The 72,089-nt window shown below is 44.9% G+C and overlaps 1 protein-coding gene and 1 pseudogene across 1 annotated transcript; one reads left to right on the plus strand and one right to left on the minus strand.

Annotated features, from left to right (window-relative positions):
- Positions 1–10,780: 10,780 nt before the first annotated feature.
- On the plus strand, positions 10,781–21,535 carry LOC142564508 (uncharacterized). Its single transcript, XM_075675526.1, has 4 exons — positions 10,781–10,880; positions 15,364–15,547; positions 19,191–19,338; positions 21,155–21,535. The coding sequence occupies exons 1-4, from the start codon at positions 10,781–10,783 to the stop codon at positions 21,242–21,244; spliced, it is 522 nt and encodes a 173-aa protein (XP_075531641.1). The 3' UTR covers positions 21,245–21,535.
- A 5,846-nt stretch (positions 21,536–27,381) lies between these two features.
- Positions 27,382–27,552, minus strand: LOC142565073 (U2 spliceosomal RNA; annotated as a pseudogene).
- Between the last annotated feature and the right edge of the window lie 44,537 nt (positions 27,553–72,089).

A 72,089-nucleotide genomic window follows, 5' to 3' on the forward strand; every position in this document is an offset into this window, starting at 1 on the left:
ACGATAAAAATTAACAATCAGCCAATTAAGTGCATCATCTAAGCATGCAGCGTTGCGTGCTTAGAAGCATGCAGTGTGCTCTAAGTATATTTTTTGGAGAGATTGTCTCCTTGCCAGGTCTCTATCTTGATAGGTAATTGTCTGCTTTTGTTGTGAAGAACTAAGGAAGATGCGGAATCTTTTTAGATATTTCTCAAGATACTGACGTATGGATCCTGTACTCCTTGATTGCGGAAGACGTACAGAAAGAAACAAAGCGCTATGTGGTAACAAATAAATCTGAGAAGGCCTGGGAATGAGGATCAGCGGTGAATATCACAGCAAGCTTTGGTTTCAAGATGAAACTGTCTGGTTCAGCAGCACTGCAGATGAATTACAGCAAATTATTGAGGACCCTAACTAGGAAAGTGCAAGAAGGGGGTTCGAGATTACTATGCAGAACGCAACGCTAATGTCCAACCGCCTAGCAACGAAAGCAGCATTCGTAGTCGCCGGTCAGCCCATAGAGTCGATACAGAAGTACGTTTACCTAGTGCACAGGCGACCGTGGCGTTCAGAAGGGGAATTTGCAGAATCAAAAATCAAAAGGCACTTAGTTATCTCTACATGGATGAACTCGAAAGCATTGCGGTCACGTTAGCAGGAGTGCGGCGACGTCCGTTGGTGCTACTGGCGGAGCCACATTACTCGTGCGGCCACGTGAGCAGAATCGCCGCGACGTGAGCACCGGTGTTCGTCATAAAATGCTCAGAACGCAACGTCGCGGGTTTGACTCCAACCAAAGGTCGCGGGTCTGATTTCCTTAATTAACTCTACCTTAAAATATAATTCCTTAATTAGCGTCGCCTCAGTTAACACCAAAAATCGTGGGTGCAATTTCCACCAAAAGTCAAGGGCCCGACACCCACCAAAGGCCCTAGGGTCAAGCTGCCTTAATTAACTCTACCTTAACTGATAATGCCTTAATTAAATTGGCCTTAATTACCACCGAATGTCGTCAGTTTGACTCTCGTCGAAGGTGGAGGGTTGGAGTGTTTTAATTACCTGTAGATTAATTAACTTTGCTTTAACTAAACCGATAGTAGTAGGTTCGAGTGTCTTAACCTTAAATAACTGGCAAGCTGTCTGAAACTGAAAATGAGTGGTGTTAAGCAAAAGCTAGGAACATTTGCATGCTTTGTACAGCTGTCATGTCTCCACCCAATGGGAAATAGATGGAGCTTTCTGGAATAATCACAGATTACATTTGACAACGCACGCTTTTCCATTAGACAAAGGAAAGGAACACCCATTTACCAATATCTGAATTATCGCTCCTGCCACATGGATATTGCAGATTCGCCAAAAATGGCGATTTAACAGTAACACCGTACATAGCACATCTGTCTATGACTACGAAAAATTCAGAAAAGTAGAAATAGATAAAGAGAGAGACAGAGATTTTTCGACATTTAATTATTATTGCGTTAACATTCGTCGGGGATTTCGCACACTCTTTGGGAGCTATGCCCATATCTGTATATCTTTTAAGCCTGAATCTTTGTACCGGTGTATCTCAGTTTGTTTGTATCTAACTGTCTCCCGCATACATCAGTCCCTGGGTGGACTGTCGTTGAACAGTTACCCAACCGGATTGCTCTGAAGAGGTAACAGCGTCTGAAACCAACGATAGGATCAACTTGGATCACATATGCACATACGTGTCCTCTTCGACGGACCCATTCACACGAACATGGGTCACTGTCGATTCTGGACTTGTTAGTCGCTACTATGCACTGGATATGTGCTACGCGGTCTGTACTGGTCTTCACTGAGCCTCCTTGATGCCAACTAGGGTCACTGGGTATGTACCAGTAGGTGTGCGCTTCTCTTCAATGGTTGTCCCTAACGCCATCTTGTGTAACTATGTACCACTAAAATGTACTGTCCCTACAATGAGTAAAAAGATCCCTTTAATTTGTCTGACGCTGAGCGGAATCGAACCCTTTACAAGGATTCCCCTGGGACAGCAACTCGACGCATTAGCAGGCTGTGCCAAAAAAGTACTGGGTGCATGCCGCTTTTCAAAGAACCCTTTCGACGCGAACGCTTTAGCGAGCTGCGCCATCAATGCACTGGTGTGCGGCTCTTCAATGACCCTCTCGCAAACTTGGGTCGCTGATTATGTGCCCCTGAGTGTGTGGCAGTCGAGGGAAAATTGAAGGTCACTTTGTAAATTCCAAAGTGTGTTCGACGAAAGCCTGTGCCCATTGGACTGACTATGCCAAATCTTTTTTTATGATTCCGCTTGCCGTGGAATCCTAACCGGGCCTGGCAGCCATCCGACTAACTCGACTGCTGCAACGAGTCGTCTGACGAAGGAGCGTTGCCGCGCGCCGTTGTGCCATCACGTGATTGCGGAGGGAGTGTATGGGGACAGGCCACAGCTGTGGCGGAGCAACTGTTGCTGTGCGCCGCTGTGCCATCAAGTGATTGCTGAGAGAGTGTGAGGGGGAGAGGCCACAGCTGCAACGCTCCAGGGCACGGACGGACGGTCGGACGCACACCGCGAGTATGAGCCACTAAAGGCTGTCGCCTCAAAATTATGAGCGTTCGAAAACAAGCGCGCCACGCTACTCGTCATGGAGGCGACGTGCGGGCTTCTCGGCAGTGCCAGTAGATGGAGCAACGTGTCCAGAAAGAATCGCGAGAGAGGAGCCTGGTCGCCGCATGAAGGGCTTCTCAACATTCAAGTTCAAGTTCAAGTTCAAATTTGTTGTTATTGCACGTACAAGAAACGGGCTTGCATATTATATACAGCATCAGGAGGTCCCAGAGTGAGAAACTGCCAAGGGGACCTCCTATCATTAGTGCACCATGCACTAATGTACAGCATGCACAGCATGCACGATTGCACTGTGCATTTCGGAGGCCACGCAATGTTTGGCGGTGATGGTGCTAGATGGCGCCAAGTTCTTAGGCAAGCTAGGGAAGCGCGAAAGAGGAGTACAGCTGCAGTGCATGCCTCAGAAGCAAGTCGGTCCGACGGTGACAATACGCCGTGCCGCTGTACTCATCCAATGCTAATGCATTTCCACCGACAGTTATCGTCAAATGGCTTCTGCCCCATTCTTTTCTAAAACCAGAGATGCCTGCCAGAGTAACAACATGCTCCTAAAGATGCTCATTTGCAAAAAAAATATGGGGAAGCTTCATCTAAGCTTGAGAAGAAAAAGGGTAGAATGAAGTGAAAAATAAAGTAATAACGAAGAACTGAGAACGAAAGCACCTTACAACTTCATTGCGAGACTTGAATACTTCAAGTAACTCGAAGCCTACAATACTGGTGGCTGCTCTAGCACATAGACAAAAACGTTTTTTTTTAAGCTGCTCACAAAAGTCTTCTCCTACTGTCTTTTTTTCCTATTTCAAATTGCGTCTGAGCAAATGTACTGACGATTTTCAGTTAGAATCCTATTTCCAAAAACTAATTCAGCGTGTGTTGTCCGGTGTTTGCTGACTTTACGCGAAAGATACCACGCCAGGAAGATGGACAAATGTACCTTTTTCATAGGATTTGGACGAATAAATGTAGATTATGCTGGGTTTCTAATTATTCTGATTTACTTGGAACAATTACTGTGACTAGAAAATCGCGCTCTTGACCCATGAGCTCGTTTAGAGAGGCCTCACGTGATCTCAAGAGCCTACGGCGCCCCTCTTCAGCTTTGAGAGGCATCCAGTGCCACTTATAAAACTGCTGGAAACTCCAGTGGACAATTTATGTCCTAATCATGATCGCTAGAGACTATCCGATTCCAACGTACATCACGGTTGCCACTGCGAGCACGAGTTCGACATCGTGATCGAGTCCGCAGTCACTATATTACTGGTTTGCCGGCGCAAAATCTCAAGCCACATTTTCAAAACTTGCTTCGACTCATCAAGGCTGCCTTTCGTCATATTTTACACCAGCAGCAAGAATGCCGTACCACCTGTCGTGCCTACAATGTTAACCAGTGCACTTAATATTTCCGAGAATTACGAATAAGAGAAATCATTCAATAGTGGCTCCACGACAATTGACGACGTCATTATTTGAACGATGCATATGGAGAAAGAAAGCATATTTAAACGACTGGCCAGTCTCCGCCGCTAGCTCCACAGGTGCTGTGATCATGCCGGCGTCACAAATCGTAGTCAAGTTCAAAGTGTCCCACATGACACACCTCTAGGACAACGGAACTTGCCTCCCTCCATGCGGCTGTTATTTGTATCGTACAGGCACAACCTCAAAAGTGGTTAAGTTCTTGTGACTCCAAGCTTCAGGGCCTGCTGTCTGCCTTGCAACGCAGGACACACGACCAATTGAATTTGATATAAGCTCTCCATCCCGTCCTCACGAAGGAACATTACATCAACTTCCAATGGCTGCTGGAGAGCTGTGGAATCGTCGGTGACGACTGCTGATGATGCCACCCTGTCAGCCCATAAAGGAGGCCACACTTCCCACACCCTTGACAAATGCACGCAGCGAGGGGTCTTCGTTTACTTGCTCATACCAAGATGCGAGCTTCCTGGAAAACCCAGATGGTCAGCTGTCATCAACACACATTTGATCACTCGTTGAAGCTGCAGATCCCACCGCACTTCTCCCGCCGTGATGACAATTTGCTGCGCCACCTCTAGTTATGGGTGTCTTTTACGAAAGCGTAATCATTCCTTATAATGTCGAACTCACTAATGGATGACTGATGCGACTGTGAATAGACTATGGAACTCGTGCTTTATTTTTTTTATTGTTATGCGATCGAACGCGACATTCTTCGAAGTCTGCTAAACTGTCTAGGTAATAACCATTTTCAGGGGAGAAGATCCATAGTGCATCAGCCTACGTGTCGCTTACTTAGAAAGCGACGCAGACTTTGTTGAGGTTTTAAAAATGTACTGGCCTTCACGGCCGATTGTAGGCAGGATGGAGAATTGTACGTATTAGCAATGCTAAAACCTTCCTGTCCCCCTTTCTTTACTTTCTTTTCATGCCCTAACTCCCTTTCTCCTGCGTTGGTAGCAAACCGGAGGCATCTCTTGTAGGACTCTCTGCCTTTACTTCCTTCTTTTACTCATTTACTTACCGGAAGGCCCTCGACAAATACAAGCGACCTGCACGAGAGCTAAGGCTCATAGCTTCGACGCAGCCTAAATTCTTTTTTATTTGATATGCGGTTCCTTAGCAACATCTGTTGACAGCCAGGATGTGTAAGACACCTGCGCTTTGCGAGCCCAGCGCGAGCTACTTTGTGGTGAATTCGGATTGATTCTTTGGATATTTACTTAAAGCGACCCTTTCTTTTTCTGCACAATGTCTACACTTTTGTTGTCAACACAAGTGGCCTATACTTACGTTAGTCACTATCGAAGAAGTCGCTATCCTAGCGTTCACTAGATTCGCTTGCAACCAACTGCCTCGCCTGTGACAGTGCTTTGCGACTCGGCGTTGCAAATCGTTGGCGCACTCTAACAAACAGGCCTTTATGATATTTTGGCCTGATACACTGTCGACAAGTGGACGTTGAAAGAACTAAAGGGCTGTGATTTTGAATTGCAGTCGCGGCCAAGATATTGCGATCTAGAAAGCAATGATCATGCGGACGATTAGGCAAGAGAAGCTTTACATGATGTCAACCATAGCACGCATTTCTCTTCCAAGACATAGAACAAGCTTCCTTATTGTTGATGCGATACGGAGCTTTAGCTAAGTCACTGCAACCAGGCCGTAACCGCCGGCGTTTGCATAAGTTCGACCAGGAAATGAAATTTTACATACCTTGCCACACAAGCTCTGTGCATGAAATACGACTTGATGTGGCATTCCCACGGCGCTATGGGCACCTCGTTGGTCGTGAGAATAACCATGAGTGCAACCAGGGTCACCGCACGTACCATAGACACTAGCGCACATATTCTGTGTCTTCTCGACATACAAACTGTAGCAATAGACCTTAACCTGTTATCTGGCAACAATTAACACGAGACCATTCTCGGAAGACGTTGTTGTTAGTTCTTGGCCTCGCCCTAAATGTACTAAAATATGTCGTGAAAGAAAAGAGTAGCACTAAAGAAACGACTTCAAGACAATTGCATATACCGTTGCGCATCGTATCATTGTTTCTTTCGCGCTAATGTTTTTCCTTCTGAGTTTCACAAGAAAATTTTTACCTAACTATGCGGGCCATGAAACAACTTCCGCATGGCAAATGACTGGGCTCAAGGCTGTGACTCAAGTATGGCTGCTCTGTTAACCAAAGGCACTTGCGACGTACACCATTATTACTGCCATGGTAATTATACGGACATTCCAGACGAATTACCGCCGCCGTCATTCACAGTGGCCTCGACGTCGTCACTAAGTTCCGTATAAAGTTGGTGCGACGGGAAGCGTTCCAGGGTGAGCCGAGAAGGATGGTTGTTTGATCTCGCCCGCGTAAGGGAGGAGAGCGGAGCGGGTGCACGCGTCTCCTCGCGCGCTCAAGGGCATTGCGCTAGCAGGTGGAGAAAGGGGCAGGTTACTGCGATTCTCTTGCACTCCGGTCTCCGCTGTGCACGCTATGGCTGAGAGCGGCGGGGCGTCCTCTTTCTTGGAGGTAATCTGCCGTGGGCGCAAAACATAGGCGACCCGGTATAGCTGATGGCTTCGTCTGTGCTGTGTTCACGCGCCTGCTTATAGTTCACGCTGCGCTGTTCGGGCTGCCGCTCTTCATGACGTCAGCGTTCTGACAGAAACTCTCCGCCATCACCGAGTGAGCTGTGTTCATCTTCGTCTCGGTGCGCCTGACACCATGGTTAATTTAGTTAGCTAACAAATGTTTGCTGCAGTACATAAGCCCTCGGCAAAACTACTAACCTTACATTGTATAGCTTTCTAATAATATTCGATTGCTATCAATCCTTCGCATTTCTGGCGGGACTACCACTTTTATAGAAATCGCAGATTGTTAAGCCAAGTTTAATAGCGAGTTTAGCAAGATCATCCAGTGAAGTACACGGGTGGTAGAGGTTGTGCAGTTGGGGAGGTACCTATTCTCGTTACCTGCGTAAGGTTGCGGATAAGAAGCAGTTTGCTTAACTGAAACATGAACTTTCGCTATGTCAAACGACGCTTCATTTCAGGTTAAAGAGGCGAAATGCATCAGCATTGAAAAATACTTGTAATTTTGGCCGAGACGCGAAGCATCAATTGCGATATCATATTATTAGTGAACTATACGCTGTAAGTGCAGTAGTTTTGTCGGCCGTATGAACTTGCAGACATTCGCATACAAACCAAATTAACAAGCATGGCGTCACGCGCGCGTAGGCAAACATGAAACACATCTCGGAGCTCGGAGACTCGTGGTCGAAACACTGCCGTGTGTAAGAGTGGCAGCAGCAACGAGTGAATTGACCTTAGTGCTATCTGTCGCTTGAACGCGAACTAAGCGGCGACAACACAGCAGACACGAAGCTCTCAGCCGTCGGCGCACCTAGACTCTGTACCCAAAGCATATCGCTTTGAAGATAGGCCACGCGCTGCCATGCTCAGACTCGCCATACGCAGCCACCGCCAGAGACCTCCCAGAGTCCTACGGGACCCTGCTGTCTAGCGCGCGATACCTCCCCGCCTTCCTCCCTTGCAAGCGCCAGATCGAGTCACCCTCGTCGGCTCTCCCTCACACACTTTCACGTACATCCACAGCATAGGGCACATGGCTACAATGTTATCGGACTTCGAATTGATAATTCACATCACGACGACGCAACTTCGCTAGGAGGGTTCATTTAATTGCTATCGCAAGAAATGGCATCACAACAAAATACCGGCCAAGTATGAACCGCTGCGATTGACTGCGCAGCATCACATTCGCTGCTTTAAATAGGGGAACGCCTTCCGAAGATTTTCGTTTGAGAGTTGCTTTTCGTTTTCTTGTACATTCTGATTTGTGGATGCCACAATACTTGTGTGCTTGAGCACACCTCTGCGGTAGTTTCTTCCCTGATAATTGAGAGACGAGGGGTATTCTTCTAGAGTCATATAGGTAGTTTCTGAAATCTATTTCATATTTCTTTAGGTTTTGTGTTGGGGAGTCTATTCAATCTCAGTGGGAAAAGAATGGAAACGTTAAAGACACTTGCAGCGGTATTCTACAAAAGCGGCTGCGGACACTCATCTGGCAAGGCATATAAAGAGACTGCAAGCTGCACGATAAATGTACACCGCAGTTTGGAAAAAGAACAAACTTATTTGTACACAAAGATCAAACGACAAGAGACGTTGTATAAGCGCCCAAGATGAAGTGTGTCCAACACTCCTCCATAGCGCTTCATGCTACTGAAGAGGCTGTGCAAGATGCGGCTTAACACGTGGCAGACTTCTTGGTGCGTGTATAACACCAAAACTGTGCTTTGTTTTACAGCGAAGCTGTCTATAGCTAGAATGCTGGGCTTTCCTCGTGGCGTGATGTCGACAGAAAACTATCACCATCTATGGCTCATACCCCCTTAGGCAGAGCCTGTAAGCAATGTGGTGCGTAGAGTGCACACATTCATTGGAATCACGCATAAAACACAAAGAACAGCATACGTTACAATAAAGAACACGCTAAAAACACACATCCGGACCACATAATTGCAATGCGAAGCACGTAGCCCACGCCGCCTACGTTTCCGGGTAAAGATTACCGTTGCGCTTGACTGTAGCACACGAAGCAGGGAGCGACGTGACTACACTTTCATACGTAAGAGAAGATCCCGCCTAGCAATTGATTTGTGTTGTGACAGTCGTATGGGAAGGCGACTTATAGTGAGGACTCCTGAACCATGCATACGACGGGCGGCAAATTTTTTGTTTTCTCTGATCGAATGTTTAAAAGTGAACGAAGAAGCGGTGCAAACCAAGTCACAGTCCTTCGAAAGATCTTAGACTAATAATTAGGCAAATCACATGTGGATCTCCCCATGCGAATCATTTCAACCTACGCAGCAATGGGTACTTGTTCTAGTGGTCGTTTACACGCTCTCCAACCATCTTCACAGCGTAGATTGGAGACTATGTTACAGCGAAACTGTTGAGGGCTTGTTCCTCCATGATTGTGTCCGTATGTAGACACAAAGTGCCGAAGATAGTGCACTACCGGGCCGACTATCATTGGTGGTGAAGCAGGCGTTAAGCACTCCCCATACGTGGCACGATTCCGAAGATGGTGCAATACCGGGCCGACCCATGGCAGAGTGGAAGCAGGCGTTGACCACTCCCCATACATGGCCCGATCCCGAAGATTGTGCGATTCCAGGCCGACCCGCGGCGGAGGTAAAAGAGGCGTTAAGCACTCCCCATACGTGCGCCAATGCCGAAGATAGTGCAGTGCCGGGCCGACACGCGACGGAGGTGCAGTTTGCCATAAAGTGGTCCACTTAGCTAGGCTGGTCACCCTTCTTCACAGAGTGGAAGGGCACTGATTTTTTTACCTGTTCTTTTTGATGACGTATGGCACACCGCGAGTTTAAGGCTTCTAACCTTTGGAATAAACATTCCCTTGCGAGTACCAGCACTGTGTCTTGTCCCTTCCTGTGCCTTTGTTTTGGTCCTTGTAGTTCGCTCTCCGAATAAGCCGTGCTTCCATACCAACTCACCAATTTTTCGCTTCTGATCATACTTCAGGGTGATAGGTCTACTACTCTAAGTGCAAACCCAGAAACCACCTGGTACCGTAAATCTGACCTTCCAGCTCAGCCAAGGTCAAACTGGCATTTAGCCTGCCACTACCGGCGGCTGCTACGTACGCCGCGTGGGCTCGCTTATATTGAAAGCGATCTGCGATATGTACCATGTGCGCAGAGTGCTTGTAACTTCGTACGCGCGATTGTAGCCTGTAGCTTCGTATGCGCTTCGTAACTCCTGCTGCTGCGCCCAGCATCATCTGTGTGTTGCCTTGTGGTGCAATTGTAGGTGCGGTAGCTGCTGACGGTGTCGATCAGCGTCTGTGTCCTTTCCCAAACGCAAACAAAACCGTGCTATCACTCGACAAGCTTGGCTTAACCGCTTTAAACCACGGCAACTTTTGTTTCATTGCGTCTCAAATAATTTATCAGCTGCCTTTATTGGATTTGGACGTTGTGGAAGATTTTGCTCATCTGCTATCCATATCACACTACCGCTATCAAAGCTTAATCAGGGCTGTCTGTGTAGAGACTGTGGAAGTATGTTAGCGTTGGACAACTGTCACGGCTGCACCAATATGTAACCTTCATGCAAATAGCACGCTTGTGGGACACTTCGAGAATTGCGTGCAGTAAGAACGACTGTTCCTGATAACCAACAAACTATACACTTTCAAAAGTTAAAACAACAAACTGTCCTTAATAGCACACGTGTGGGACATGTACACGTGCGGAAGTATCGACCTGTATGCCGTAGTAAAAAAAAAGGGGTGAAAATAGCATGCTGAAAAATATGTACTGTTCAGGTTGAAGTCTCGAGCCTGAGATAATCCTGACGGGTTACTCACCTAATAAATTTGTACGAACAAGTGCAAGGTAGTGCTCGAGCCAATGTCCAAGGGGGCTATAGAGTGCGCGTTTGACGTGAAGTTAACGACATGTGAACGGAAGCACTCCGAGCACGGGTTGACAGGTGAGTGCCGGCTGAAAGGGTCTCGGAGGTCTTCGAACTTCGCTATGTTCATGTCCGGCGTCTGCGCTTGCACCTCTAGCTGCTGTTTAAAAGCCGTACTCCGAATTGCGAGCCCACCTCTGCTCTCCGTAGATGATGAAGGTGCTAGCCATTACCTGCTTCGGCATCCTTGCATCTCTGCACCTAGCAGCCGCAGACGATGTGCAGCGGCCGAAAGTGACAAGATGTAACGGTAAGCTCCTGTGTATTTTTACAATTCCAGTTGCTTCTGGAATGCTTCCGCGTTTACCTACTTCAATAATTGGGCGCGTTAACGTTTCCGGATGGTGGAGACTGTAGTAAGCAGCTGCAGTGTGCCGAAGCGATAGCCAGTAGGCGCCCTATACCCTTTTAATCCGCAACCAATTGCACTGATTTAAACAAATTTTGCCATGAGGAATATTGAAAGGCAATATAAGTTCGCACATCTGCTTAGGGCATGATAAATGTTTCTGATCGGTAAATGACTACGTAAAAAAGAGGCGTTCAATACGTTTACCCAGTACAGCATTTTTTTTTGCGACAGCAGAATTATTGAATGAAAGACTGAAGCGCTTTTGTGGGCAAAGAACATAACTACTGCCAGAGAATATGTTCCACATAGTTTCGGAACTCGAAGGCGTCATGCAGACTTCTAAAGCTATAAAGAAAAGGAAGTACGCTATGAGAAGCTTCGTGTTGTTGGCATTATTGTTATTTGCAATGTACATATAGGCGTACCAATGAACATTCCCTTCGATTTAAAGCAGAGTGGCACTGAAATGTAGCTAAGCAATTTTGCAGAAAGAAACGAAGCTCTACATCCGTGAAAGGCAAAAACAATTATTAAGCCTCTCAGAGCAGCCGAAACCACAAGGGTGCTTAATTTCTATAGGCGCCTGTGCGCCGTCGGCGTCGGCATTCTCATGCTGTCGTGCAGTCGGTTGAGCATGCGTGGAGCACACGTTGAGTAGAGAAAGGCCCCCTAGACGCAAAGTGCGTTTCCCTCTGCGAACGCGAGGAAGCCAAGGTGACCCACCGTGACAATTTGTTGAATCAGCTCTGCATGGAGCCGCATGGCAGCATTCTGGCTTCCGCTGGGACAGCACGAGCGTTGTGCGTAATGCAGATTGGCGTTTCTGATAAGCAGCTGCGCGCGTAGGGCACCGTGGTGAACGTCAGGCTGAATTTATGTAATCCTGTCTTTGGACGCTGAACAACACCGTCGGCTTGCCTTCCATCTGACTCGTGCGCTGTCCACGTGCCACGCCTTCAATGCCGCTGGCTTGCTCCCTGTCGCCTCAGGGTTCTGAGACGCATTCGGCGCGACGCCAATCCTTGCTCTCGTCTTCAGCGCTTCGCCTTCCTGGCGAAACTAGCCCTTTATATACCTAAAGTCTGCAAACTTTCCTTTTGTACTTTTCTTGATAAGAAATAGATTGCAGTTTTGTCAGTGGATGATCGCTGAAAGATTTCCTCAGACATGGATCCGCAATCACACGTTTAAACAGTTATGGTAAACCAAATTAGAGCGCAAAATAACGTTTGTATGCGCAAAACGTTTGTATGCGCAAAATAACGTTTTGGGGGCCAGACTAATACTTCTAGGGGATTTTAACTTGCCTGATGTGAACTGGCAAACATTTGAACACCACTCACCAAGTGCTGATATGCTTTTCGAACTCATGCTTTCATTGAATCTTAGCCAAATCGTAACAGAGCCCACACGTGTTCAAGGAACTACTTCCAACACACTTGATTTAATTTTTTTGAGCCATCATTTTCCTTTAGAGCAAACGCGCCTTGAACTCATTAATGGCATGTCTGATCATAAGATTACTCTATGTGTTGTACCTGCTCAGAATACATTTTCTTCCCAACCACGCATCACTTACCCGGACTTCAGTAGAGCAGACGATACGAGTATTATTGACTACTTATCTAACGAACTTACCGCCTTTGAAGAACTTTCAATACGTTCCACTACAAACATCGAAACGTTGTGGCATGGTTTCAAAAAAATTATGTTTCATTGTATTTCTAAGTATGTACCTTCTAAAGTTAAAAAAACGAGAAAGCACAATCCCTGGATCTCACGTGACATCATTCATGCCAAACGTAAAGTCAAACGTCTGAAAAAATCAATGAAAATAGCACCTAAACCTTCATCTCGAAGTAATCTTACTCTGGCTATCCAAGACATGAAATCTAAAATAAAGACAGCGAAGTCAAACTTTTACACAAACACACTTCAAGGATTTCTAAGAAATTCACCGAGCAAATTCTGGAACTACCTTAATCCTAAGGCATCAAGTGATCCCCAAGTGTCACCCGAAACTAGCAAACAAACCGCTAATTCACTAAATAACTACTTTTCTTCTATCTTCACATCTGACGATGGGAAACTACCCCAAATTGACATCACCGTTAACAGCACACTAAGCCCCCTCACCGTCACGGAGGCCGGAGTACTGAACCTTCTCCTAAACCTGGACACAAAAAAAGGGCCAGGCCCGGATAAAATACCCAACGCTTTCTTGAAACGATACGCAGAATGGATGACGAAGTACCTTTGTATAATATTTAACAAATCATTATCATCATCTGTTCTTCCACAGGACTGGAAATCCGCAAAAGTTGTCCCAATACATAAGTCAGGCTCCAAAGACGACCCGTCCAACTTTCGGCCGATTTCACTTACGAGTACCGTGTGCAAACTTCTAGAACACATCATACTAAAACACATAACCGTTTTCTTAGACCAGGAGAGTATCATATCACCATATCAACATGGCTTTCGCAGAGGCCTTTCTACAGTCACTCAACTACTGGAACTAACCCACGACATATCATTTAATATCGACCAACACAGACAAACAGACCTCATCCTACTCGATTTCTCGAAGGCATTTGATCGGGTATCACACAAAAAGCTCATAAGGAAACTTCAGGCTACATTAGGTACAGGCCCCATAATTGACTGGATTTGCGACTATCTTACTAACCGTACCCAGTTTGTGGAAGTGAATGGACAGATTTCCCAGACAGCCCGGGTAACATCGGGAGTCCCCCAAGGAAGCGTTCTGGCTCCCCTTTTATTTCTAATTTTTATTAATGACCTACCCGCAAAAATCACAGGAAACATTAGGCTATTTGCAGACGACTGCATCCTTTATCGAAATATTAACTCATATGATGACCATATAACATTAAACAACGACTTGAAAGCTGTGTCTAACTGGTGCGCCCACTGGCAGATGACCATCAATACTAAGAAATCTGCTGTTCTTTCAATCACCAGAAAAAAAAATAACTCGAGCTTTATGTATACCGTTAACGACGTGCCACTAATACGAGTTCATGAACACAAGTACCTCGGATTAACGTTAACACATGACTTCAGATGGAACTCCCATATAAATAATGTTACAGCAACTGCAATGAAACGCCTTTTCTTTCTTGGAAGACACCTCCGACTAGCACCACCCGATACAAAACTTCTTGCTTACAAAACTTTCGTCAGGTCAGTCCTTGAGTACGCAAATGTTATCTGGTTTCCACATACTAAACAACTAATTAAAAAACTAGAAGGTGTACAAAGGAAAGCTCTACGGTACATATACAATAAACATAAATTAACAGACTCGCCCACCGAACTACTTAACAAAGCCGGAATCCTAACAGTACAAAACCGAGCTGTACTAGCCCGTTCTAAACTTATGTACCAGCTGTTACACAACAAGCTTAAGATTGATACCTCTAGATACATCTCCAGAAATGAAACACGGCCAACGCGGCATAAGAACACACAAACACTCAATGAGCATTCTTTTCATACCGATTGCTTTAAGAATTCATTCTTTCCTTTAGCGATAAGAGAATGGAATCAACTGAGTGAATCCATTAGTAACAGCTCCTCATTAGATACATTTGCTAATTCAGTGGAAGAACACCTTCTTGCCTTACAGCTCTGACTTACATAGTCAGGTTTGTTACCGATCTTCATAGCCTAACACTTTAATCTATGAGTGTTCCTTTTGTATGATGCATCATACGCATGACTGCATACTGTTTGTCATGTTCATTAGGTATTGTATATCACAGGTGATTTCAGGTGTTTCTTTTTCTTTTTTCGTGTTTGGTTTCTTGTTTCCTCAGATTCTTCCTTGTTATAGTATATTGTACCCAAATATTGCATTTGTGATGAACTGCTTCATTCTTTTGTTTAGTGAAACTAAAACCTTTGCAATAACACACTTATGATTATATAATCTATATATACACTTGTTCGCAAATACTACCATATGTACTTGCCCTTCCTGTTATAATCCCATGAGGGATTGACAGTATGTGAAATAAATAAATAATAAATAAAAAAAAGAGAGAGTGAGGGACACCCTCGTACACGCACACCGCAACAGACGCAATCATTCGAGAAATGACCGAGCAGACATAGGCACTAAGACAGTCCCCCCCAGGACAGGGCGCCTGTTTTGGGACAATTCTTTTGTAGTGATTGCCTGTGTTGGTGCATAAGGATGTGTTTATTTAGGGGGGGGGGGATCTAATTTGTTTTACCATAGCAAGCTACCAGCTGGCCCCATAATAACTTCTTCTACGCTATGACTTGCTATTTCTGTTAATGGTGCGGAGTACTTACGCGTCATCATTCGCTTTTTTTTTCCATGATCTCGCAGGAACGGATTTCTCCAACGTCAGGATTTCTGATGTCACTCTTACTAACGCCCGCCTCGGTCACACGGTACAGCTGGATGGGCAGCTCATCGTCTACAACACAACTGGAACCAGCCCTGTTCTGGATCTATCCGTGACCAGCTCCAGTGGAAAGCCGCTGACGTGCATCTACAGCGTCTTTCCCAAGTAGGCATGAGAAACTTGCCTCGTTTTTAGTCTAACTGCAGCACAAAGCGAACGATGAAGGGCATGTATCTCTGGCGACTGTCCATAATGTTATTTTGAAGGGATGTGATACGAATGAATTTGGATTGCGTAGCGCTTCTTCGATGTCCCCAATTTATGATTTAAACCGCGTTCACCACTTCGCAAATTGTTGTGAAGGAGATCACTCGACACACGGTCTGCCTCTTTGAGGAGCGAAGTACAGTAACTTCTTAGAGCACCATTAACTGATATATATATATATATATATATATATATATATATATATATATATATATATATATAATATAATATAATATATATATACGCTCTCCCATCTCTTTCATACCGCTACCACGTGGGAGGTTTCACTCACTTCACACAGACGTTATTTCTCCACTACGATACTCCTAATGCTCACGCATTCAAATTATTACGAAAGAGTATACAAATTTGGAGGACGCTTAAGCTTCGTATTTAAGAGCAAAATGCGATACCGTTCAAAGATCATTGATTAATTCTCGTGCTTCCTGGCAACTGCAGCTTATGGATATACCACTGCATCCAACGCCTGCGTTAACACGACGAGAGCAGACGAAGCTGTAGAGTCTGTGGTTAGGCGTTGCATTTACGAACTCGCATGCCTTCCAGTACTCACGTACGTGGCAGAAACCTGGAGGCTTACGAAAAGGGTTCTACTTAAATTCAGGACGACGCAACGAGCGATGGAAAGAAGAATGGTGGGTGTAACGTTAAGGGATAAGAAAAGAGTAGATTGGATGAGGGAACAAACGCGAGTTAATGGCATCTTAGTTGAAATCAAGAAAAAGAAATCGGCATGGGCAGGATATGTCATGAGGAGGGAAGATAACTGATGGTCATTAAGGGTTGCGGACTGGATTCCAAGGGAAGGGAAGCGCAGCAGGGGGCGGCAGAAAGTTAGGTGGGCGGATGAGATTAAGAAGTTTGCAGGGACGACATGGCCCCAATTAGTACATGACCGGGGTAGTTGGAGAGGTATGGGAGAGGCCTTTGCGCTGCAGTGGGCGTAACCAGGATGATGATGATGATGAAGATGATGATGATGATGATGGTGATGATGCCTTCCTTACTGGAATGGCAAACAGCCCCACGTGCGACACATGCAGCAGCGATGAGACGCTCGCACACATTATATGTGTTTGTCCGCAATATTGTGCTCAGCGATAAGTGATGTGCAGAGTGCTGGACCAATTTAACAAGCGTCCACAATAAGAAATGAAGCGTTTAGGTCGGTACTCCCAAATAATGTCTGCGCTGAAGGCCTTATTAGCGCTGCTAAGTTTCCTGCAGTCTACGGGGCTTCACGATAGGTTTGGACCAACGCCGCCCGCTGCCGCTCCATAATACACCCTTTTTGTTTGCGCTCGTCTCTCTCTCTCTCTCTCGCCCGCCCAGACTTCCTCATTTTATCCACCTGAACTCTTCCCCAAACGGAACTGCTTATGCTTAACCTCCCTGCCTTTTCATACGTCATTTCTATATCTCGCTCTCTCTTTCACCGAGAAACGCTGGTGGCAAATGACATGCTCGAAGGCGAGCTCTCTGGGCAGAAACCCGTCCTATTGGAAGGGTCGTGCGTAGCCGTGCAAAATTATTTACATAATTTCGGGTTTCGGTTACTCTTCGACACTTTTAAATTTTCAGCCTTAGAAGATTTAACATAAAAGGCATGCGCTGTCGGTGTTATGTTTCAAGACACATCTTTGTCGGCTACCATTCTTCAAGTTCCGACGAATAACTTTGTCAAGAATGTAGATATAGTATGAGCCACTTTAGTCATAGAATACTGCTGCAGTTGTATAGCCCGCATGTACCGAATGTCATATAGCAAGGCGTGGCGTGTACATATACATAAATATATACGGCAGTTTTCGCTCACAGGAGGCCCGGCGCAGGACGCCGACTTTTCGTTTTCTTCGACACGTGCCCCTTAACGCTATCGTGTTCAAAATAGATTGGTCGATGTTGAGCGCAGCAAAAGGATACACGTGAACATAGCGAAAGCTAGGGAAGTTCAAGGCTTGTTAGTAGTCAGCGCTCTGTGTACCTCTGTCCTCTCATTGTGCTCGAACTGTGCGCAGACATGCAAGGCATCGTTGGTCCCTTTCAGGTGTCCCTTTCATGCTCTGTATCTCTAAAACCACACGCCAAGATTCGGAAGCGCGACAGAAAGCAACGATGTGTGAAGACTTTCCTTTATGCTCTATATACCTTGCAGCTAATACCCCGCGCCCCCGAATAAAAATGAAATCATGTTTCATACATACACCTATGTCATGTCTGGCATACTTATGCTTTACGATTCACCAACACGAGCCAAGTATGTTAACCGTGTTTCCAAGAGAGGCCGTTGCGTGTTTTTTACGACGCCAGTGCATGAGGTACTGAGCTACGTTTTCGTTGTTTTATTTAAATAAAATTATATGGTTTTACGTGCTTATACCATAATATGATCATGAGACACGCCATAGTGGTTCACTCTGGATTAGTCTTCAGCAGCTGGGGTTCACTGACATGTGCATGGAACATGTGCATGTTTTTTTTTTTTTATTTTTCATTTCGACTCGACAGAAATGCGGCCGCCGCGGCCGGGGTTTAATTAGGTTGTTTGTTAAAGTAATAACTTGAAGAGGGGTTATTTATGAAGTGGGTGGATACTTGCCAATCACAGTTCAGTTAAAATTATTCAATACTGCGGGACAGACGTTCGCCTGACGAGGGAACCTATGAGTGACCGCGAGCGCATGATGAATAATTCTCGATGTAGCCGGTGTTTCTGTATAATAGGACTCGTCTTTCGTCAGGCGAAAAACTATCTTTGTTAGCAGCGTTGCTAAGAAATATAGTGGCTGCGTGGACGACGACAAATGTTAAATAAAAAGACTTAGTAAGCTGTATTTCTGTAGTATGGCCCCCAAGTGCAACGAGTGTTGAAGGCTTCTTTATAGTAGACGTAATCGAATCAAATCAACAATGGGTAAATATGCTGAACTATTCAGCGGTGATATGTACACGGCTTGCATAGGCAATATCCTAGGTGCCATGTTGGTGAAGCGCCAGTGTCATAAGCCACGTCCATGACATCACGTGCGAGGTATCCATGCCTTGGCACGTAGTAGGAGAGGGACCGAGGGGTCAGAAAATTGAGGTTGCATATCCACGGCGACCACCTGAGCGACGCTTTCTAACACGCCCGAATATTGGGGTTGCATATCCACCGCGACCACCTGAGCGACGCTTTCTAACACTTCCAGGGTTACACATACATGATTACTGAATAATCTGGCTGTTACAACAGATGCAGCCGTCACACAACTCGTAGTGCAGCGGACTCGTAATGCGAAAGTTGTAGGTTCGCTGGTCATCAGCGGCCGGCGGCTTTTCTTTTATCCGTCTTCATTTCCCTGCAATTTATAATTTCTGCATTTCAATTAAAGCTACAACTAACTCGTCCCCTGCCCACGCTTTCCTTTACGTCATTATCAGTTGGCTTTCACGTGGTTGTGTACACAGTGTTTCTCCAATCGGTATCTACTCATTTTGTTCTTACTATTTTATTCCTTACCCGCGCGCTTATTTGCAGGGAAATGAAGCTTTGCGATGCCGACACGAATGCGGAGAAACAACTCGGCGCTGCATGGAATAGCAGCTGCCCGTTGAAGCCAGGCGTCTACAGATTTAGCCTGTCGTTCTACGTACCTGACGCCATGACAACTAGGTCATGCATTGGGGTGAGCTGATATTTTTCTACCTGATGTGGCGTTGTAGAAGCAATGAAGTGGAAACCAACGCTGTGTCTATGAGACAGCGTGAAGACATCCTCCTTAAGTACTGGCAGGTGTTCATAGCTCCTCACGATCTATGTTAGCGTCTGCAATGGCCTGCAAATGGTCGTAGGGGAAACAATGATAGGTGCTGCTATTCTTGTTTAGAAAAAAGTTTACTTCATTAGGTGGTTTCCAGCACATACTTCTAAAGACCAATTACGACAGCTTCAAATATTCGCGTCCCTAAACGAAGATGACGTTGGGTAAATTACACATATCAAGCATGGCTAATTTTATGGCCCTTTAAAGTACTGTACTCGATTTTAATATGATATAAAAGAGCTAAATCATAGAAATCGAACATTAACTCGGACTAGGATACTATACCAAAATGTTGCTATCGAAAACGCACTTCAAGGAGGTTAATGTAACAATAGACGAGGTCATTTGATGCAAGAAAGGCTAATTGCATGCTAATTAATGCATTTCCCATCAGGTTAGTGGTGACTGAACATGTACACTGGCGACCAGCGCGAACACTAGTGTCAGAACATTCCCTAGAAATCACGGAATTCAACTTCGTAGTATGAGTGTTCTAACGCTAGAGAAATACATCCCATCAGAGGATGTATCAGTTATACCATAAAGGAAAGTCCCAATAGAAGCACTGACAGAGTGATTGGTGAACAGCACGGGGTTTTGGCTAAATGTCGCGTCACCTATTCATAATAAGAACTATGACATATCCCTTTCCCAGGCACAACGATAAAATAAGTATCCAGACGTATATTATAGGATACGCTTAATAAACTCTATTTTAAATGATTCCCTTTCGTTTCGGTCAAGTTGACCATTTCAAGCGAAATTTAGCACATACAGACGATGGCGCTGCCATGGCGCTATACATGCATGAAAATGCCGGGAAGTGGCGGCTTCGGATTGGCATCTTTCTCGAAGAGAAAGGACGAATGGGGGTTCCTGTATTCTGCTTTTTGGAAAAGTTCATTATACATGTTATATAATTTACTCATAAGGTTCTAAATGCCTATTAGAAAATACGATGGAAATGTAAAAAATATGGGAACATCTTAGAAAGAGCGTGAACAGTTATTGCACATTGATGTTAGAAAAGCAACCTAATTTGTTAAGGCACATCTTTTTTTGGGCAAGGTGAACGCACAATGGCAAGGAATAATTTGCAGTGACTATAAAGCACAGTCCAGAAACAGGTCACCTACCATTTCTTCTTCCCCATTTATTTGCGCTACGAACATCTTAGCAACTCTAACTGACGCACAAGGACCGGAGCCATGTCACCCAGTACCCCTGAATTGTGAATCCTATGTTTATTAACACTACCTTTGGTCCATGGGTGCCGATGAAAAATAAAAAGTGCCTTTTTGCAAGCGCAATCATGTTGTTGATATCACACTGTTTGACCTGTCAAAATTATATATTTTAGCCTTTTAGACATTTACAGCGAACAGATCGAGTTGGCTTTTGACAGCTTATTTTCTGGCAATTACAATGACAGTGATGTTTACTTGCATCAATACATAACGCTCACTCACATACTGTACCATTACCTTCATAAATAGCGTTTTTCACATAGCCCTACAGATGTCAGTCAGCGCCCATCCTTCCTGTTCCTCTTTCTCCTACCTCTGTCGTTGACACTATCTCGTTTCCATGGACAACGTATGCCATTTCACCAAGTTTTCACTTCTATATTTGCCATGCGATTCTTACGTCGCATCTCTATTTCTTTACTTTTTTTCAGGATGGCCACGTTGTCGAAACTCTGACGCTGAAGGATGAAGGATACATTTTAGACTGCGTGTCCTACCCGGTGACGTTTGACCTCTACTAATGTCACCATTAGCCACGTAATGGTTTCGGTCCAGCTAAATTTTTACTCGTGGGTGTGCGCACGTGATGCAAATTACAGTTGCCACATAGCAACCTTTACATTGGGATAATTTACTCCTGGAAAAATAAAACGAAGATACCGCTCGGCAACGCAGTTTCACTTCCCATCTTCGCAACATTTGGATAAACCAGTGCTTGGAAGAAGCACTGTTGCCACGCATCAGCGTTCCTCTCAATTTTGGTGAAATAACAGGGCATTGCCCAAGCTGCCTTGGTTGTTTCAATAAAGACTTTCCGGCATATCGTTGTTTTCTGTATCGCTTATTTTGGAGGGCAATAATTCATCAGGCACGACAGTTGCAGCAATCTTTAGCTTACGGTGGTTGTCGTTCGCCTGAGTTAAACAGCTATGCGAAACACTTTTTGCCTATTTTCCGTACAAAATTTTCTAGTTTCCGGAAGATTGCGCCACGTCACCGTGAGCTCTGTGTGGACGAGAGAAGTTGAACGGGTAAAGAGGCAGTCTAGCAGGACGATTGTTCCTACTTCGTCTCTTTGTGCGACTGCTTGGTGTGACCCGCACGGAGCGTTTCAACCGTGGTCCAACTTCCATGCGGTAACGTGCTTCACGCAAGTGGCACCAGCACAACGTGTTTCCGTGCCCTTCGTCTTGCGGCCGAATAGGGAAGTTCAGTGACATTAACAGACAATTTAATAAACAGTACAGGGCGACAGGAAATGTACGGCCAGCTCTAAGGTTGCCGCAATGTTCCGGGCACTAGTAGAACGAAAGGGTGAATGAAGAAAAGAGAATGGAATATTAACGTTGTTTGAATAGCAAAATTTTATCATCGATTGAAATACTGTTCTTCGACATAATAAACATATAAAATTTCATTCCTAAACAAAGGCAAACATAATGCTCACATAGGCTGCGTTAGGTAAACAAATGTCCAATAAACGCCATTTGATAAGTGCATCTAATCAAGACCACAACAGAAAATCCGGTTAAACAAAGGAGCCTCGAGTGTCACACTAATCTGAACTGACGAAATGGGGAGCTTAAGCCGTTGGCACACGCTAGCAAATAAAAAGCAACGATGGTGAACTTAAACACGAAGTTGAAGGCGGTGAGACACGTTAAAACTATCAACTAAAGTTTATGAAGGAAGAGACATACTTTCCGATAATCGAACCTCCTCAAACAAGCGCAGAAAGCCACCACAAAGGAAAAAATCGTATTCAACATCACCTAGTCTTCTTACAATCCCACCTCACCGGTAAAGACACTCAGCTCTTTATCGGTGATGCTCAAAGAAGTGTCACTCACGCAAGCCTTCTACTGTCTCATTATGTGAAACGCCTACAGAATCTCCGTTTTTGCCTTCGTTTTTGACATCGCATTGCATAATTTACCTACTGAATTGCATCTTTAAAGGGGAACCTATGCATCGGCCAAACTGGTCGGGGTACCAACGATCGCCTCAGGGTGCAGAATACTTCCCTTTCCCCGCCTGACGATGCTCACCTGCCAAGTCACTGTAGACAGTGCGCTTGCCCCTATGTTTGTTGGTGTTTTTCTGTTACTGTGGAGGCGCGTTTTGATGCGAATAAATTAAATATATTGAGGACATCGCGCATGCAGTATTGTCTTTGACTTTTCTGTGATTCATGCTGGAATTGATTTGGGTTTATCCAGTAACAAATGGGTGCAACGCCATACAAGAATGCTTGAGACGCAACACCGTACCTTACATAGTTAGTCCTAATTGGAAGGGAAAGAAAGATTCTGCACAACTAATCTCCCGAGCAGTCATTGTGAGGGTGCTTCCGATATCTGACAGTTCTTTAAGCAATGTTAAGTTTATTACCTTTAAGCTACATCTAGGAGGCGTAATAATAAGAAATGCATAGCTTTTTTTAGGAAATACGAAACCCGCAGAATGTTAACCTGAAAGATATTACATTCAGCATAACTTTCTATAGTGCCTATAGGAAATGATGAGGTATTGGTGGCAAGTTTTAGGTAAAAGATGCAAAGCCCCCAATGCAGTCGTGAATTGCTTGCTAGGAAACATTTCACGTATGGTGACTTACTGAAGCCGCTTTCTTGTTTTTTATGCGAGAAGGCAACCTTTTACACGACACTGACTGAATTGCAGGACAAGTTTCTGAAGAATGTGAACGTAACGACGAAAGTTTTTTCACGTAATATGGTTAGCTACGCAATCTATTTGCCTAGCTTTACCTGGATACATTCTCAATATCGCTGTTGATGTTTCGTTTACTTTTTTTCCCGTGTCATGCACTGGTTAGAATTTTATGTCACGTAATTGAGCGACTCATTACGCAGATAAAATAAAGCGATATTTCACAGGCTTTAAAGAAAGCTTGTATTTTTACCTCTTGGGTTAACTGCGCAACAACTATAACACATTCCGCATATTGCCTCATTTACACATTGTCAAAAAATTATTTGTTTCATGCTAGAACTTGTGCGGTGCTTTGTCCCAGATAAAGCTCTGTAGTAAGCAGCAACTGATTAATTTACGAGTGAAGCGTCATCGATTGACAGTTAAGGTTATCCTGAAACGGAAGAGCAGAGCAGGTGGTAGCCATCGGTCAAGACTACATTTGCTTCAGCAAAAAATATAAATTATATGTTTGCTATCTGCATAATTGATCACACTACAACGGGATGTAAACCACTTCGCTCGTGCTGTCAAGTATCTTTCGAATATGCATTCACAAATATAACAACCGATATTGCAACCAACCCTATGGCACGCAACACGAAGCACCCAGTAGCCAAGCACCAATGCGAAACCCAGAAAAATAGCAAAGAAAGTTTCCGTTTAAGAAAAATTGCTATCACTTGTACAATCACATCCGTATAATTTCAGTGGTGGGATCGGCTCCCGCAATATTTATTGGGCCACTCATGGCACATTCTCATTTAACTTTCACTGACCAGAAGCATCCAGCTCAATGGACGAATTGCATTGCTACGAAAAGATTCCTATTTATTGGTTTGGATATTTTATTCGGAGTGAATAGCGCCCACACCTTCATACTTCGAAGAAACTACAGATAAACTTCCCAAATAGCTTGTCCCACTGAGAACGCCATGCTGTCAGGCATTTAGAGGATGTCTCGTTCTAATATTCGTCTTTCAAAGGCTGTCACCTGTTGCACATGTAGACATTTTGAGGAGCCGGTTCATGATCTTAACTATTTGCTACTAACCGTGCGAATTGACGTCCACATCGCATCTTGCTACAATACTATCTTTCTTGAATGACCTATCGCAATGGTGATAATTTTTGGGGAATTGAAGGCACTGGCTATACATCCATCAGTGCACACGCAGTTATTCTTAAAGTATATTTACCTATAAGTGATGGCGTTCAACTTCAGCAACAGCAAAAATAAAAACTTGCTAGTCTAGGCTCGCACGCATGCATGCCTTCTCTTGCGTTACCATTATCTGAATGCGCGCCGTTTTTAAGCAATAGTTATTGCGCATATGGTGGCAGCTGAAGTGTACTGCACAAGGTAATGCCAAAGACGTCATCTCATGTAAAGATCGAACCTCCAACTTTGCTTCACGTTTCCTAGTCAAAGCTATTTTCATTATTTGATCTTGTGTGTGTGTTCCTGCCAGGACTGCTGAAAATGTGCGATGGGGATACGCTGATAGAAACCACTGCCGCGTTCTACGTAGCTCGTACGTCACCCATATTGCCTTCGAGCTTCCTGACACCACCGAGGCAAAGTCATGCGTTGGGGTGAGGGCACCTTACCCTTTGAAATGACAAAATGCGCTTCGAACATCTTACCCCTGTTTGTATAACTGTTTGGGTTTGCGTATTCAAGATCTGTGCGCACAACATTATAATGTAATGGTGGAGTTCAACACCCCGGAAATGAACAGTAGGTTTTGGAGGGCGCCGTATATAGCTGATACCTGAGATGAGACTCGAAAAGAAAATGAAGTTTCACTTTCACTTCACTTTCACCTAGGCACTAATGTGGATGACCTGGGACCCCTTAATGCCATATAAACAGAAGTGCGCGAGTGATTTTCCTTTGGCTCCCACCTCACGCGATTCAAACCAATCACCTAATGTTGAGGTGTAGCAGACAGTAGCCGCTTAAACACAACAGTGAGTTGCGGGAATACGTGAAGCAAAGGAGGTACTACCTGTGGGACTTGACCTTCTATAGCATGGACTTAAATCTGGAAACGAAGCTAAACTGTATGTTTGATTATTTAGTACTGAAATTAGAAGCTGTGCGTAAATAATTCATGAAAATTGTGCGTAGAAAAATACCACAGTCAAGTTGGCTATCAGAAGTTTATGTGAAAAGGAAGAAATTAAAATTTCTCGACATGTTTCATTTTTATAGCGACTTTAAAGCCTTCAATTGCATTGTGCGAGTTCTGACGGCATTGAAAACGCATTTAAAATGCCGAAAAATATACTAAAACGAGGCAGTGCCAACTAAAGAGCGCAATTTAGAAGCTTTGCGGCCTTTCACTAGAATTACGACACCAAACAAGGTACAGTATTACTCCTTGTACGCTCGCTACACTCACAGTGCCGTGGCGCTGCGCAATCTTAGCATTACTAATGATTAGTGCTGTAGTGGCCAAAGTATCATTGAGAAGAAGATCACTTTATTGCTTAACGATTCCAGTAGGAAGCTTCAGCTCCGAGGCAACTCTGAGTTCCCAAGTAAAATACAACTAAAACGCAGAAATGGTGTCTTAAAGACAAGTTCTGGAGTAAGTTGAATGAAATGTGTTGCATTTCATAGAGAAAGGTAATTTAAAGCAAACGCAGCAAGCAGATTTTTTGTTAAGTGCCTTACTTTTACAAAAATTACCGATTGGTATGTTTTGATAAAATTGTAGAACGTAGTTAAAGAATTCGTAACTCGGCACCAAATAAAACACGGCAAATTGTTGCAGTGTTCTCGAGTGTTTCACAGAAGTCCTTCTCGCAAATAAACAAAGTGTGGTATATTGCAGACCGCTGTACAATACAACAATTATGCCCGCTTTAGATGTCTCAGTAGAATTAGTCTCAAGAATTGTGATATCATCATTTATTACTTAAGTTGAAAACATCATTTTTTTTTCAGTGTTGATATTTTCAAACATTTTTGTGAAGAAACTCTCCGTCTCAATAATAAGTCTCCTTAAAGTAGTTACTGAGCTTTAATTTCTTCTTATACATGGCACAAACCTCAGTCTGTTCGGCCTGCAGATGACGAGTGTTAGAATATCTCCGTTCTCTTGCATGTGAGTTAACGTTCCACCTAATGACACAAGCTTATGCAGAGTGTACATGTAGACGTCATTTCAGAGCAGTTAAGTTCTAAAGTTTAACATCTGGAAGCTGCCTAATGAGTACCGAGGGAAACCGTAGTGCAGGACACAAAATTATTATATTTTTCTTCAGACATTCTTTACAATGCACACAAAGCATGGTAAAGGAATGCTTTGGATTGAGCGCGCCCAAACGGCTGAATGTGGCAACACCAATCGCGAATGAAACGCGTGACTTCTATGCTCAACAGCGCAACGCCAGAACCGGCAGTGTCATAGTGAATTTTTTCTGCAAGTTATTTACGTAAACTCAGTGCTGTTTTAATAAACAAATAAAGCATTCATCTTTCACTTACCTATCGATATCCTTATGTGCAGGGGTGGCATTAAAGTTCTTGGTTAAAAGTAACAGAGTGATGAATAGGAACACGAACTAGAGGTTTACCATGATATTCAGAATTTTTCTACGGAATCGATCGTGTTTAGAAAATAAATTCAGACCTTAGCGTTCATGTTTATTTTTAACAAATTGAGCACCAATAGTCGTATTTTTGGTTTTATTTGTACGTTAATTTTCCTAAATCTTCTCTACAACCGGTCCCGTGATTCTAAATGCTCATTCACATATTTGGTTTCAAGGTAACTAAATGTGTGACTTTATTTTTAACTACCCGGTTATTGGTCAGTCTCACAGTATGGGTATATCTCACTATCTACTAATCTCTACAACTAGGAATATAAAGTTTTTTGCAGCGACGCAGATTATGGCTAATGTTCGCTGCATTGTTCTTCTGCGTGTACGAAATAAGTGGGCGGATCTCGGAGGTAGTGCAATACCAGGCGTACCTACGGCGGTTCAAGGTTTCCGCTAACTTGCAAATATAAGTTTAATATCTTGGATCCAAATGGGACCCGTATCAGATGTTAACCTGACAAGAACTGATACTACACTTTGACCTGTGTGGGCCATGTATACTTTCGCAGTTCCCTGTCTTTGGCCCTTGCACCCCAGGACTGACAAATCCTGGGTAAATCGGTAGTTGTTTTTCTGTCCTCCTCGCCAATCTTAAGCTTTCTCTCTTACTTTCAATCCTTCCTACGCTGTCCTTGTTTCCTTTTACTTACGATTTTCCAGGTAACAAGGGTTAAGCTTGTGTGACATGCCACCTTTTCTTATACATGTTCTGTTATAGCAGTGGCTTACATCTGGCATATACGGGAACTGTCTTCTGCAGGTCTTGCAGCATTCTTTGGTTGGGCTGCATGGCGGGTGGCTGGTGCTGCTATCGAAAATTTCATCTATATCTATGAAAATTTCGTTTCCCCCATTGTCTGTTTGCCTTCAAAAAAGAGGGCGCACCGAAGAGGTGCTTAAATTTTTTTGGCCGAAATAATAATTTGCTACGATTTCATACAATCCTTTCGGAGAAAGAAAAGCCAACAAAATGCCTCACTTTTTCAGGTTGCGAAAACATTGAGTGAAGTCTTTTTTCCTAGTTTCGAAGTTGGCAATTGGTCATGGCCTCCTGGATCTCCTCCAGAAGAATAAACCTAAAAAACTACCTATGCTTGTGTCTTTCGGGGAGACTCTAGTGAGTGTCAATTCTCACCGTACTATGGATACCATTCGCGGCGTCATTTCTGATGATGGTTTGATGGAGTGTACCGAGAGTGAACTTTTGGAGGGATGGAGTGACCAGAATGTGAGAAATGTGAAAAGAATTAAGATGAGGCATGACGGTAAACAGATTCAAACCAAACACCTAATTCTAACATTCGGCTCAAGTATGCAAACAGGCCTGGAGTGCGGCATGATCCCGGTGACCAGAACCGGTAACGCACTCTCTCACCAGAGCAGCGTTGGCCACCCTGGTGCAGTACTTGGCCACAACCTCCTATATGAATACAACAATCAAACCCCGGCCCTCAGTCCCCAGTAGCTGCGAAGCAACTGACCACGTCGGCGGTCAGATCGGTGACGCAGCAGAGGGTGCTAAGAATACCTGGCTCCGGACAGACCGCCATTGGAATCTGAACCTGGCAACCTTTAACGTTAGAACGTTATCTAGTGAGGCGAGTCTAGCAGTGTTATTGGAGGAATTAGAGGGTAGTAAACGGGATATAATAGGGCTCAGTGAGGTTAGGAGGACAAAAGAAGCATATACAGTGCTAATAAGCGGGCACGTACTGTGCTACCGGGCTTAACGGAGAAGAACTAGGAGTCGGATTCCTGATTAATAAGGAAATAGCTGGTAACATACAGGAATTATATAGCATTAACGAGAGGGTGGCAGGTCTTGTTGTGAAACTTAATAAGAGGTACAAATTGAAGGTGGTACAAGTCTATGCCCCTAAATGCAGTCATGATGACCAGGAAGTCGAAAGCTTTTATGAAGACGCGGAATCGGCGATGGGTAAAGTCAAAACAAAATACACTATACTGATGGGCGACTTCAATGCCAGGGTAGGCAAGAAGCAGGCTGTAGACAAGTCAGTGGGGGAATATGGCGTAGGCTCTAGGAATAGCAGAGGAGAGTTATTAGTAGAGTTTGCAGAACAGAATAATATGCGGATAATGAATACCTTTTTCCGCAAGCGGGTTAGCCGAAAATGGACGTGGAGGAGCCCGAATGGTGAGACTACAAATAGACTTCATACTGTGCGCGAACCCTGGCATCATACAAGATGTAGACGTGCTCGGCAAGGTACGTTGCAGTTACCATAGGATGGTAAGAACTCGAATTAGCCTATAATTGAGGAGGGAGCGGAAGAAACTGGTACACAAGAAGCCAATCAATGAGTTAGCGGTAAGAGGGAAACTAGAGGAATTCCGGATCAAGCTACAGAACAGGTATTCGGCTTTAACTCAGGAAGAGGACCTTAGTGTTGAAGCAATGAAGGACAATCATTAAGGCATCATTAAGGCATCATTAAGGATTGCGCAGTAGAAGTCGGTGGTAACGCCGTTAGACAGGAAACCAGTAAGCTATCGCAGGAGACGAAAGATCTGATCAAGAAACGCCAATGTATGAAAGCCTCTAACCCTACAGTTAGAATAGAACTGGCAAAACTTTCTAAGTTAATCAACAAGCGTAAGACAGCAGACATCAGGAAGTATAATATGCATAGAATTGAACAGGCTCTCAGGAACGGAGGAAGCCTAAGAACAGTGAAGAAGAAACTAGGAATAGGCAAGAATCAGATGTGTGCGTTAAGAGGCAAAGCCGGCAATATCGTTACTAATATGGATGAGATAGTTCAAGTGGCTGAGGAGTTCTATAGAGATTTATACAGTGCCAGTGGCACCCACGACGATAGTGGAAGAAAGAATAGCCTAGAGGAATTCGAAATCCCACAGGTAACGCCAGAAGAAGTAAAGAAAGCCTTAGGAGCTATGCAAAAGGGGAAGGCAGCTGGGGAGGATCAGGTAACAGCAGATTTGTTGAAGGATGGTGGTCAGATTGTTCTAGAGAAATTGGCCACCCTGTATACGCAATGCCTCATAACCTCGAGCGTACCGGAATCTTGGAAGAATGCTAACATAATCCTAATCCATAAGAAAGGGGACGCGAAAGACTTGAAAAATTATAGACCCATCATCTTACTGTCCGTTGCCTATATAAGGTAATCGCAAATAGAATCAGGAACACCTTAGACTTCTGTCAACCAAAGGACGAGGCAGGATTCCGTAAAGGCTACTCAACAATAGACCATATTCACACTATCAATCAAGTGATAGAGAAATGTGCAGAATATAACCAACCCTTATATATAGCTTTCATTGATTACGAGAAAGCGTTTGATTCAGTCGAAACGTCAGCAGTGATGGAGGCATTACAGAATCAGTGTGAAGATGAGCCATATGTAAAAATACTGGAAGGTATCTATAGCAGCTCCACCGCCACCGTAGTCCTCCACAAAGCAAGCAACAAAATCCCAATAAAGAAAGGTGTCAGACAGGGAGATACGATCTCTCCAATGCTATTCACAGCATGTTTACAGGAGGTGTTCAGAGACCTGGAGTGGGAAGAATTGGGGATAAAAGTTGATGGAGAATACCTTAGCAACTTGCGATTCGCTGATGATATTGCCTTGCTTAGTAACTCAGGGGACCAATTGCAATGCATGCTCACTGACCTGGAAAGGCAAAGCAGAAGGGTGGGTTTGAAAATTAATCTGCAGAAAACTAAAGTAATGTTTAACAGTCTCGGAAGAGAACAGCAGTTTACGATAGGTAGCGAGGCACAGGAAGTGGTAAGGGGATACATCTACTTAGGGCAGGTAGTGACCACGGATCAGGATCATGAAACTGAAATAACCAGAAGAATAAGAATGGGCTGGGGTGCGTTTGGCAGGCATTCTCAAATCATGAACAGCAGGTTGCCATTATCCCTCAAGAGAAAAGCGTATGACAGCTGCGTCTTACCAGTACTCACGTACAGGGCACACACCTGGAGCCTTACGAAAAGGGTTCTACTTAAATTGAGGGCGACGCAACGAGCTATGCAAATAAGAATGGTGGGTGTAAAGTTGAGGTATAAGATAAGAGCAAATTGGGTGAGGGAACAAACGCGATGTAATGGCATCTTAGTTGAAATCAAGAAAAAGGAACGGGGGGGGCATATGCAGGACATGTAATATGAGTGAAGATAACCGATGGTCAATAAGGGTTACGGACTGGATTCCAAGGGAAGGTAAGCGTAGCAGGGGGTGGCAGAAAGTTAGGTGGGCGGATGACATTAAGACGTTTGCAGGGACAACATGGCTACAATTAGTACATGAACGGGGTTGTTGGAGAAGTATGGGAGAGGCCTTTGCCCTGCAGTGGGCGTAACTAGGCTGATGATGATGATGATGATGCTTCCTAAGATTAGCGATACAGGCAATGTAAAGACCTGAGTAAGGCCTTACATCCCGAATCCCCTTCGCTCCTTCAAATGCCACAGCTTTGGCTATAGTTCTCAGAACTGCCGAGGCCGACTAACATGTGCCAAATGTGCCCATGTACATCCGTCCGAATCATGTGAAAATGTTCTATACTGTGTGAATTATGATGGTGAGCAGGCTGCGTACTCGCGGTCCTGCCCATCAAGGAAGAAGGAAAAAGACATCATCACAATTAAAGTTACAGAGAATATATCATTGAGGGAAGCATGAAGGCGGGTGTCTGACCCATCGAAGATTAGGTTTGCTGAAGTGACACGCCAGGGAGTGGCGTCAGAACGCGCCCGGGCGGCTTTGCGGCCCACTCACCGTGAGCTGACGGTGATGCCATCCGCCCCTTGGCCGCTGCGGCTAGCATTACTCCGTCATACCAGAACAAGGGGCCATCTACCTCCGGGCGATGGCCTCAAGGGTCTCGTTTCTTGAGAGCCAGGCCTCTCCTCAAACGAACCGCTCAAGCCCAGTGCCTCGGAAGAGGTGGTGGGCGCAACACCCATTCAGACGGCGCCCTTAGAGCCGGAGGAGTAGCGGAAATCTGTCGACTGTTCGCGAAAAGACAAAACTCGCAACACGGTGCCCAGAAAGGCTGTGTCAGCTAACTCCTTTTTATTAAACACAGAGCACTAAAACCATATTAAACATGAATACACAAATATTACACTGGAATGAAAGAGGTCTCCTCCACAATCTCGATGACATTAAAGAACTCCTGCATGAGTACAATCCAAAGGTGCTGTGTGTTCAAGAAACACCTCAAACATACGCAAATAAATTTTATCCGACAATATTCTATATTTCTTATTTGAGGAGACCGCGATGACACTGTCGATCCAGTGCTGTGGCTATCAAAGTTTTGAAAAGTGCTGCTTGCCGGGACTTAAAGAACGTACGCCCCAAGAGGCAGTTGCTGTCCCTGGGGTGCTGTTTGATAAGCTAGTCCCTATCAGCTCGGTATACATCCCTCCCAATTATCAACTTAATAAATCCGAATTTCAAATTACAAAGGTGAACTTTTGGCGCCCCACGTAGTTGTCGGAGATCTAAATGGAAATAACACTTTGTTAGGAGACTCTCGCTGGGATGCGAGAGGACGGCTAATTGAAAACATCCCATTGTCTTCAAGTGCTTGCTTGCTTAACAAAAAAGAACCAACTTCTACATTAGTCCGCACAAAAAATTTTCTTCTATTCGCTTAAGCATATCGTCCAGTACCATTATGCAATATCTAGAATAGAATGCGATTAATCATCCTGATGGAAGTGATCACTTCCCCATTGTTCTAAACCTTATAGAACAAGCTAAGCGCACTGCAGACGTCGTTCGATTGAAAGTTCATTCCGCTGACTGGACGACGTTTTGTGAAATAACACACCTGCCCTTGCATGATATCTGTCATCCTAGTCTAGACGATGCAGTAGCTTACATAACAGCGTTCATTATTGATATTGCATCAGTATGTATTCCCCAAGCAAATGCATCGCCTTCGAAATAACATATTCCATAGTGGAATGAGGAGTGTAGAGAAGCCTGGAAAAAGCAAAATAGGGCTTGGAATCGCCTCCGTAACTCCCGAACAACAGAGAACCTAAATAACTTCAGGGCGATGAATTCGCAAGGTAGATGAACACGCCGTCGAGCTGAACGGGAAAGTTGAGAAAAATACATAAGCAGCATCAACACTTATACACACGAACGAAAAGCAAGGAACAGGATGAACAAAATAAAAGACCGGGAAACTCATCCTCTACCATTAGTAAATACACAAGCAGGCACTCTTCAGGACCAGAATGATTGTCTTGGAGCACACTTCGAGGACATTTCAGTACGTCCAATTACACCGATTCATTCCTAAGATACCAGCGACAAGCGGACCGACTGCCTCAGGGTCGGAAAGGCACATACAATTAAGTATGCAATCGCCAATTTACCACGGCAGAGTTACAGGCCCCACTGGATTGCTAAAACAAGTCCGCTCCAGGAAGTGACAGAATAATGTTTGATATGATCAAACACTTACACCCTGAAACCCACAGATCACTACAGTCAGTCTTTACCTTCATGTTCTCTGCGGGCTACTTTCGTCCACCTGGAAAGAATCAGTCGTAATGCCTGTTGTCAAAGTGGGCAAGGACCCTTCCTCACTCAGTAGGTAAAGGCCTATAGCTCTGACAAGTTTTCTATGCAAAGTCTTCGAGAAAGCGATTCAACGGTACCACATCCATTTTCTTGAAAGCAACAAAATACTGGATCCTTTACAGTGCGGTTTAAGAAAAGGTAGGTCATCAAAAGATCACCTTGCCCTTATCGAGACAAATATCCGTGATGCGTTTGTGCACAAAAAGTTTTTCTTTTCATTATTTTCAGATATGGAGAAAGCGTACGACACAACTTGGCGCTTTGGAATACTTTGTGATCTGTCAGCAATGTGATTTCAAGGCAACTTAGTGAATTCGTTAGAAAACTACTTCTCCTAGCGCACGCTCCGTGTTAAGGGTTGATAACGTTCTGTCTCGTCCATTTACAAAAGAGGCTGGTGTTTCCCTAGGTAGTGTGCTGAGGTGCGGTCATTTTATTGTGAAAATAAATTTGCTACACACTCTCATACCACGTACTATGTTTTATTCTGTATATATGGGTGACATCAAAACTAGTTAAAATCATATAATATATTGGCCAGCGACAAGTATAGGTTTTCTTATATGAATTGTCTAAGCGGGTAGATGAGAATGGTTTTAAGCTAAACCCTCAAAAAAGTACGTGCGTTATGTTCTCTAACAAGAGAGGTATACTGAGCCAGTAATAGAACGCACTGAAGAACGGCTGTCAGCGAGCCGTAAAAATAAATTTTAAGGTATCATTTAGACCACTAGTTAACTGCAAGTTTAGACTGCAAGTTATGCCACACATTACGTATCTGAAATCAAAGTACCGTAAGGCAGATCTTCCGATCAAGCTAAATAACACTACCTGGCTTGCCTGAGGTAACTCTAGATGGTCATCACATTCCCGTGTCCGAATGTGGATAATTTTTGGGCATCAAATTAGATGCTTACCCAACGTTTTCTCAACACATTGCCTTCATCAAGCAAAAGTGTGCTTTGGGTATTAAAGCATTAATGAAATGGAATTCATTTTTCCTCCAAAAGCCCAATATTAGGAATGCACTTTGCTTTCAGTCACACTTTGTATGGCATTGTTTCTGGGGAAACACATATTAGTGTCATATCTCGTCTATAGAGCACTAACAAAACCGAGCAATAATCTTTATATCCAACAGCTGGTTTTTCACGAGTGCTACTCTATTACTTCGCGAAAATACCATCCTTGTTGCAACGAACTTGTTCAACTCTCATCTAATATTTATGTTTTGTAAGTTACTAAACCACTGTCATACAAAGTCATTGATTTCAGGGGCCTCAACACTAATAATAATACCAGGTGTGCGCGTAACTCCAATTCTTTACTGCCTATGGTTGATTCTAACGATGGAAAAACATCATTCGCTACTATAAAACTGTGGAATTGCTTACCTAACACCATTGAATTGGCATGTTTTAGTGATGCCCTTAGGCTTTCCTACATGTATAACTAATTTTACATCATTCATTACACTACATCGCCATTTGTACGTATTGAGTTTTTTTATGCACTAAAGGCTTGTATAGTGACAATTGTTTTCGTTTACTTAATTTTTTTATGTTGTAGATTTCACAATGGTGTTTCTTTCGTTTGCTTAGCTTGTTCATTTTTCATACGTTTCTCCATTGTTATCATTAACTGAGAATTCCGTTTGACTTTGGGGGCCCTCGTCGGTATATTGCCTGTTACCCATCCATTGTATTTCATGAATAATAAACTGAAACTGACTATGCCCCTACTCAACCTCTTGTGATGCACTACGTGGGCAAACGACAGGAGATGCCTTATAAGCTTGTACAAAAGTCTAATATTATCAATCCTTCACTACGAAGGAAGAGTCTATAATTCTGCTAGTGCGAGTGGTGTGACAATGCTAGACCCATTCACCACTTAGGCATCCGTCTTGCTACAGGCGCTTTAAGAACTAGTCTTGGGCAAAGTCTGTACGTTGAATCTAACGAAAAGGACATATTTAAGCTTAACTTATGCCTTCAAGGTGAAATCACCTTTATATCATCCATGTCATTGAACACTTGTTGCTGTTCTGAACCGCTTAGCCACTAAGCTCCTTCTGTCCTCCGGAGGGAAGCACTGTCAGGAAAAACGGGCGTCCCTGTTTTAGAGAATGTACTATTGTCTCCTACTCGGCTTCTACCACCTTGGGAGTGGCAGACTATCTCTCTCTTAGAAATATCAAAAAGAGAAGCGGAGACAAATATACAATCGCACTTTCTTGAACTTAAGGAGAAGTATTGCTGTGCTAAATCTTATACAGAGGCGCCGAAGTCTCCTCTTGGTGTTGCGTACGTAGCTTTAGGACCATTATTTTCAATATGCGGTGAATGTAATCCATATACAATTATTTTAACGTGGAAGTATATGCAGTCATTTCTGCAGTTAAACACATCAAACAAACATATATCACTAGGACTATTGTGTTTACGGGCAAATTGAGAGGAGTCCGAGCCGTAATGTGTTTTCGAAAGTGTAAGAACAATCTTTTTAACGAACCATATGCATCGATATGCTCTGCTTACATGGATAAACATCAGCAACCTTTGCTGGGTGCCTGGCCATATTGTCGAAAATGACAATGAAGGTGTTGACGAGGACGCTAGATTAGTATCTTTAAGGGACACCGACGCAAACATGCCCATTTGAAGCACGGACCGGAAACAGTACTTATAACCCAATATGAAGAAGCATTGGTCGAAACAGTGGGACTTCTAGGCATCCAACAAATTGCGCTTGATAAAACCCAACTTATGGCAATTTAACCTACGCTGCAATGGGTGCTCATTCTTGTCGTCTACAGCTTCGCTGTCGAAGCAGCTTCCAAGCAGCTTATTGTCTGTAATCCACACGTGGATTACAGACAATTTTTTAACTGTTCTCTTTGATGATGTATGCAATATCGCGTGCTTGAGGCTTCTAACCTTTCGAATAAACTTTCAGCTGCTAGTACTAGCGATGTGTATGGTCTCTTTTTATGCCTCTCCTTTGCCCTAGTTGTTTGCTCTCCGAATAAGCCATGCTTCCATACCAACTCGCCAGTTTTTAACATCTTCTCATCTTTTTCAATGCGTCGCAAGTTTCTTAGCTGCCGTTATCGGACTTTGACATTTTGGAAGATTTTGCACCTCTGCTACCCGTATCACACTATCTCTATCAATGATCGCTCAAGGGTGTCTCTGTAGAGACTGTGTGAGCGTTGTCAAGGCTGCACCGAAATGTTCATTGGTGCCAACAGCAAGCTTGCGGGACACTTCCTGAATTTTTTGCAGCAAGAACGACTCTTCCTGATAACCAACGAACTACACTCAAAAACAATACACTTTAGAAGCAATACCTTGTTAATCGCACACGTGTTGCACCTGTACATGTGCGGAAGTTAAAGCAGGCGCTATCGCCCTGTATTCCGCAGTAATAAAAGGGGTGAGAGCTAACATGCAGAAACATATGAACCTTTGAGGTTGAAGTCTTGAGCCGGAGATAATCCTGAGGGGTTACTTACCTAATAAATTTGTACGAACAAGTAAGTGCAAGGTAGTGCTCCAGCCAATGTCCAAGGGTTTTGACGTGAAGTTAACGACATCTAAACGGAAGCACCCTGAGCATGGGCTGACAGGTGAGTGCCGGCTCAAAGGGTCCCAGAGGTCTTCGAACTTCTCTATGTTCATGTCCGGTGCCTCGGCTTGCACCTCTAGCTGCTGTTTAAAAGAGGTACACCGAACTGTGAGCACATCTCTGCTCTCCGCCGACGATGAAGATGCTAGCCATTACCTGTTTCGGCATCCTTGCAGCTGTGCACCTGGCCGCCGCAGACGGTTTGCAGAGGCCCAACGTGACAAGATGTAGCGGTAAGCTTTTGTGTACTTTTAAGACTCAATTATTTCTGGAATGCTTCCGGGTCTACATGTTCATTAATTAAGCCCGCTGACTTTTCAGGACAATGCCGACTAGTTAACAGCTGTAGTGCGCGAAAGCGAAAGTCAACAAGTGCCTTATACCCTTTTATTTCGCAACCAATTGTATTAGTTTAAAAATTCTGCCAGAAGGTATATTGAGAAGTCATAAAATTTCGCATACCTGCTTACGGCATGATAAAATTTTTTGATGGGTACTTGGACATGTAAAGAAAGGGCGCTCAACGCGTTTACTCAGTATGCAAAAAAGAGGTGAGGCGTGCAGACAGGACACAAGAGTAGAGAAGTGGACAGCATGAACGCCTTTTTTTTGCATGATGAGTCCTTACCAACTAGCTCAGCTTTCTGTCGTTCTAAGCGTATACCAAGTATAAATACTTTTTGCGGCAGCTGAATCATTCAAAAAGAGACAGAAGCTTTTTTGTGGGCCAAGGGGACAAGTACTGCTCGGGAATGTGTTCCCCATAATTTCGGAACACGAAAGTGTCATGAACAATTTTCAAGATATAAAGAAAAGGAAATGCGTTATGAGAGGCTTCGAGTTTATCGCAAAAGTATTTGCAAGGTGCATATAGGCTTAGCAATGAATATTTCCTTCTGTTTTAAGTACAGGGACACTAAGATGCAGCGAAGGAATTACGCGGAAGTAAGCAAAGCTACAGATGCATGAAACACACAAAAAATTATTACCCGTCTCAGAGCAGCCCAAACTACACTGGTGTCTCGTTTGTATAGTGATTATATGGACGCTGGAAACGCATTTGCACCGTCGGTGTTGGCTTTGTAATGCAGTCGTGCTATCGACGGAGCATGCGCAGAGCCACGTGGACTACTGGCAAGGCGTCCCCAGACGCGAAGAGCGTTTCCCTCCGAACGTAATCAAACCAAGGTGACGCACCGTCGCATTTTGCTCAATCGGCTCTGCTCAGAGCCATATGGCAGCGTTCTGGCTTCCACCTCTATAGCACGAACGTTGTGCGTAATACACATTAGCGCTTCTGTTGAGCACCACGCACGTACCGCACCGGGACGAACGTCAGGTTAATTTATGTAATCCTTTTCTTTGGACGCCGAAGAACGCCGCTGGTTTTCCTTCAGTCTGACACGTGCACGGTCCAGGTTCCGCGCCTTTAATGCCGCTGGCTGGATAACAATTAGATTGAAATTCTGTCACTAGGTGATCGCTGCAAGATTTATTCAAATGTGGATCCGCAATCGGACGTTTTAACATCTTATGGGAAAAATTAGCGTGCAAGAAATAAGAGAGAGGACAGCCTCGTACACGCACATCGCCACACACGCAACCACTCGAAAAATCACCCATCAGAGACAGGCGCTTGTAGTGACTGCGTGTATTGCCGCATGAGAATGCGTTTTCTTTAGGGGGGGGGGAGGGCTAATTTGTTTTACCATAGTGAGGTACCGACTGGCCCGAAAGTGAGTTCTAAGCTGTAAGCTGGTATTTCTGTTGCTGGTATGGAGTACTTGCGCGTCATCATTCGATTTTTCTTTCACGCCCTCGCAGGAACGCACTTCTCCAACGTCAGGATTTCGGATATCACTGTTAGTAATGCCCGCATCGGACATACCACGCACCTGGATGGGCAGCTGAGCGTCTACAGCACAACCGGAACCAGTCCTGTTCTGGATATATCCGTGACCAGCTCCAGTGGAAAGCCGCTGCCCTGCATCTACAGCGTCTTGCCGAAGTAAGCATGCGAATCTTAACTTCTTTTTAGTCTAAGTGCAGCAGAAAGTGAAGGATCGCTGTAGGAAAACACCGACACGCGCGATGACATGTGTCTCTGATGACTGACTGTCTGTAATGGTCTTTTGAAGAGTGCAAAACTACAAAGAAGTACTGATTTAACGGTAAATGTCACACAAATGCACTTGCGCAATACGCAGCACCCCTTTGAGATTCCAAATCCATGATGCAAACCGGGTTCACCACACTGGAAATAGTTGTTCAGGAGCTGCCTCGAGACACGGCCTGCCTATTCGAGGAGCCTAGTACACTAACGGTGGCCCGTAGCAGCCCTGAAGAACGCGTAAGTGCTATATATATATACCTGTGTGTCTGTGTGTGCACAACACGCTCTTCTAGGCTCTACGATGTGAGCGGCTTCGCTCATTTCAAACACGTTTTTTGTTTTGCACGATAATACTCCTCATGCTCATACATTAACGTGGTCAATAAAGAGCATCAAAATTTGGAGGAGGCTTAAGCTTCGCCTTTAACAGCGGAATGCGAGAGCATTCAAACATCACTGACTGCTTCTCACCCTTCCCGGCCACTGCAGCTTATGTGAAGCAGCTTAGAACTGCAGCTTATAAAGGCCAGCTTTCTTGTATTAACGCGCCCTCTTGAGTGGGCTGATACCGCAGATCTTGGACAGCCGCGCCTTATTATTTACACGATTTTCAGGTTTCTGTTAGTGTTTGACGCTTCTAATATTTCAGCCTTAGAAGTCTTTACATAAAAGGCAGGCGCTTTCGGTTTTTTGTTTCATGACATTTGTTTGCGGGCTGTCATGCTTTACATTCCGAGGAAGAACATTGTCAAGAATGTAATATGAGATATGACTAACGTTAGTGATCGAACAGTTGGGCAATATAACCCGCATATATGCATGTCATACGTCAAAGCTTGGCGCTTACATGTACCTAAATATATACGGCAATTTTGGCTTACAGGACATGTCCACTTCGAATTTTCTTCGACACGGGGTACTTAACGCTCTCGCGTTAAGGATAGATTGGGCTATGGTGAGCATAGAAAAATGACAGACGTCAACGTATGCACAAGCTCAGGAAGTTCAAGGCTTTTTGGTAGTCAGCGCTTTGTGTAAACCTGTCCTCTCATTGTCCTCGAACTTTGCGCAGGCCTGCAAGGCGTCGTTGGTCCCTTTCAGGTGTCCCTTTCAGGCTTTGTATCTCTAAAACCACACGCCCAGAATCAAAAGCGCCAAAGAAAGGAACGATGTTTAAAGACATTCTTTCATTCTCTATACACCTCGCAACTAATCCCGCCGGATAAAAATGGAATAATTAGTCTCGTACATACACCTATGTCACGTCTGGCACACTTCTGCTTTACAATTCACCAACACGAGCCAGATATGTTAACTATGTTTCCAAGACAGGCAGTTGCGTGATTTTTTTACGACGGCAGTATGCGACGTACTGAGCTCCCTTTTCGTTGTTTTATTTAAATGGAATTATGGGCTTTAACGTGTCTATCCCATGATACGATGATGAGGCAAGCCGTAGTGGTGTAATTTGGGTTAGTCTTCAGCAGCTGGGGTTCACTGAGATGCGCGCAGAACACGTGCATTTTTTTTATCTCGCCTCTATTGAAATGTGGCCGACACGGCCGGGATTTGATTAGGTTGTTTGTCAAAGTATTAATTTGAAGTAAGAATATTTCTGATGTGGGTGACTATTTTACAAACACAGGTAAGTTGAAATTAGTCAATATTCCTTGCACACTTGAACAAAGACGTTCGCCTGACGACGAAAACACTGAGTGACCCAAAGCGCTTCAGCACTTATTCTCGCTGTAGTTATCGTTTCCGCAATGGGACTCGCCTTTCATGAGGCCAAAAACTGTCTTCCTCAGCAGCTTTTTTACTCGTTGCTAAGAGACATAGTTGCTGCGCGAACGAAGACAAATTTAAGTAAGAAAGTAATGTGTTTAGACCAGGAGTAACATAGACCAGGAGTGCAACGAGTGTGGAATGCTTTTTGCTGGTCGATGTTGTCGAATATATTTAATAATGGTAAAATATGCCTAACTATTCAGCGGCTGTATGTACTTGGATCGCATTGACGTCATCCTAGGTGCCAGGATGGTGAAGCACCGCGGTGAGATGTTAACTCCAAGTCATCACGTACGAGCCATGTATACCTTAGCGCGCAGTAGAAGGGGAACCGAGGGGCGCGAAAAGGAATGTTCCACATCCGCCGCGATGACTTGAGTGACGTTCGCTAACATTCCGAGGGTTACACATACGTGATTACTCAATTATGTGAGCGTTGGAACAGATGGTGCCGTGACAAAATTGGTAGTGCATCGTACGCGAAATGCGACAGCCGTGGGTTTGGCTATCATCGATTCCTGGTCGTTTTTTTGTCCAATTTCTATTCTCTTGAGTTTATCATTTGTAGATTTCAATTAAATCTACAAATAAATTCTCCCCTATCTGTGCTTTACTTGGCTTCATTATCGGTTGGCTTTCATATGGTTATGACGCGGTTTTTCACCATTTGATACCTATTTATTGAGCTGCTGCTAAATTGTTTTCTTTCCTACACGCCTGTTCACAGGGAACTGAGGCTTTGCGATGGCGACACAGAAGTGGAGAACACGTTCAGCGCTTCATGGAATGGCAGCTGCCCTTTGAAACCAGACGTCTACAGCTTTAGCCTTTCGTTCTACGTACCCGACGCAATGACAACTAGGTCATGCATTGGGGTGAGCTTATAATTTTTGTCCTTGCTGTTCCCTTGTAGAAATGATAGAGTTGAAAACAATGCTGCATCCAACAGACAGTGTGAAGACATCCTCGTTAAGTACTAGCAGGTGTTCATAGGTTTTCACGTGCTACATCAGCGTCTGCAATGGCCTGAAAATCGTCGTAGAGTTAAGAATGAGAGGTGCTAAGCGGACCTTCTGATGTTCTTGTTTACAAATAATTTACTTCAATGGGAGGTTTCCAGCACATACTTATATGTAAAATGCACCAGATTTTCAAATACTCGCGTCCCTAAACGAAGATGACGTTGGGTAAATTGCACATATCAAGCATGACTATATTTATTGCACTTTAACCTATTGTGCTCGATTTTAATATGATATAAAACAACAAAATCATAAAAATCGCAGATTAACTCGGACTAAGATGCCATAGGAAAATGTTGCTATGAAAAAGATACTTCAAGAAGGTTAATGTAGCAAATGACGAGGTCGTTCGAAGCAAGGAATGCGAATTGCATTGCTAATTTTTGCATTTCCCATTAGGGTAGTGGCAACTGAACATGCGCACTGGCGACGTGCCCGAACGGTGGTGTCGGAACTTTCCCTAGAAATCACAGAATTTAGCTTCGTAGTATTAGTGTTCTAACGCTAGAGAACTACATCCCATCAGAGGATGTATCAATTATACCATAAACGAAACTCCCGATAGAAGCACTGACACAGTCATTGATGAACAGCACGGGCGTACGGCTAATTGTCGTGTAACCTGTTGACAATAAGAACTATAAGATATCGCTTTCCGGGCACAGCGATAAAGAAAGTATCCGGGCGTTCATTATAGGATACGCGTAATTAGCGGTATTTTTAATGATCGCCTGTCGTTTCGGTCAAATTGACCATTTCAAGTGGAATTTATCGCCGAGTTACCATGGCACTCCAATGCTATTCACAGCGTGTTTACAGGAGGCATTGAGAGATCTGGATTGGGAAAAATTGGGGATAAAATTTAATGAAGAATACCTTAGTAACTTGCGATTCGTCCCTCCAGCCTGCCCCTCTTTCTGCTAACTCTGTCGTTGACACTATTTAGTTGCCATGAACAACGTATGCCATTTCACCAAGTTTTCAAGTTTTCACTTCTATATTTGCCATGTAGTGCTTACGGCGCATCTTTGTCTTTTTACTTTTTTTTCAGGATGGCCACATCGTCGTAACCCTCAGGGTGAAGGATGAAGGCTACATTTTCGAGTGCGTGTCTTTCCCGGTCACAGTTGACCTCTACTAAAGCTGCCGCTAACCAAGGAATGGTGTCGGTGCAGCTTAATTTTTACTCGAAGGTGTGCCCAGGTACCCTTTATTTACATGTAAGTTATAGTTGCCACATAACAACCTTTACAGAAGGAGAATTTACTTTTGGAAAAAATAAAATACAGTCGCGCTCGGCAAGCCAATTTTGCTTCCAGCCTTAGCACAACTTGGATTAACCGATGCTTGCAAGAAACATTGTTACCACGCATCAGCGCTCCTCTCAATTTTGCTGCCGTAACAGCACACTGCCCCAGGTGCCTTTGTTGATTCAATAAAGAAGTTCCTGGCTTATCATTGTTTTCTGGTCGCTTATTTGGGAGGACGATAATTCATCAGGCACGACAGTTGCCGCAATCTTTAGCTTGCCATGGTTTTCGTTCGCCTAGGTTAAACTGCTGTTCGAACCGATAAACGGATTTTCCGTACATAACTTTCTACACTTTCCGGGTAGATGCGTTACATCGCAGTGGGTTCTATACGGAGCATAGACGAACGCGTAAAGATGCACTATAGCAGGACGAATGCACCTGCTTTGTCTCTTTGTGCGACAGACTGGTGTGACCCTCACGGAGCATTTCAACCACGGTCAAACTTTCATGCGGTGACATGTTTCAGGCAAGTGGTCCCAGCAGAACGTGTTTCCGTGCCTTGCGTCTTGCAGCTGAGTAAGAAAGTTCAGTGACAATAAAAGAGAATTTATTGAACAGTACTCGGCGAAAGGAAATGTACAGCCCACTTTATGTTTGTCGGAATGTTCCGGGCACTAGTGGAACGATAGGAAGAATGAAAAAAAGAGAATAAAACATTAACATTGTTCGAATAGCAGATTGCAGCATCGATTCAAACACCGTTATTCGACAAAGCCGACGTTCCAATCTCAGGCAAAACACAGCATATATAAAATTTCATTCATGAACAAAGGCACATGTAAAGCTGACATAGTGTGCGTTAAGTAAAGAAATGTCCTAAGAACGTCATTTGATACAAGCATATAATTCTGTTCATGAAAGAAACTCCGGTTAAACAAAGCAGCCTGACGATGTCAGCCAACAAAGTGGTGAGGTTAGGCAGTTGGCACACGCTAGCAAACAGGACGAGGTTGCGGTATCCAATCCCGGCCAAGGCGGCCGCATTTAGTTGGGGACGAAATGCAAAAAGACCCGTGTACTTAGATTTAGGTACACGTTAAAAAACCCCAGGTGGGCGAAATTTCCGGAGCCTTCAGCTACGTCGTGCCTCATAATCGGAAAGTGGTTTTGGAACGTAAAACCAAGTATTTTTTTAACACACCAGCAAATAAAAAGCAACGACGGCGAACTTAAATATGAGGATGAAGGCGGCGAGACCGCATAAAACTATCAGGTAAAGTTTACGAAGGAAGAAAGACAAACTTTCGCGCCATCAAGCCTCATCAGTCAAGCGGACAAAACTAGCGCAAAGCAAAAAATCGCATTCAACATTACCTAGTATTCTTACAGTCTCACGTCACCGTTTCGGAAACTCATCTCTATCGGTGAGGTTCAGATAACTATCACTGACGCCAGAATCTCCGTTTTGTGTTCGTTTTTGACATTGCATCACATAATTTACCTACTGAATTGCATTTTCTTTTTTTTTTGGGGGGGGGGGGGGATGAGATATACTTTAGCCAAACTCCGCGGCGTAACAATTATTGCCCCAGGGTGCAGAACACTTGCCTTTCTACGCCTGACGATGCTCACCTGCTAAGTCAATGTAGAGAGTGCGGTTGACACTCTGTGTACTGGGATCTTTCTGTTACTGTGGAGCACGTTTTGATCCGAATAAACTGAACGTTGGGGACACTGCGAATGCAATACCATCTTTGATTTTGATGCGATTCATGCTGGAATTGATTGGTTTTATCCAGTATGAAATGGTTGCAACGCCATACAAGAATGTTTCAGACGCAACACCGCACCTTAGATAAGTAGTCTCACTTGGAGGAAAAAGAAAAGATCCTGCACAACCAACCTCACGAGCAACATTGATGTTACCCTTATTAGCAATCAACCAATCGCTGCGATATACCATATGGACCCCGCCGAAACGCGTGATGTAGGTGTGAGGTGTACTGCAGCTGGACTCGTCGCTCGCGCTCGCCTTCATTGAAGAGGGGTTCATACCCTATCGCACACACCCCGTGGTCCAGGGTGGCGTCAGTGAGGTTCACTGAAAAGTGTCATTTGCCCCCTGGCGCATATACCATGAACCGAAGCTGGCATTAAAGGAAAATGGTGAAATCCGGACATATATACCGGGAAATGCGTGAATTATCATGAGAATGCTAATCGCATTAAACGCTTGACCAGCTCGCTGAATCTATCATAGAAATAGGGACATAACGTTCTTGTGGATGTGGCCTAAATCAAGGCCCACAGGACTGGTTCGCTCCGGGGCTCCTGTACAAGCATTCACCATGAGGGGGGCTGCCAGTATCTGACCGGCTTCAGCAATGTTAAGTTTACTACCTTTGTGCTCCAGCTAGGAAGCATTATAATAAGAAATACATAGCTTTTTTTCTGAAATACGAAGCGTATACCATGGTAACCTGAAAGACAATAAATTCAGCATAACTAAATACGAAACATAAAGAAAATGGTTAGGTGATGGTGGCAATTTTTTCGGAGAAGTTCCAATGCTCGAAGTTCAGTCGTGAATTGCTTGCTAGGAAACATTTCTGATGTGGTCACTTATTGAAGCCTCTTTCTTGTTTTTGATCCGACAGGCCACCTTTCAGACGACCCTGACTGAATTGCAGGACAAGTTTGTCAAGAATATGAACGCAACGATGAAAGTTTTTCAGGTAAAATTGCCGCGACAACTTGGTCCCAATTAAGCTGCGCGCCCTTCGTATTGGACACTGTGCACCCCGTACCGTGGTGTTGTTCAGTAACCACAGGCAGCGATCTTCGTTGTAGGGGTAGCTGGTTGGACCAGGTCTCGCATGCGCCACGCGCACGAGTTATTACGCGGGAAGAAAGAAGACTGTTCGAGGTCAGTTTGAGAACGCGACTGCTGGGGATTTCTTCACGACCGCAGTGACTTTTAGTTGTGGGCACAAGGTCGCCATTCATAAACATCATTGCTTTATTAACATCGTTACATTTCTGGTGGAGAAATGACTAGCCAGGTAACGCCGGCACAGCTGGTCGTAATCTAACCTCGCAAGCCGCCAAAATTCCATGGCGACTCGTTCAAGGACATGGAAGACTGGCTAGAATTGTTCGAGAGTGGCGAGCTTTATTGAATGGAATGAGAGACAGAAGCGCCGTAACGTATATTTCGCTTTGGAGGATTGCACAAAAACGTGGTATGAAAACCAGGAACACTTTTTGTCATCTTGGGAGGAATTTCGACGACAACTGCTAGCAACATACGCCAGCACGGATCGTAAATAAAAGGAGGAAATTGGACTTCAAGCTAGGAGCGTTCACCATTTGGAATTTATATGCCATAATTGTAGCGTGTCAAGGACAGGTTACAACATTTTGCGCAGAGTCTAGAGCTGAGGTCTCAGACGCGCAGTCCCATTGGTGTGGCGTGCCTGAGCCCCACTGAGTGACGTATCCATCCTTCCTCTTCCGATGGTGCTGCTTCTCGCTTCCTGAATCACCTCTCAGTTCTCCCTTCTGTAGTGACATAAACGTAGCACTCGTCACGCCAGAAAACTATAAGCCTCGGCTAAGGAATAACCAGCCCAGGCAGGCCTTTCAATGCGATAACAGTAGGTTCAACTATTGTGCGGGACTAAGCTTGATCATGGTCATCCTTCTGCTTAGAAGTAAGTGCAGATGTGATCCGACAGTTCACCTCGACAAATAGTAAAATGAGCGTGAAAGGTATACGCCGAGGTGAACATGTGGAGACGCCACGCCCTGGTCCGCCTTTGCATAACAGGCACTTTTGCAAAAAGTCGTTTCCTTGAATCACCTTACACCCGCATTGACAAATCGTTATGCAGTGTCAACCGTGGTTGCCTCTTTTATGTGTTGAAGGCTTGGCAAATAATTTGCGTGTGATTGCAAGCAGGTACTGCCAAAGGGCAGAGGAGGTTCCGAAAAGTGGCTAGTAAAGGTTGCCAGCCACACACATCACGGTGCGTCCCGGCGTCATAAATGAGTCTGGGACCACTTGCCCAGAGTGACGGCCAAGGGGTTCAATTTGTAAATGTACAAACAGCACTTAAGTCGTAGGAGCTACAAAAGGGGTTGAAATAGTAATTTACACAACTTTTGAAAGTAGCTAGGCAGGTCGAATACGCCAGAAAATTTATTACCTAATGTAGGGATTGTATACCGAGTTATGAAAAGGATACTGAGAAGAAAACGCCTTGATGGACTCCGGGAAGATTATTCCAGGTAATACGAGAAAGAAGGGATCACACTAGATGGAAACTGAAGACGTTTTGTGGGGGAGAAAAATTACCAAATGACCCCGGAGAAGAGGCAGTTGGTTCCTCCTGGCAAGAAGAGACTCGGGAGTACCACTAGAAACAATCCCCATTCAGATAGAAAACTGATAGCGTGCGCAGGCGTTCATGTTGAATTTTGCATAGCGCACACAGTTGGATGAAGGACAAGGAAAGTAAACGGTACATGCCCGGGCTCACAATTGAGTTTTTTGATTCGAGTGCAATCGTAGAAAGGAAACTGACAGCCCATAGTTAGAATTTGTCTTACTGCGTTTCCGAGCAAAAGTCAGTCAAGAGTCAGCGCATGTCCCGTGCACTTCTTGCATCCTTCGTACAGCTTTCAGCGCTGCACAGTCTCGAACATGAACACCAGAAATACAGACATAGCATGCGTCTTTCAGTCAACTAAGGAAAAAAGTTTACAAGAAATGATGGGCTTAAGGGCGCCGCAGTCGGGGCTTGTGCTTGAGTGGCCTAGTACAGGGATGAAGCTCTAGTAGTGAAGTACAAAATACATTTGGTACAAGTTACACCTTTCTTCCCTGGACCTTTGCATCTAAAAATACTGCAGTTTTCTTCGAGGTTGGCTACGGAAAATAACACACCACTGAACTGTGCCTGTAAAACCGAGAAATTGCTGAGGCGAGGAAAGCGAGAAAAATAGTACACTAGACTGTTTCACAGGATCTTACAAGCGTCTTAACGTGAGCAGTAAGTGTATCATAAACGCGCTAATGTCCTCGCGGATATTTAAGCAGTAAAAAATAGGGAAGCAATCCCAACGCACTTGGTTCATCGCGCAAAGCCACAACAAAAACCACTGAAGCCTCATTGCAGCACTGAATGACATATTTGCTGAACCAAAGTGGCCTCCGCATCAGACTCCATACATGCCACGCGAAGCGTAAGCGATAAGAAATCGTAAAATTCAACGACGTGATGGTTAAATGGCGAACCTAGTGATTCATGAGATGTGCCAAGAAAGCATCTTTGAAAAAAAAAGTTATGAAGTCTGAAGAAATATTGCTGCAAACTGTGTTTCATCAACAAGCCTAAATGAATGAGTAGACATTTGTAAATATCAGTATTCTATCCAGCGGAAAAGATACCACTGAACACAGAAAGCGGTGAGAAACGGGGCTGAAAGGGGTGGATCCGCAATAAAAAACAGTTCAGAAAACGTGCATATGAAGCTAGGTCACAATGGCATCCGTTGTTGAAAATGATAAGTAAATAATTTTATAGTTTGGTCGGCCAACGGAGACCATAGCCAGGACACAGTTTGTTTCAGAAGTAAACCAGACATCCTAATAAGGCGCAGGAAGGCAAAGTTGAAATAGATTGCGACAGCAACAATTTCGTTAATAAGTTAGTAATATGAGAGGAAACTGGGTGAAACTTATCGAAATCAAGTGACAAAAACAGCAATAGAACAAGGAACTTTCATACAACTGCTGGAAGGAGCCATGCTCTCATAAAAGATACCTGGGCCAAATGAAAATTGGGTTGTTCAGGCCTGAAATAAACGCTATATTAAATGATCGCCTACGCTTCCAATCCTTTCTAAAAACTCTCAGTTGATCTGCTAATCGATTCCTCGGAGACCTGTCCTAATTTCTTGCAGTGCAGACACAATTACCCACACTTAAAATGCTAACAAAGAAACACATAGCTCTCTCTCTCGTCTCGGGTGTCTTCTGTGTATGTGTTGTTGAGGGTGCGCCTCTACTAATTTGCTGATGACCGACCAATCAGTACATACAGGTATCCTCAGGGGAGGCCTCCCTCACTCATGTACCGCTATAGGGAAACAACACTTGACCAGCCGATTGTCCACAGTAAGTCCGCAGTTTTCAATGCAAGGGAAATTTACAGTTGTTTTTTTTGCAGTCGGCATCTTTCCAGCACCACCCGCGGTGGCTTAGCGGCTATAGCGTTGGGCTGTTCAGCACAAGATCGCGGGATCAAATTTCGACCACGGCGGCAGCATTTTGACAGGTGAGAAATGCAATAACGCCATGTACAGTGCATTGGAGCGCGTTGTAGATCCCGTGGCTATCAAAACTAATCCGGAGTTCCCCGCTACGGCACGCATCATAATCAAATCAGGGTTTTGGCACGTAATGCCTCAAAATTCAATGCTGCAAGCCTGTCTCGTGCATAGAACTCACTATTTCGGCCTCGAGTTGGGAAGAAGTTGCAGCGATGATTTATCTCTTAAAGTAAATTTACAATCGCAGGCCTCTTAAGGAGTCTAGAAAACATGTTACGTTTCGTACTGGCACGTATCGTATGTGAGAGCTGTTTTATAAGAAACCTATGCCCGCTTGGATGGCTTGTGGTCTTAGATTTGTCCGCAGCTATACTGCCGCCCCGTATTCTATTAGGTTCACAACCGCGCTGTCGCTTCAACATTGGGTGCATGGAATCACGTGTTCACTTATTTATTTTTGTTATGAGGTCTCGCAGACGGTGTTTTATTTTTCTGGAACCTCCGAACGCAATCTGTCTCATTATATCCTGATTATGTCGTATGATGAGCAGAGCGCATGAATAAAGGCAGAAGTTGTTAACTGATCCATGATATACTAAATAAGCAGGCCTACTAAACAATTATTTTCTAGTTTATTACTATAGCCTTGAAATTGCTGCTCCTCCACCTTGTAACTGTGTTACCCAGGTTGTGCAAACACTCTCAGTCCATTTTCTTCAAGGTAAGTGAGTATAGCCCATAAATAATAAATAAAAGGAGAGTTTATGGCATTTATGTTAAAAAAAAAGCAAAATAAGTGTTGCTGGGAATTTTCAGAGGCTCCGCAGTGGTGTATCCTCAACAAGGGTTTGCACTTCAACTTGGGCTTCGGCCCGAACACGAGACAAAGAACTTTCGCCGTCGAATACACGGTCTGCAAGGATGAGCCTGACATACTGGACAAAGCACAGTCACGGCCTATCGGCACGCTCAGAAAACTGTCGTGAGTGAAAACGACGAACAGCGCAGAAGACGAGAAAGTGGCCCTTAAAAGGCTTCAATTGAATTGGAGTTCCTCTGCAACACCAAGCACCAGAGCACATAAGGGTTGGACCCCCCCGGGCTTGACTGCGCGGATCTTCGGGGTGGAACCGATGCTGAGGGTCTGGTCCTTAAAGGGACACTAAAGTGAGTGAGTGAGTGAGTGAGTGAAACAACTTTATTTTGTCCACTATAGACGTAAGCAAACTCCACGCCACCTGGCTAGGCCCACTCGGGGACCATCAGGTGGAACCTGACGGCCCTGTCGCGAGCCCTCTGGACTGCCAGGATTTGAGAGGTCTGATCCTGGGCCCCAATTAGCTTCATCATTTCCTCTTGACTGAAAGGGGGACCGGCAGAGGCGCAGCCCCACAGGACATGCTCGAAGTCCGCATAATCACCATACAGAGGGCAGTCCGGGCTTGGGAACCGTTCGGGGTACATTGTGTGCAGCGCCGCGGGGCTCGGGTAAGTCCTTGTTTGCAGAAGTCTGAGAGTGACTGCTTGGGCCCTGCACAGCGAGGAGTGCGGCGAAGGTAGGACTCTTCTTGACAGATAATTCTATTTGCAGATTTCGTTATACGAGCAGAGAGGCTCGGGTCGCCCAGGAGAGGACGCGTTGCCCAGCGCACGGTCAGTCAAACCTCGTGCAGCCGAGTGCGCCTCCTCGTTGGGGTTCATCGAGGCACCCTCAATGGTTCCGAGGTGCGCAGGGAACCAGGCCAAAGAGTGATGTTTCATGTCTTTGGTACTTTGGATGATACGTAGGCCCTGGGCAGCCACCATTCCCATCTGAAAGGCCCTGACAGCGGCCTTGGAATCCGAATAAATCGTGTCATGTACACTGTCCGTCAACGCAAGAGCAATAGCAACTTGCCCTGCAACGCTGGAATTAGAAGTGCGGACGGTAGCGCAGCTAAGGATTTTAGAATCACAGTCGATGACCACTGAGGAGAAGGCCTCTTCTTGAACGTACGAAGCAGCGTCTACGAAGCATGTTTGGTCCTTGTTCAAGCGGGCGCTGGCGAGCAGAGCTTTACCCCTGGCTCGTCTTCGTCCTTCGTTGTAGGTGGGATGCATATTTCGTGGCATCCGGTGTATGTAAATCTTGGACCTTACGTCGCTGGGCAGCTTCACAGCGTCGAGACTGATGACCATGGGGTTACGTCCCAGCTTGCCATGTATGGCTCGGCCCGCTGGGGTAACGGAGAATCTGACAAACTGGGAAAATTCTTGGGCTTCAACGATTTCTTCGAACGCGTTGTGAATTCCCAAATTGAGGAGGTCTTTTGTGTGCGTTCGGATGGGAAGGCCGAGGGCAAGCTTGAAGACTCTTCTGATTAGGGAATTGATCTTGTTGCGCTCCGATACGAGCCAGTTGTGTATAGCCCCTGAATAAGCGAGGTGGCATAGCACGAAGGCGTGGATAATGCGGATCAGATTGTCTTCCTTGATTCCGCGGTACCTGTTGGCGATTCTTCAGATCAGGCCGAGGGCGCTTTCGGTCTTGGAACAAATGCGTTTGAGGCGGCTCCATTCGCCCCGTTCGACTCGATAAACCTTCCTAGGACCCTGATAGTGTCTACCCGCGGTACTGGGGAGCCCTCACCGGTGAATAATGTAATGTGGCTCTCTGTTGCAGGCTTCCAAGACCGGTGTGAACCGCCTCTGGGCCTCCTCTTGTAGAGCAAGAGCTCGGATTTAGCGGGCGAGCACCTTAGCCTGGTGGGGATAAGATACCGCTCCGTCACATCGATGGCCTCTTGCAAAGCACCCTCGACCTGCCCTTCACATCCACTGGAGCACCAGATGGTGATGTCATCCGCGTAGATCGTGTGGCTAATGTTGGGGATTTTGTTCAAGGGCCTCGACAGGTTGATCAAGGAGATGTTGAACAGCGTCGGGGAGATCACCGCCCCCTGAGGTGTTCCCTTTGGCCCAAGCTGGATTTCGTGGGTCAAAAACTTGTCAATCTTGAGTCTAGTGGACCTTGATGAAAGGAAGGATCGCACGAAATTGTACGCCCGTTTGCCGACGTTACACTCTGTCAGGCTCTTGAGAATAAAGGCGTGCGATAGGTTGTCAAAAGCCTTTTCTAGATCCAAGCCGAGAATTGCCTTAGTGTCGGCGGAGGTAGAGTCAATGATCTGGTGCTTGATCAGTCTCATGGCGTCCTGAGTCGAAAGCCCCGACCGAAAGCCAATCATGTTGTGTGTATAGCATTCGTTAGACTCGAGATGGCCAGTGAGGCGGTTAAGCATGGCGTGCTCGGCCATCTTTCCAACACACGACGTCAGGGAGATGGGCCTTAGATTGTCGATCCTTGGCGCCTTACCTGGCTTCGGTATGAGTACTGTGTAGGCTGCTTTCCAGCTCTTGGGAATGAGGCCGCTGCACCAGATATCATTCATCTTGCGCGTAAGAAACTCGATTGAGGCGTCGTCGAGATGCTTGAGCATTTTGTTGGTGATCCCGTCGGGCCCAGGGGCAGATCTGCCGTTGAGGGATGCGAGAACTCGCTTGACCTCAGCCACGGTGAAATCCTCGTCCATAAATGGTACGTCACGCCCTTCGTACTCGGGAAACTGGGGGGCACCGGATCATCCGTGGCCGCCAGGTACTTGTCTATGAGGTGCTCCGTGACTGCCTCATCTGGAGTCGAGTCGGTGGCCAAATGGACAGCTTTCGCCAAAGCTCTCTTCTGGTTGGACTTGGTGTTGCCATCGTGCAGTAGGTGCTTAAGGAGACCCCAGCTTTTACCGTTCTTGAGCTGGCCCTCCACCGAGTCGCACAGCTCGTCCCATTGCTGCTTGCATAGCACCTTGCAATGAGCCTCTATCATCTTGTTTATATCGAAAATTTTCTTGCGTAGTCTTCTGTTATATCGCTGAGTCTTCCATCTCGCGAGCAGTGCCTGCGTGGCTTCCAAGAGATGCGCCAGCCTACTGTCCATCCTGTCCACCTTCAGATCGGTTGTCACCTCCTTGGTGGCTCTAGCCGCATCCTTCTTTATCTCGTCGCACCAAGAGTCTAGGTCCATATCATCGTTAAGGACGCGCTCGGAGCGGTTGGCTCGGAACAAGTCCCAGTCAGCGAACCTAAAGGTCTTCGTTTTGTTACGGGCAGTCTTGATCACAGCTTCGATGATGCAATGCTCGCTACCGAGGTCCATGGCTGTGTTGGTCCACTTGACGTTTTCCAGGTTCTTGACAAAGGTAAGATCCGGAGTCGTATCTCGGCACACCGAGTTCCCTCTCCTGGTTGGAAAGTCTTTATCGGTTATCAGCGTAAGATCTTCCTCCGTTGCCGCGTCCCATATGTCTCTACCCTTCTTCGTATTGGTACAAGAGCCCCACGCCTGATGCTGGGCATTAAAATCCCCCATGATGACTAGACGCTGACAGCCGGCCAAATGCACGGCCTTCTTGAGAATACCGCCAGGCCTGGCTCTGTGAACGCTGGGTCTGCAGTAAAAATTCAGTATGAAGATACTGTTTCCTCCGGGACACTAAAGTGAAAAATTATTTCTTCTTAGTCAGTAAATTGGCGCTCTACAATGCCGAAAACACCACTCTTGCGACGATCAGACGTTTGGTACGCCAGAAAAAGCTCAAGAACGAAATACGGGTGGCGACGCCTACTTATGTTACCGCACCTGGGGCCTGTGACGTCTTGGATTTTGATGGCATCTTCTAGGGCCTACTAATTATATATAGCGGTACAGATTGACTACATTGTGTTCTAAAGCAACCAATTATTAATCATGTCAAGTTTCCGGAACCTTTATTCAGCCAACGCGGCCCAAATTCGAAAACATACTTTGATATACCTGACGTCACGCTGACGTACCGGCGCTGGGTTTTCGGCGCTAAATTCGAGAACTCCTACTTGGACCTTAATTTTCTCACCTAATAGTCAAACTATTTTTTTAAATGACTGCCTGCAGGGTTCTCAAACAATGCTTCATTAGTCCAAATTGATTTATTGGTTTGCTTTAGTGTCCCTTTATATGCCCCTCGGAGGCAACATACCCCTTTGGCCTCGACTTCACTGTAGGCGTCACCCCAGCACTGATCCATCCGGGGTAAATCGCTAGTTGCTTTTTTTTTCTGTGCTCCTCTCAAATCTTAAATTTTCTCTCTTGCTGTCAATGTTTCATACGCTCTTCTTGTTTCCTCTTACTTTCGATTTCCCAAGCAAGAAGGGTTAAACTTGTGTGACATGCCAGCTTTTGTTACACATATTTGGTTATAACAGTGGCTTACATGTGGCATATATGGGAACTGTCTCCTGCAGGTTTTGCAGCGTCCTCTGGGTGGGGTCCATGGTGGATGGCTGGCGCTGCTGCCGAAAATTCAATTTATACTGATGAAAAGTACGTCCCCCCCCCACTGTCTGTTTGCCCTCGGATAGGGCGCACTGAAGATGTGTTTAAATTCTTTGGCCGACAGAACAATTTTTGACGACTTCATATAGTGCGTTCTGAGAAAAAAAAGTCAGCAAAATTTATCTCACCTTTCCTGGTTGCAAAAACATTGCGTGAAGTCTTTATTTCAAGTTAAAAACTCTCCACGTTGGCAAATGTCCTCCTGGAACTCTGCGATAAAGCAACCTAAAAAGCTAAATATGCTTGTGTCTTTCGGGGACATTCATATGAGTGTCAGTCCTCACCGTACTATGAATGCCATATGTGGCGTCATTTCGGATGATGATCTGATCGAGCTTACCGAGAGCGAACTTTTGGAGAGATGGAGTGACCAGAATTTAAGAAACATGAACAAAATTAACCCTCTATTCCATGGCGTCCCATATTTGCACATACCGATAACCATATTTTTCGTGTGTGAGATGCCCACTTGAGTATGTGATACCGTCAGATTCATTCTCGTAGTTATGCACACTTATTATGGGCAAGTGGAGCCATCTCTTGAGCGTTACGCAAAGCAGAGTTGAAGTAGATATTGGTAAGTGAAGTGAAACCGGGAGGGGGCAAACACGAGCAATTGCTTTCTTTTTCCTCTGAACATTGTCACCGCGGAAAAATTATTTTGGCATATTTTATGGTCTCATCAATTCAAGCCCGTTATTAGTTCTTTCTTTAAATTTGGTCCGCAACTACAGCAGAGAACCTGAAATTGGTGTGTGGCATATTTGACACAGTATGAACTTGAAAGACAAAAATGGTAACGTGCTGCCATCTGTTCAATTGCACAAAGCTGCCGGTCACTCTGTCGCAAAATGGAATTTTGTCGCTCAGTATGGTGACGGCGAATCGTCTACCAAAGTGGATCTTGGTAAGCGAAAAGGAACTGAAATGTAAAGGACGTGGTGCTACAGAGGAACTCACAAGCACGATAGATAACGTGGAGTTATCGTGTGTGCGTTGGGACGATAACCGCGCCGTCACATTTCTGTCGAGCTTTCTTTAGAGACATTCAGTCCAAATGACTAAGTGCTGGTTTGCCTCCGCCAAAGAGTTTCGTGAAATTCATTGCCCCGGCGTAATAAAGGTCTACAACATAGACTTGGGCGGGGGCGATCTGCTGGACTCGCTGCTTGGACTTTACTGCATACATATCAGGTCGAAGAAATGGCACTTTCGAATTTTCACGCATATGCTAGACTTATTGGTAGTAGCAGCATGGCTGTACAGGAGGGCACTCGAGCAGCTTGGGAAGAAACAAGTACTACCGCTGGCTCAATTCAAAACAGAAATTGCAGAATGCCTTACCTTGCATATTAAGTGGCTACCCAACAAGCGACGAGGAGGGCCTTCTAGTCAGGACATCGAATTCCAGGTTCAAGCAAAAAAAAAAAGCACGGGGACCACTTGCCGCAATGACACCCAAAGTTGTCTGATCAAACCAAGTCGGCCACTGGCCAGAATTTGATGAGAAAAGACAAAGATGTAAGCGGCCATCTTGCACAAAGAAGCCGTCGCTAAGATGAAGGATGTGCAACAATAATCTGTACGTGAACGCAGCAAACAACTTTTCATTTAATTCCACACATCGCGCTAAAGAGACCACTGTCCGTGAAGCTTTGTTTTTCGCCCATGGAAGCAAGACCGCTCGGCCATCTTCATGGCGTGCGATATTTGGCACAAAGCTGTATCTTTAATATTACAGTCGTTATAACTTTGAAACCTCTTGTGTATGTTTTTGTTCTATAAATTAATAATAAAAGCTGAACAAACAATTTTTAAGATAACTTTATCATAATTCATGCAATAGAGGATTAAGATGAGGCATGTTGGTAAAGGAGATTCAAACCGAACATTTAATTAAAACATTCGGCTAACGTGTGCTTCCTTGGATTATAGAGAGACTATGTAGACATCTGAGTAAGGCCTTATATCCCAAATACCCACCCCTCTGCTTCAAATGCCACAGGCTTTGCTATAGTTCTCAGAACTGCCGAGGCCGACTCATCATCATCATCATCATCATCATCATCATCATCATCATCATCATCCACATCATCATCAGCCTCTCTGCGCCCACTGCAGGGCAAAGGCCTCTCCCATGCTTCTTCAACTACCTCGATCATGTACTAATTCTGGCCATGTAGACCCTGCAAACTTCCTAATCTCATCCGCCCACCTTTCTGCCGCCCCCTTCTACGTTTCCTTTACCTTGGAATCCAGCCTGTAACCCTTATTGACCATCGGTTATCTTCACTCCTATTACATGTCCTGCCCCCCACCCCCCCGTTCCTTTTTCTTGATTTCAACTAAGATGCCATTACATCGCGTTTGTTCCCTCACCCAATTTGCTCTTATCTTATACCTCAACTTTACACCCATCATTTTTATTTGCATAGCTCGTTGCGTCGTCCTCAATTTAAGTAGAACCCTTTTCGTAAGGCTCCAGGTTTGTGCCCTGTACGTGAGTGCTGGTAAGACGCAGCTGTTATACGCTTTTCTCTTGAGGGATAATGGCAACCTGCTGTTCATGATCTGAGAATTTCTGCCAAACGCACCCCAGCCCATTCTTATTCTTCTGATTATTTCAGTCTCATGATCCGGATCCGGGGCCACCATCTGCCCTAAGTAGACGTATTTCCTTACTACTTCCAGTACTTCGCTACCTATCGTAAACTGCTGTTCTCTTCTGAGGCTATTAAACATTACTTTAGTTTTCTGCAGATTATTTTTTAGACCCACCCTACTGCTTTGCCTCTCCAGGTCAGTATGCATACATTGCAATTGGTCCCCTGAGTTACTAAGTCAGGCAATATCAGCGAAGCGCCAGTTACTAAGGTATTCTCCATTAACTCTTATCCCCAATTCTTCCCAATCCAGGCCTCTGAATACCTCCTGCAAACTCGCTGTGAATAGCATTGGAGAGATCGTATGTCCCTGTCTGACGCCTTTCTTTATTGGGATTTTGTTACTTTCTTTATGGAGGACTACAATGGATGCGGAGCCGCTACAGATACCTTTCAGTATCTTTACATACGCCTCGTCTACACCCTGATTCCGTAATGCCTCCACGACTGCTGAGGGTTCGACTGAATCAAAAGCTTTCTCGTATTCAATGAAAGTTATATATTGTTACGTCCAAGCGCGTCAAAGGGACGCGGGGATCAAGAAGAGAGGGGAAGAGGAGAACGAAGACTGTGCAGCGGCCATTCCTGTTCTTCGTAGCCTGCCGTTCCTGCCCTCGCACGCCTAAATAAACCCCTTTTCCCCGTGCTTGTAACAAATTGGTGGAGGTGCTGGGTATTGTTGAAAATCCGGATCGACCATTCCACGTTGTTGGGCGACGATTGCAAAACCTCGCTATGTGGCCCGCGACACCGCATTGGAAACACACCGGCAGATGCCTCGAATTGCGATGTTCTTCTATGTAGTCGCGCATGTTGCTGTCGACTGCATAGACAGCAGGTGGGTGACATTCATCATGGCTAGGCATCGGCCGCCAGGAGGCCTGCGTGCGGCGTGGGTGTTGGCCGTAGTCATGACCTTGATAGCTCATGGTCCCTCTCGTTTGTGGGGTAGACCTATACTCCATGGTCGCTGAGTGAACCGTGGGTTGCCATGCGGTCGAAACGGCCGTGTTTCTCATCTCATGTGGTGAGTACGCGCCAGTGATGCCGGGTGTGCAACGGTACATCTCTTCCTGGTGGAGCAACTCTTCGCGAACAATCTGCCGTATAGTGGATGGAAGGTCAACACACGAGCTCGGATCTACACTCGCCACCGTCGTGACATTAGCCAGGCGACCAAACTTCGGTATTATCCGTCGCATCTTCAACGTCTCAAAGGTCCTGCAGTGGCGAATGACGTCAGACACGGAGTCCAAGCTTTCCTTGCCGATCAAAAAAGTGTAGACGTCTTCGGCTATTCCTTTCAACAAATGTCCCACTTTGTCATCTTCAGACATCTGAGAGTTGACTATTTTACACAATTTCAGCACTTCTTCGATATAAGTCGTACAGGTCTCGCCGGGAATCTGAGCTCTTTGCGAAAGCGTCTGTTCAGCGCGTTTCTTTTGTGCGCTAGAGTCTCCAAAACACGCTCTGAGCTCCGCGACGAAAAGCTCCCACGAAGTGAGCGTGTCTTCGTGATTCTCATACCAGACGAGCGCTGTGTCGGTAAGGGAAAACACAACATTGGACAACTGTGCGGTCGAGTTCCAACCGTTAGACCGGCTCACCCTTCGGTAGTTCGTGAGCCACTCGTCGACATCTTCTCCGGCTTTTCCTCCGAAAGTGAGTGGCACCCGGTAGTATTGCCACGGAACACCAGGTGTTGGCCTTGAAGCCGCGTCAGATCCTTCGGGAATCTGGCAGGCGTATTCAGGCATGGCAGGTGAGGGTGGCGGAAGTCCGGCAAGTCGACGGCTTCGGCGAAGTTGTAGCAGCGTAGGCTCCGTGATTACGAGGTTTACCCCGCACCGTCCACCAATTTGGTGGACCAATGGATGGTGATATTCCACACTTTTCTCTAGCAACTGACTGATAGTGTAAATATGGTCAGTTGTTGAGTAGCCTTGCGGAATCCTGCTTGGTCATTTGGTTGACAGAAGTCTAAGGTGTGCCTGATTCTATTTGCAACTACTTCAGTAAATACTTTGTAGGCAACGGACAGTAAGCTGATCGGTCTATAATTTGTTCAGTCTATGGCGTCCCCATTCTTATAGATTAGGATTATGTTAGCGTTTTTCCAAAATTCCGGTGCGCTCGAGGTCATGAGGCATTCGGTAAAGAGGATGGCCAGTTTTCTCAAACGATCTGCCCACAATCCTACAACTAATCTGCTGTTATGTGATCCTTTCCAGGTGCCTTCCCTCTTTGCATAGCTCCCAAGGCTTTCGTTACTTCTTCCGGCGTTAACTGTGGTATTTCGAATTCCTCTAGTCTATTCTCTCTTCCATTATCGGTCGTGGGTGCCATTCGTACGGTATAAATATCTACAGAGCTCCTCAGCCACTTGAACTATCTCATCCATATTGTTAATCATATTGCCGGCTTCGTCTCGTAACGCATACATCTGATTCTTGCCTATTCCTAGTTTCTTCTTCACTTTTTTAGGCTTCCTCCGTTCCTGAGGGGATGTTCAATTCTATCCATGTTATACTTCCTTATGTTAGCTGACTTACACTTGTTGATTAAATTCGAAAGTTCTGCCAGTTCTATTCTAGCTGTAGGGCTAGAGGCTTTCATACATTGGCGCTTCTTGATCAGGTCTTTCTTCTCCTGCGATAGCTTACTGATATCCTGTTTAAAGCCGTTTTATCCAGTTTTATCCTGTTTTATCCTGAGTTAAAGCCGAATACCTGTTCTGTAGCTTCATCCGAAATTCCTCTATTTTCCCTCTTACCACTAACTCATTGATTGGCTTCTTATGTACCAGTTTCTACCATTCTATTCTAGCTGTAGTGTTAGAGGCTTTCATACATTGGCGCTTCTTGATCAGGTCTTTCGTCTCCTGCGATAGCTTACTGGTGCCCTGTTTAAAGCCGTTCTATACCGTTTTATCCTGTTTTATCCTGAGTTAAAGCCCAATACCTGTTCTGTAGCTTCATCCGAAATTCCTCTATTTTCCCTCTTACCACTAACTCATTGATTGGCTTCTTATGTACCAGTTTCTACCATTCTATTCTAGCTGTAGTGTTAGAGGCTTTCATACATTGGCGCTTCTTGATCAGGTCTTTCGTCTCCTGCGATAGCTTACTGGTGCCCTGTTTAAAGCCGTTTTATACCGTTTTATCCTGTTTTATCCTGAGTTAAAGCCCAATACCTGTTCTGTAGCTTCATTCGAAATTCCTCTATTTCCCTCTTACCACTAACTCATTGATTGGCTTCTTATGTACCAGTTTCTTCGGTCCCCTCCTCAAGTCTAGGCTAATTCGAATTCTTAACATCCTATGGTCACTGCAGCGCACCTTGCCGAGCACGTCCACATCTTTTTTGATGCCAGGGTCAGCGCAGAGTATAAGGTCTATTTCATTTCTAGTCTCGCCATTCGGGCACCTGCACGTCCACTTTAGGCTACCCGCTTGGGGAAAAAGGTATTCATTATCCGCATATTATTCTGCTCTGCAAACTCTACTAATAACTCTCCTCTGCTATTCCTAGAGCCTATGCCATATTCCCCCACTGACTTGTCTCCAGCCTGCTTCTTGCCTACCCTGGCATTGAAGTCGTCCATTAGTACAGTGTATTTTGTTTTGACTTTACCCATCGCCAATTCCACGTCTTCATAGAAGATTTCGACTTCCTGGCCATCATGACTGGATGTAGGGGCGCAGACCTGTACGACCTTAAATTTGTACCTTTTATTAAGTTTCACAACAAGACCTGCCACCCTCTCGTTAATGCTATAGAATTCCTGTATGTTACCAGCTATATCCTTATTAATCAGGAATCCGACTCCAAGTTCTCGTCTCTCCGCTAAGCCCCGCTAGCACAGGACGCGCCTGCTTTTTAGCACTGTAGATACTTCTTTTGTCGTCCTAACTTCATTGAGCCCTATTATGTCCCATTTACTACCCTCTAGTTCCTCCAATAGCACTGCTAGACTCGCCTCACTAGATAACGTTCTAACTTTAAACGTTGCCAGGTTCAGATCCCAATGGTGGCCTGTTCGGATCCGGGTATCCTTAGCGCCCTCTATAGCGTCACAGGTCTGACCGCCGCCGTGGCCAGTTGCTTCGCAACCGCTGCAGACTTAGGGCTGGGGTTTGATTGTTGTATTCACATAGGAGGTTGTGGTCAAGTACTGCATCAGGGTGGTCAATCCTGCTCTGGTGAGGGAGTGCGTTACCGGTCCTGGTCACCGGGATCAGGCCGCACTACAGGCCTGTTCATTCAATTTTATCAACACGCGGATTTTTTTCAATACGGTGGAAAATTGCGCTGCACCGGGATTCGAACCACGGTCCTCTTGCACGCGAGGCGTATACTCTACCTGTACGCCACCGCTGCACCTAGGCCGAGGCCGACTAACCTGTGCCAAATGTGCGCCTGTATATCAGCCCGAATCATGTGAGAATGCTCCACACTGTGTGAATTATGCTAGTGAGCAGGCTGCATACCCAAGCTCCTGCCCATCAAGGAAGAAGGAGAAAGACATCCTGATACTAAAAGTTAAAGAGAGTACATCATTAAATGAAGCGTGAAGGCGGGTGTCTGACCTGCCGAAGATTGGCTTTGCTGAAGTGACACGCCCGGGGGGGGGGGCGTCACAACGGCCCCCGCGTTCTTTGAGTACCCCTCACCGTGAGCCGGCGGTGATGTCATCCGGCCCCTCGGCCGCAGCGGCTAGCACTGCTCCGCCATCCCAGAACAAGGGGTCATCAACCTCCGGGCGGATGGCCTCAAGGTTTCCGCTTCTTGAGGAAAGAACCTCTCCGCAAACAAACCGTTCACGCGAGTAGGTGTCCCGCGCCTCAGAAAAGGTTATGGACACAACACCCATACAGACGGCGCCCTTAGCGCCGAAGGAGTGGCGAAAATCTCTCGACCGCTCACAAAAAGGCAAACCGCTCATCACGGAGCCCAGAAAGCCTCTGGGAGGCAACTCCTTTTTCTTAAACACACAGCACCAAAACCACGTTCAACATGAATACACAAATATTACACTGGAAAGCCAGAGGTCTCCTCCACAATCTCCGTGACATTAAAAAACTTTAACATAAGTACAATCGAATGGCGCTGTGTGTTCAAGAAACACAACTCGAACATACGCAAAAAAATTTTCTCCGAGAATATGCTATATTTCTTAGAGACCGCGATGATCATCCAATGTCATCTGGTGGTGTGGCGTTCATAGTCAACAAAGGTGTTGCCTGCCGGGACTGAAAGCTCAGTACGCCCTTAGAGGGTGTTGCTGTCCGAGGGGTGCTGTTTGGCAAGCTAGACCCTATCAGCTCTTTATGCCACCCTTCCACTGATCAACTTAACCGAATTTCAAAACTACATAGATGAGCTTCCGAAGCCGTACATAGTTGCCGGAGATGCAAATTCAGGCTCCATTTTGCGGGGAGACTTGCGGTGTGATACGAGAGGACGGCCAATAGAACACGCCATATTGTCTTCAAGTGCCTGCTTGCATAACAATATAGAACCAACGTTGCGCATTCGTACGCACAAAATATTTTTTGTTGAATTAAGCATAGCGTCCCGTACCATTGTTCCATATCTAGAATAGAATGTGATTAATAACCCTGATGGAAGTAATCACTTCCACATTGTTCTAAACCTCATAAAACTAGCTAAGCGTTCTGCACATTTTACTCGATTGAAAATTTGATTTAGGGGACTGGACGACGTGTCGCGAAATAACACACCTGCCCTTGAATGAAATCTGCCATCTTAGCCTAGACGATGGAGTAGAATAAATAGCAGCGTTCGTTAGTGAGTCTGCATCAGTATGTATACTCCAAAAACAAATGGGTCGCCATCGAAACAATATATTCCATGGGAGAATGGGGAGGGAAGAGAAGCCCGGAAAAAGCAATATAAGGCTGCGAATCTCCTCCGTAACTCCGGAACCACACAGAACCTAATGAACTTCAAGGCGATTAAGTCGCAAGGTAGAAGGGCAAGCCGCCGCGCTGAACTGGAAAGTTAAGAAAAATACATAAGCAGCATCAATTCTTATAGAGACAAACGAAAGTCAAGGACCAGGATGAAGAAAATGAAAGAGCACGAACTCATCCTCTACCATTAGTAAATACACAAGAAGGAACTCTTCAGGACCAGGATGATTGTCTAGGAGCACACTTCGAATATTACACATTACGTCCCATTACACGGATGCATTTCTAAAATGCCAGTGGCAAGCAGACGGACGGCTTCTGGGTCGGAAAAGCACATACAATGAAGTATACATTCGTAAATTTACCATGGCAGACCTCCAGGCCTCAATGAATCGGTAAAACAAGCCCACTCCACGGAGTGACAGAATAATGTATTAGATGATCAAACACTTACACCCTGAAACCCACACAACACTACTGCCAGTCTTCACCGTCATGTTCTCCGCCGGCTACATTCAGTGCGCCTGGAAAGAAACAGTCATAATTCCTGTTTTGAAAGAGGGCAAGGGCCCTTGCTCACTCAGTAGTTATAAGCGTATAGTTCTGACAAGTCGTCTATGCAAATTCTTTGAGAAAATTATTAACCGGGGCCGCATCCGTTTTCTTGAAAGAAACAAAATACCGGATCCTTTACAGTGCAGTTTAAGATAAGGTATATCGTCAAAAGATCACCTTTTCCGTATCGAGACAAATATCCCTGATGCATTTGTGCCCAAAAAGTTTTTCTTTTCATTATTTTTAGATATGAAGAAGGCGTACGACAAAACTCTCCGCTCTGTAATCCTCCGGGATCTCTCTGCAATGGCATTCCGAGGCAACTTAGTGGATGTGATTTAAAATTACCTATCCCAGCGCACGTTCCGTGTTCAGAGTTGATAACATTCTGTCTGATCCATTTACGAAAGAGGCTGGTGTTCCACTAGGGGGTGTGCTGAGCTGCGCTTATTTTATTATGAAAATAAATTCGTTCCACACTCTCGTACCACGTACTGTGTTTTATTCTGTATATATGGGTGATATCCAAACAAGTCATATAGTATATTGGCGAGCGACAAGTACACTTTTTCTTAAATTAATTGTCTAAGCGGGTAGAAGAGAATGGTTTAAGCTAAACCCTCAAAAAAGTACGTGCGTTCTGTTTCTAACAAGACAAGTATACTGACCCCTTAATAGATCGCAACGAAGAACGGTTGCCTTCGAGCCGTCAACATAAATTTTTCGATATCATTTTGGACTGCAAGTTATCTTTTGACCCACATCTGAAGTATCTTAAACCAACATACCGTAGGACTGATTTTCCGATCTAGCCAGAGAGTAGTACCTGGCATACCTGAGGTCACTCTAGATGGTCATCCCATTCCTGTCGCAGCGTGTGGGTCATTTTTGGGCATCAAATGAAATTCCAACGTAAAGTTTTCTTGACGCATTGCCTTCATCAAGCAAAAGTGTACTTTGGGTATGAGATTATTATTCAAATCAAGATCATATTTATCCAAAGCCGCATTATTAGCACTACACTTTGTTTTCAGTCACAGATTATGTACGGCACTGTTTCCTGGGAAGCACATATTACTGTCATATATCGTCTATTCTGTACTTACAAAACCAAGCAATGCGTATTATAACAAACAGCTGGTTTACGACATTGTTGTCGTAATGAATTTGTTCAACTATGATCTAATAATTATGTTTTATAGATTACTAAACAACTGTCGTGCGAATTCATTGAGTCCAAGTACCTCAACAATAATTATAATAACAGGTTTGCACGTTGCTCCAATTTTCTACTGCCTATGGTTAATTGTAACTATGAAAAAATGACATCATTTGCTGGTATAAAACTGTGGGATGGTTTACCCAACACCATTAAATAGTCATAATTTCATGCATTTAGTCATGCCCTTAGGCTTTTTTACATGTGTAACTAAGTTTACATCATTGATTACACTACATTTGCCATAAGTATGTATTGTGTTTTTTCATGCACTACAGGCTTGTATACTGACAAATGTTTTTATTTAATCTTTAATGTTGTATGTTATTGTGCTTGTTTCTTTTGCTAAGCTTGCTCATCTTTCACGCGTTTCTCCATTGTTATCATTAACCGAGGATCCCCATTGACTTTGGGGCCCTCGTATGTATATTCTCTGTTACACATTCATTGTATTTCAGAAATAAACTGAAACTAACTATGCCCCTACTGAAGCTCTTGTCACGTAGTACATGGGGAAATGACAAGAGATGCCTTATAAGCTTGTACAAAAGTCTAATATCATCCATCCTTGACTGTGGAGAAATAATAGTTCATAGTTTTGATAGGCTGAGTGGTCTGAAAAAGCTAGACCCTATGCACCACTTCAGCATCCGCCTTGCTACAGGCGCTTTCACGATTAGCCCTGTGCAAAGCCTGTAGGTCGAATCTAACGAATGGTCTCTATACTTCCAAAGGACATATTTAAGCTTTTCATATGCCTTCAAGGTGAAATCAGCTGCATATCATCCATGTCATTGAATGCTCGTCCGTGGTCAGCCTGTTCCATAACCGCTCAGCCCCAAGCCTCCGCTCTCCCTCCGTTGGGAAGCACTGTCAAGAGAAACAAGCGTCCGTCTTTTAGAGAATGTCCTAATGACTCCGACTCGGCTTACACCACCTTGGCAGTGGCAAAGTATCCAGTGTGACATCTTTCTTAGGAATATCAAAACGAGCACCTAAGACACATATACACTCGCATTTTCGTGAAGTCAAGGAAAAGTATCCCTGTGCTAAATTTCATACAGATACACCAACGGCTCTTCTTGGTGTTTCTTATGTAGCTCTAGGACAAATATTTCAATCTGCAGTACATTTAATCCTTATAGAAGTATTTTAGGGCGGAAGCATACACGACCCTCTCTGCAGTTAAACACAACCAGCAAGCATATCTCACTCAGCCTGTTGTGTTTACGGACTCATCGAGTGTAGTTCGAGCCCTAAGGAGTTTTCAAAAGCGCAAGAACAATGTTTTAACGAACCATACGCATTGCTATGTGCTGCTTATATGAATAAACGTCCCCAACCTTTGTTGGGTGCCTGGCCATAGTGGCAGAAAAGACAATCAAGCTGCTTACAAGAACGCTACCTCAGTATCTTTAAGTGACACCGACGCAAGCATACCCATTTGAAGCATGGATCTGAAAGTGTACTTATGTCCCAATCTGAAGAAGCATTAGTAGAAACAGTGGGATTCCTAGGTACCCAACAAACTGCGCTTGATCAAACGCAAATTAGGACAACTTAACTTACATCGCAATTGGTACTCGTTCTAGTTGTCGCTTACACCTTCGCTGTCCAAACACCTTCACAGCGTGGATTACAGACCATCTCTTTTTACCTGCTCTCTTTGATGACGTATGTCATATCGCGTGTTTGAGGTTTCTATCCTGTCGAATGAACCTTCAATTGCCAGTACCAGCGATGTGCATTGTCTATTTTTATGCCTTTGCCTTTGCCCTCGTAGTTTGCTCTCCAAATAAGCCATGCTTCCATGCCAACTAGCCAGCTTTTAGCATCTTACCATCTTTTTCATTGCGTCTCAAATTTATTAGCTGCCGTTATTGGATTTGGACATTTTCGAAGATTTTGCACCTGTGCTACCTATTTCACACTATCGCACTAATGTCCACTCAAGGGCTCCTCTGTAGAGACTGTGTGAGCATGTTAGCGTTGAACTATTGTCAAGCCTTCACCGAAATGTTCATTGATGCCACTACCAAGCTTACAGGACACTTACTGAATTGTGTGCAGTTAGAACGACTGTTCCTGATGACCAACAAACTATACAAAATACTATACAGTTTAGCATCTAACTATCTTTAATGGCACACGTGCTGGACGTGTACGACATGTGCGGAAGTTAAAGCAGGCTCATCGACCTGTATGCGGTAGTAAAAAAGGGGGTGAGAACTAGCATCCTGAAAAATATATACCGTTGAGGTTGCAGTCTTGAGCCGGAGATAATCCATAGGGGTTACTTACCTAATAAATTTGTACGAACAGGTAAGTACAAGGTAGTGCTCGAGCCGATGTCCAAGGGGTTTGACGTGAAGTTAACGACATGTGAACGGAAGCACTCTGAGCATGGGCTGACAGGTGAATGCCGATTCAAAGGGTCCCGGAGGTCTTCGAACTTCGCTATGTTCATGTCCGGTGTCTCAGCTTGCACCTGTAGCTGCTGTTTAAAAGAGGCACTCCGACTTGCGAACACATCTCTGCTCTCCGTCGACGATGAAGATGCTAGCCATTACCTGCTTCGGCATTTTTGCAGCTCTGCATCTGGCAGCTGCAGACGGTTTGCAGAGGCCCACAGTGACAAGATGTAACGGTAAGCTTTTGCGTATTTTTAAGATTCAAGTTATTTCTGGAATGTTTCCAGGTCTGCCTAGTTCAATAATTAAGCCCGCTACCTTTTCTGGACAATGTAGACTGTGGTAAACAGTTGTACTGCGCCGACACGAAAGCCACCAGCTGCCTTATATGCTTTTAATTCTCAACCAATTGTAATTTTTTAAACAAATTTTGCGAAAAGGCATATTGAAAAGTCATACCAATTTGCATATCTCCTTACGGCATAATAAAATTATTTCACGGGCACTTGAACATGTAAAAAAAGGCGTTCAATGCGTTTACCCAGCATAAAGCTTTCTTTTTGCGACAGCTGAATTATTGAAAAAGAAAAGACTGACAATTTCTTTTGGGCAAAGAAGGCAAGTACTGCCAGAGAATATGTTCCCCATAATTTCGTAGGACGAAGCCGGCATGAAGACTTTTCAAGCTATAAAGAAAAAGAAATACGTTATGAGAAGCCCCTAGTTGTTCGCAACATTGTTACTTGGTAGGTGCATATAAGCTTACAAATGAACATTTCCTTCTGTTTAAAGCACAGAGGCGCCGAAGTGCAGCAAAAAAATTTCGTGGAAGTATGCAAAGCTGAAGATCCATGAAAGGCAAAAAAAATTATTGCCTGTCTCAGAGCAGCCCAAACTACAGTGGTGTTTCACTTACATAACGATTATAGGTAAGCCGGAAGCGCATTTGCACCGTCGGTGTCGGCGTTGTCATGCAGTCGTACTATTGACCGAGCATGTGGTCGATAGCACGACTGCATGCTCACACGTGGAATATTGGAAAGGTCTCCCCAGACGGCAAGGGCGTTTCGATCCACACACGATGAAGCCAAGGTGACGAACCGTCACTCTTTGCTCAATCCGCTCGGCTGGGAGTCATATGGCAGCGTTCTCGTTTATGCTACTATATCATTGGCGTTGTGTGTAATACACGTTAGCATTTCCGATTAGAAGCTCCGCGCGTACCGCACCGTTGCGAACGCCAGGTTAATTTGTGTAATCCTTTCTTTGGAGACTGATGAACGCCGTTGGTTATCCTTCCACCTGACTCGTGCACCATCCAGGTGCCGCGCCATCAATGCCCTGCCTCGCTCCCCGTCGCGCCAGTGTTCTGAGACGTATTCGGCGTGACGCTAGACCTTGCGTTCTTCTTCAACGCTTCGCTGTTCAGGCGAAACTCACCGTTAATATAACTAAAAGCTGCACAGTTTAGTTTTGTACCTTTGTGCATAAGAAGTAGATCACAATTTTGTCACTGCATTATCGCTGCAAGATTTACTCAGATGAGGATGCGCAATCGGACGTTTTAACTCGTTATGATAAACAAAATTAGAGTGCTAAAAAGAGAGAGAGGCACACCCTCCTGCACACGCATCGCTACACAGGCAACCTCTCGAGAAATGAACCAGCAGACACAGGCGCTTGCAGTGATTTCGTGTGTTGGTGCGTGAGGGTGCCTTTACTTTTAAGGAAGGAGGGTGGGGGTCTGATTTGTTTTACCATAATAGCTGGCCCGACGGTAAGTTCTTACAAGCTCTGAGCTGGCATTTCTGTTGCTGGTATGGAGTACTTGCGCGTCATCATTCCATTTTTTTTTCACGCCGTCGCAGGAACGGATTTCTCCAACGTCAGGATTTCTGATATCACGGTTAGTAACGCCCGCCTCGGTCAAACCACGCACCTGGATGGGCAGCTCACCGTCTACAGCACAACCGGAACCAGCCCTGTTGCGGATATATCCGTGACCAACTCCGGTGGAAACCCGCTGCCTTGCGTGTACAGCGTCTTGCCGAAGTAAGCATGCGAAATTTAATTCGTTTTTATTCTAAATACAGCAGAAAACAAAGGATCGCTGTTGGAAAACACCGAGACGCGAGAAGACATGTATCTCTGGTGACTCTCTGTAATGCTCTTTTGAACGGAGCAAAAATGCAAATGAGCGCCGAGTTAACCGTAAATGTGACACAAGGGCGATAGCATTACGAAGCACCTCCTTGAGGTCCCAAATCCGTGATTTAAACCACGTTCGCCACATTGCAAATTGTTGTTCAGGAGCCTACTCGACCACGACCTTCCTCTTCGAAGTGCCTAGTAAAAAATTATATATATATATATATATATATATATATATATATATATATATATATATATATATATATATATATATAGCTATATCACTCATAATGCTCACGCAATATGCTTATTATGAAAGAGCATCAAAATTTCGAGGGCGCATAAGCTTCGCCTTTAACAGCGGAATGCGATAGCATTCAAACATGCCTGACTGCTTATCACGCTTCCCGGCCACTGCAGCTTATGTGAAGCAGCGTAGAACTGCAGCTTATGAAGGCGAGCTTTCTGGTAGAAACGCGCGCTCTTTAGCGGGCCGATACCGCAGATCGTGCACAGTCGCGCTAAATAATTTACACAATTTTGAGATTTCTTATTTTGATATATTTCAGCCTTAGAAGCTATAAAATTAAAGCCAGGCGCTGTCGGTATATTATTTCATGACATCTGTTTGTGCGCTGTCATTCTTTGCATTCTGAGGAAGAACATTGTGAAGAATGTAATACAAGGTATGGCTAACGTGAGTGGTCGACAAGTGGGGCAATAAAACCCGCATATACCGCATGTCATACATCAAGGCTCGGATCATCATCATCATTATTATCATCATCATTATTATCATCATCATCATCATTATCATCATCATCATCATCGTCGTCGTCGTCGTCGTCAGCCTGGTTACGCCCACTGCAGGGCAAAGGCCTCTCCCATACATCTCCAACCACCCCGGTCATGTACTAATTGTGGCCTTGTCCCTTCCAACTTCTTAATCTCATCTGCCCACCTAACTTTCTGCCGCCCCCTACCAGGCTTCCCTTCTCTTGGAATCCAGTCCGTAACCCTTAATGACCATCGGTTATCTTCCCTCCTCATTACATGTCTTGCCCATGCCCATTTATTATTCTTGATTCCAACTAAGATGTCATTAACTCGCGTTTGTTCCCTCACCCAATCTGCTCTTTTCTTATACCTTAACGTTACACCAATCTTTCTTCTTTCCATAGCTCGTTGCGTCGTCCTCAATTTAAGTAGAACCCTGTTCGTAAGCCTCCAGGTTTCTGCCCCGCACGTAAGTGCTGGTAAGACACAGCTATACACTTTTCCCTTGAGGCATAATGGCAACCTGCTGTTCATCACATGCGAATGCCTGCAAAACGCACCCCAGCCCATTCTTATTCTTCTGATTATTTCAGTCTCATGATCAGGATCCGCGGTCACTACCTGCCCTACGTCGACGTATTCCCTTACCACTTCCAGTACCTCGCTACTTAACGTAAACTGCTGTTCTCTTCTGAGGCTGTTAAACATTACTTTAGTTTTCTGCAGATTAATTTTTAGACCCACCCTTCTGCTTTCCTTCTCCAGACCAGTGAGCATGCATTGCAATTGGTCCCCTGAGTTACTAAGCAAAGCAATATCATCAGCGAATCGCAAGTTACTGAGTTATTGTCAACTAACTCTTATCCGCCATTCTTCCCGATCCAGGTCTCTGAATACCTCCTGTAAACATGCTGTGAATAGCATTGGAGAGATCGTATCTCCCTGCCCGACGCCTTTCTTTATTGGGATTTTATTGCTTTCTTTATGGAGGACTACGGTGGCTGTGGAGCCGCTAGAGATATCTTTCAGTATCTTTACATACGGCTCGTCTACACTCTGATTCCGTAATGCCTGCATGACTGCTGAGGTTTCGACTGAATCAAACGCATATACGTACCTAAATGTATACGGGAATTTTCGCCCAAAGGACACCCGTCGTCAGACGCC

The sequence above is a fragment of the Dermacentor variabilis genome, chromosome 11 (genome assembly GCF_050947875.1).
Source record: "Dermacentor variabilis isolate Ectoservices chromosome 11, ASM5094787v1, whole genome shotgun sequence".
In the NCBI taxonomy this organism is placed as follows: Eukaryota; Metazoa; Arthropoda; class Arachnida; order Ixodida; family Ixodidae; genus Dermacentor; species Dermacentor variabilis.

Bases quoted from the DNA above. Each gene is read 5' to 3' on its own strand.
- LOC142564508 (XM_075675526.1), top strand. From the start codon at position 10,781: ATGATGAAGGTGCTAGCCATTACCTGCTTCGGCATCCTTGCATCTCTG. The intron at 15,548-19,190 runs GTAGGCATGAGA...GCTTATTTGCAG, and splicing joins ATCTACAGCGTCTTTCCCAA to GGAAATGAAGCTTTGCGATG. The intron at 19,339-21,154 runs GTGAGCTGATAT...ACTTTTTTTCAG, and splicing joins CAACTAGGTCATGCATTGGG to GATGGCCACGTTGTCGAAAC.